At 32.6% G+C, this 72089-nt stretch overlaps 2 protein-coding genes and 1 long non-coding RNA gene across 3 annotated transcripts; 1 reads left to right on the top strand and 2 right to left on the bottom strand.

Moving 5' to 3' along the window:
• Window positions 1-27521: 27521 nt before the first annotated feature.
• LOC142231940 (uncharacterized) lies at window positions 27522-28022 on the bottom strand. The gene is made up of 2 exons (XR_012720968.1): window positions 27787-28022; window positions 27522-27729 (listed from the first exon to the last, which is right to left on the bottom strand). It is a non-coding gene; the product is annotated as an uncharacterized LOC142231940 (long non-coding RNA).
• A 3319-nt stretch (window positions 28023-31341) lies between these two features.
• Window positions 31342-35592, bottom strand: LOC142229702 (uncharacterized). The gene is made up of 2 exons (XM_075300277.1): window positions 34702-35592; window positions 31342-32726 (listed from the first exon to the last, which is right to left on the bottom strand). Exons 1-2 carry the CDS (start codon window positions 35158-35160, stop codon window positions 31446-31448), a joined length of 1740 nt encoding a protein of 579 aa, XP_075156392.1. The 5' UTR covers window positions 35161-35592; the 3' UTR covers window positions 31342-31445.
• Window positions 35593-37998: 2406 nt separating this feature from the next.
• LOC142230964 (uncharacterized) lies at window positions 37999-40026 on the top strand. The gene has a single exon (XM_075301582.1). The coding sequence runs from the start codon at window positions 39373-39375 to the stop codon at window positions 40024-40026; it is 654 nt and encodes a 217-aa protein (XP_075157697.1). The 5' UTR covers window positions 37999-39372.
• Window positions 40027-72089: the final 32063 nt, after the last annotated feature.

Here is a 72089-nt window from a genome sequence, read left to right as displayed (position 1 = left end):
ATCTACAGATTTAAGATTTTAAATCAATGAGTAATTTCATCATATACACGATATGTTTATATTTTTTCTAAAACTCAAACAAAATTGGGTCTCATAAATCCAGAATCTTATCTGATCTTCATAGGTAGAATCTTTAAAGTTTTTCTGAGCTGACTCGCTTGGGAGAAGATTTGCCATCAAACCCCCTACAATTCTATATATTATCAAGTAACCCACTACGACGAAGAGTTTTCAAAGTAAACTATCGTATTTGATTCATGGTGGTGGGTATTTAAAATTCGGCCTGGCCAAATTTACTGCTGTATATACTTGTTCTTCTTCATATGGGGCCGTTTTGCGCGATTTGGACCTTCAAACGATCCAGTAACGCCATATAATAGTCACTGTTGATGGTTTTTCCCTTCTCAAGATAATCGATAAAAATTATTCCATGCGCATCCCAAAAAACAGAGGACATTACTTTGCCAGCGGTCCACTCAGCCGACTGTCGATTGGACTCAGGAATGTAGTGATGGAGCCATGTTTCATCCATTGCCACATATCGACGGAAAAACTCGGGTGTATCACGAGTTAACAGCTGCAAACACCGCTCAGAATCATGAACCCGTTGTTGTTTTTGGTCAAATGTGAGCTCGGCACACATTTTGCACAGAGCTTCCGCATATCCAAATATTGATGAATGATATGACCAACACGTTCCTTTGATATCTTTAAGGCCTCTGCTATCTCGATCAACTTCATTTTACGGTCATTCAAAATTATTTTGTGGATTTTTGGATATTTTCGTCGGGCGTCCACTGCGTTCACCGTCCTCCGTGCTCATTTCACCACGCTTGAATTTTGCATACTAATCAATTATTGAGAGTATATGTTGTAGAAGCGAGTTTTTTTGAAGGTGTATATGACAAAGTTTGAGATGCTCTCTGTAATATCATTAATTTGAAAGCATTCCAGAAAAAAAAGTGCAGCCAAAAGAGCAGTGAAAATGTTCTTTGTAGATAAGGAAGTGGTGCACAATCGGATCAGAAATTAGAAATTAAAAATTAGAAGACTATCACACAAAAAAGACTTAGTTGCTACCTCTTCGATATGAGAAGAAGAAATCCGACTCCTCTGCGTAATCTGACCTTACCCGCTGTTTGAATGCCCTCAATACCGTTTTCAGATTGTATTCCCCAAATTGATTGTTTCCATAAAAACCCCATGAAGTTCATCACCTTGAAATTATTTACATATCAATTTTCAACTTAATTGTCATGTAAAATAGGCAATGTTTCCATCGGTGAATAAACCAATTTTATTATTAATTGTTTTCCTATGAAAATGTAAACAATTATTTGTTATTAATGCAGACAATGAATACAACAATGCAATATACAAAAGAAGAAACAAAAACAAATAGCCCATACAACCTTAGGGCATTCATTTTTTCTGGAGACTGTGAGTATTTGCAAAAAATGGAAGACAGAAAAATATCTTGGGGATATTTTTATCATACACAGCATCAAATAGGAAACATATTAATTTGTTGCCCTTCTTTGGCCTAACCAATCCAATCTGTAATTTGATTTGATTAATCATTTAAAATTTGCTTGGACGTTTTTGGTGGCCAAATGCAGGGGTCATTATAGCTTAGCTTTTCACTTGGATAACAGGTAAAGAGAATCGTAAGACTAGCTTTTATTACGGGCACGAGTTTTCGATTAGCCTATTATGAGATAAACTTTGTACTGAGAGAACAAATTTTCCACCAAGTGCGTCCTATCATCAGATGTTTAATTTCAAGATCAGTGCGCCTTCTATACCCTCAAGAAGTGAAATCGATATACATGGTATATAAGCCCGGGAGTAAAATCTGGAGGTCGGTCTATATGGGGGCTATATCAATATATGGACCTATACTCACCATTTTCGGTATACCTTTTTATGGTCCTAAAATACCTCTAGATTTCCAATTTCAGGCAAATAGGATAAAAACTACGGTTTCTATAAGCCCGAGAAGTAAAATCTGGAGATCGGTCTATATGGGGGCTATATCAAAACTTGTACCCCCAGTAAAAAAAGCGTCGCCAAAAAAGTTGTGAAAATGTTCTTTTCGGATCCGGAAGTGGTGCAAAATTGGCGCAGAAGCGATGAATTTAACATGGGCTTGTCATAGGACGGATGTCCACCATTTCAGTAGCCGTTGCACTGAATTTGCATCATTTCTTAAGGTGTGATGCGAATTCAGCGTTTTGGATGTGAATTAAGAAAATATGTTATATTTTGACAAATAAATAAATTAAAAGTTTTTTATGATTTTTAATGCATTCTTACGCTTGTCTGGAACGTTTGACATCAAATATTTTCAAAAACTCGCAAGTTTTCTTGAATGAATTTAACATTTTTTCGGTAATATTTAAATAATTTTTATCATTTTATTAATTCTTAATCTGTTTTTTAAATATTTGAAACACAAAACAAGTATATACGGCCGTAAGTTCGGCCAGGCCGAAGCTTATGTACCCTCCATCATGGATTGCGTACACGCAAAAAAATAATTCTTTCCTCCCAAACGAAATTTTAGACAAACAAAGTTCGTTTCTTATTTGCTTTTCGCTGTAAGGAAGTGTATTTGGAAGAAAAGTATATAATTTTTGTGATAAACATTTATTCGTTTCCAGGATGTAACAACAACTTCATAAAGACTAACTAAAAAAATTTTTTTCTTGCTAATTGCATTTTCCCTCACATCTTTCTCACATCCACGAGTTTTTTAGTTCTTAACACCTTTTCCTGTAATACCAACAATGTAGAAGAAATTATACGAATTTATAAATTTTAAAATTTTTTTTACCTTTCGCCTGGACGGAGAATCGAACCGCGGACCATGCACTTTGTAAGCCAACACACTAACCACTGAGCTATGTACCTGTTATGGTCATCAATAGATAATTATCCATATAAGTTATATTTATATAGCATAGCTTGCGGCGCCCACGAACTGAATAAACAAAGTTTATTTAACAGAAACAAACATTTAGTTTGGCACCGTGGAGCAGTGGTTGCTACGTCTGACTCTCATGCCAAGGGTCGTGGGTTCGATCCCTGCTTCGACCAAAGTTTTTTTTTTTTTTTACATACATTCCACATATGTTCGGAAGATTCCGAAAAAATGTTCAACATTACATTGTACTATATTAAATTTTGAACTGTAAAATGTGTTTTATTAAAAACCAAAAGTCAGAAAAGAACAGTGTTTGATATAAACGAAATGAACTCTGTTGTTGTTTCAAAAATAACTTTTTTTATTGAAAAAATAAAAACTTTGTAACAAACGAATTTTTTTGTTGGTAAAAGTTTAAAATTTTCGAAGCAATTCAAAAAACTCTAACAAAAGAAAAACGTTTTCGGTACACGTTTTCCAAACGTTTTTTTTCTTTGCGTGTAGCAACTTCTTCTAAACACTGTCATCCACAATCGAATTACTTAAGTTGCGGTAACGCTTGCCGATGGCAAGGTATCTTAAAACCTCCTAACACCATGTTCTAAATTGTATGTAAGTCCATACGTGGTATATATTAAATCAAACAAGTATATACTGCCGTAAGTTCGGCCAGGCCGAATCTTATGTACCCTCCACCATGGATTGCGTAGAAACTTCTACGAAAGACTATCATCCACAATTGAATTACTTGGGTTGTGGTATCTTAAAACTTCTTAACATCGTTTTCTAAATCGTGAGTTAGTCCATACGTGGTATATATTAGACAAAAAAGTTATGTATAGTTAAGACTACAAATAATTACGAATCGATATGGACTTTTTGCACGGTACGTAGAGCCAGAATTGAAATATGGGGGTCGCTTATATGGGGGCTATATACAATTATGAACATGATATGGACCAATTTTTGTGTGATTGGGGATCGATTTATCTGGGGGCTATATATAATTATGGACCGATGTGGACCAATTTTTGCATGGTTGTTAGAGACCATATACTAACACCATGTACCAAATTTCAGCCGGATCGGATGAAATTTGCTTCTCTTAGAGGCCTCGCAAGCTAAATCGGGGGATCGGTTTATATGGGAGCTATATATAATTATGGACCGATGTGGACCAATTTTTGCATGGTTGTTAGAGACCATATACTAACACAATGTACCAAATTTCAGCCGGATCGGATGAAATTTGCTTCTCAGAGGCCTCGCAAGCTAAATCGGGGGATCGGTTTATATGGGGACTATATATAATTATGGACCGATGTGGACCAATTTTTGCATGGTTGTTAGAGACCATATGCTAACACCATGTACCAAATTTCAGCCGGATCGGATGAAATTTGCTTCTCTTATAGGCCTCGCAAGCCAAATTTTGGGGTACGTTTATATGGGGGCTATACGTAAAAGTGGACCGATATGGCCCATTTGCAATACCATCCGACCTACATCAATGACAACTACTTGTGCCAAGTTTCAAGTCGATAGCTTGTTTCGTTCGGAAGTTAGCGTGATTTCAACAGACGGACGGACGGACGGACGGACATGCTCAGATCGACTCAGAATTTCACCACGACCCAGAATATATATATATACTTTATGGGGTCTTAGAGCAATATTTCGATGTGTTACAAACGGAATGACAAAGTTAATATACCCCCCATCCTATGGTGGAGGGTATAAAAAGATCGATCCAATACGTATATAATTCAGTTTGACAAAGTAGACATAAAATTTTGACAAAATTTTCTACAGAAATAAAATTTTAACACAATTTTCTATAGAAATAAAATTTTCACAAACTTTTCTGTAGAAATAAATTTTTGACAAAATTTTCTATAGAAATAAAATCTTTGTAGATTATTTTTGGCTCGAGTGGCAACCATGATTATGAACCGAATAAAATTTGAACAAAATTTTCTATAGAAATAAAATTTTGACAATGATGAAAATTTTATTATGAACCGAATAAAATTTTAACAAAATTTTCTCTAGAAATAAAATTTTGACAACATTTTCTATAGAAATAAAATTTTGACAAAATTTTCTATAGAAATAAAATTTTGGTAGACTATTTTTGGCTCTAGTGGCAACCATGATTATGAACCGATATGAACCAATTTTGGTATGGTTGTTAGCGACCATATACTAACACCACGTCCCTAATTTGAACCGGATCGGATGAATTTTGCTCCTCCAAGAGGCTCCGGAGGTCAAATCTGGAGAACGTTTTATATGGGGGCTATATATAATTATGGACCGATATGGACCAATTCTGGCACGCTTGTTAAAGATCATATACTAACACCATGTTCCAAATTACAACCGGATTGGATGAAATTTGCTTCTCTTGGAGACTTCGCAAGCCAAATCTGTTGATCGGTTTATATGGGGGCTATATATAATTATGAACCCATGTGGACCAATTTTTGCATGGTTGTTAGAGACCATATACCAACATCATGTACCTAATTTCAGCCGGATCGGATGAAATTTGCTTCTCTTTGAGGCTCCGCAAGCCAAATCTGGGGATCGGTTTATATGGGGGCTATATATAATTATGGACCGATGTGGACCAATTTTTGCATGATTGTTAGAGACCATATACCAACACAATGTACCAAATTTCAGCCGGATCGGATGAAATTTTCTTCTCTTTGAGGCTCCGCAAGCCAAATCTGGGGATCGGTTTATATGGGGGCTATATATAATTATGGACCGATGTGGACCAATTTTTGCATGGTTGTTAGGGACCATATACTAACACCATGTACCAAATTTCAGCCGGATCGCATGAAATATGCTTCTGTTAGAGGCTCCACAAGCCAAATCTGAGGGTCTCTTTATATGGGGGCTATACGTAAAAGTGGAACGATATGGCCCTACTTGTGCCAAGTTTCAAGTCGATAGCTTGTTTCGTTCGGAAGTAAGCGCGATTTCAACAGACGGACGGACATGCTTAGATCGACTCAGTATTTCAATAGAGAGCAATATTTCGATGTGTTACAAACGGAATGACAAAATTAATATACCCCCATCCTACACGGATGAAAAAGACTGTTTTTCATATGTTTGGCTATAAACATTATATGTTTGGAACACAAATTTTTAAACACAATATTTTTGAGTGCAAGCATATAATGTTCATAAACTAGCATAACATGTTTTGGACATATATGTTAATATGTTAGAACATATTATGTTTGGGACATAAAATGTTTGTAAATATGATATGCTTGGATGCAAACATACATTAATTTAGAAATAGCCTATAAACATATATGTGTTTAGTAGCTTGGAGCGCTATTTAACAGGGAGCGATATTGAATTAAGTTGGTGGTTGTTGCTTGTTATTACAAAATTAACATTTTATTTTTCCTTGGGCAATTGATCAGCTACTTCTTTGATCCTTACAAACTGTGTGGTCCGCTGTTCGAATCCCCGTCCGGCAAAAGGTAAAATTAAAATAAAAAAAATCATAAATTGAATAATTTTTTCTACAATGTTTGTATTACAGAAAAAGGTACTAAGAACTAAAAAATCTCGTGGAAGTGAGAAAGATGTGGGGGAATATACAATTAGGCAGAAACAAAATTTTGAGCATTCAGGTCGAAAACCTATGTTGTTAGCACCTATATTACCTGTTTATTTTCGTAATTTATTATGATTGTAAATATATAAATAAATAAATAAAATTTTGAGCACAATATTGTTTGGGAGAATTTTTTTTAAGCATATAATATTTTTGGGTGCAAAATGCTTCCAAACATATTATATGTTCACATCAGCGTTGCCAGAATTGTTTCACCAAAAACCGCTAGATTTGTCCAAAAAACTAGCCAAAAAAAGCTAAAAAATTTAAAAAAATAGCTAGAAAAAAAGCTAAATTTTTTTGTATCAAAAGTCACATTTTTGATTGAAATTTAACAAACTTAAAGGCTTTATTTCACTTAAAAAGCATAATATTTTAATTGTATTCAATTTAATTCCATTTCTCTGAGACTGTAAGAAAATCTAAGTCATATTAGCTCTGTTGGCGTACTCGATACATTTTGATTACTATCACAAATTTTTACTGGAAGTCCTTCGTTTATATTTCCTTGTAAAAACATTTTTCTCAGTGAACTTGCAATTGTCAGTTGGTTAATCATGTCACATAGAACTGCATTAGAAAATGTCACATACACGCAAAAAAATAATTCTTTCCTCCCAAACGAAATTTTAGACAAACACAGTTCGTTTCTCATTTGCTTTTCGTTGAAAGGAAGTGTATTTGGAAGAAAAGTATATACTTTTTGTGATAAACGTTTATTCTTTTCCAGGATGTAAAAACAATTTCATAAAGACTGACTGAAAAAAAATTTTTTCTGGCTAATTGCATTTTGCCTCACATCTTCCTCACTTCCACGAAGTTTTTTAGTTCTTTAGCACCTTTTTCTGTAATACAAACAATGTAGAAGAAATTATACGATTTTAAAAATTTTAATTTTTTTTTACCTTTCGCCTGGACGGAGAATCGAACCGCGGACCATGCAATTTGTAAGCCAACACACTACCCACTGAGCTATGTAGCCGTTATTGTCATCAATAGACAATTACCCATATAAGTTATATTTATATAGCATAGCTTGCGGCGCCCACGAGCCGATTAAACAAAGTTTATTTCACAGAAAAATACATTTAGCTGGGCACCATGGAGCAGTGGTTGCTACGTCTGACTTGCATGCCAAGGGTCGTGGGTTCGATCCCTGCTTCGACCAAAGTTTTTTTTTTTTTTTACATATATTCTATTCTATATTAGGAAGATTCCGAAAAAATGTTCAACATTACATTGTAGTATATTAAATTTTGAACTGTAAAATGTGTCTTATTAAAGACCTAAAGTCAGAAAAGAACAGTGTTTGATATAAACGAAATGGACTGTGTTTTTGGTTCAAAAATAACTTTTTTTATTAAAAAATTAACATTTTGTAACAAACGAATTTTTTTGGTGATAAAAGTGTATACTTTTCGAAGCAATTCAAAAAACTCTAACAAAAGAAAAACGTTTTCGGTACACGTTTTCCAAACGTTTTTTTTCTTTGCGTGTAGAACTGCATTAGAAAATATCTATATATTTCGTTTTAACTGAATTAATGATAAATTCGTGAACGTGTACACTTCTCCTAATTTTACCCAAGAGAATAAAACCCATTATAACTGTCTTGCAAGTTTATAATGAATAACTTTTATTCGAAAATTTCCCAAACCTACTGTTGTCCAATTTTCGTAGATGTAAATCCATCCCATTAATAAATAGCAGATTTGTTTTGATCCTATCACTACGAATTTTTTATTGCTTTTTTTGGTGTTAAAAAAATAATACCACATTCAAAACTTTATTTCCTTAATTATTTCTATGTTCGGTTCCAAAGATTTTGTACACTAATGATTTTTGTATTGATTCCGAGTCAAATTTGAATTTATTCGTTTTCTCAGCTTTTTCTTCATGAGCTATCACAGTGCTTTAAAAACATGCTAACGAAAACTTAAATTTTCAAATTCAGACTCGACTTTAAGTAGAAATTAGATAAAAACGAAGTTTTATCCATATTTCAATAGGAACATGCCGAAAATAAAAAAGCCAAAAATAGCTAAAAGGGTCATGAAAAAAAGCCAGAAAAAAAGCTGAAAGCTAAATGCATTTTTTTCCCGCTAAACGTCTTCAAAAAAAGCCAAATCTAGCGGGAAAAAAGCTAAATTGGCAACGCTGGTTCACATAATAACATATTGTTTTTTGGAAGACAACATTATTGAATTTGGATGCAAAAATACAAAATGTTTGGAACTTAGACTACCCAAACATATATTTTTTAGACCAATATGCTTTCAAACATTTTATATATTGGAAGAGATCAAACATATAAATGTTTGGGCAATACCCAAAAATGTATATGCTTGAAGCAAAATATGTTTGGGAGTATATGTTACAGAAGCGATTTTTTGTGAGCGTGTATGATGGAGGGTATAAAAAATGACTCAAATGAACTTCCTGTACAGTTAAAGTAAATAACATCTTTGGGAGAACATCTTTGGGAGTTTTCTTGAATGGATTTAACATTTTTTTCGGTAATATTTAAATAATTTTTATCATTTTATTAATTCTTTATCTGTTTTTAAAATATTTGAAACACAAAAAAATGTAAATTTCTCATTAAATTTATAAAAAAAAAAACAGTTACAAAGTTACATGACTATATCGTCTTAGAAGTTCTCCCTGATCAAGAATATATATACTTTATATAGTCGGAAATCGATATTTCGATGTGTTACAAACGAAATGACAACCTTATTATACCCCCGTCACCATTCTATGGTGGTGGGTATAAAAATAAAAAGCTAAATTGGAAATAAATTTTGTTTTTTAGTTTTGTAAATTTCTTCATCCAAATGAACATCCAAGGCACGACTTATAAAGCAATACAAAGGATCCAAAAATGGAGTACTTCCGTCCTATGACAAGCTCATGTAAAATTCATTGGAGATGATCCAAGTTTGCACTACTTCCGGATCACAAATTGAGGATCCAAACAACTTTTTTGGAAGCTCTTTTTTATACCCACCACCATAGAATGGTGATGGGGGTATAATAAGTTTGTCATTCCGTGTGTAACACATCGAAATATCGATTTCCGACTATATAAAGTATATATATTCTTGATCAGGGAGAAACTCTAAGACGATATAAGCATGTCCGTCTGTCTGTCTGTTGTAATCACGCTACAGCCTTCAATAATGGCGCTATCGTCCTGAAATGTGGCACAGATTAGTTTTTTGTTTGCAGGCAGGTCAAGTTCGAAGATGGGCTATATAGATCCAAGTTTTGATATAGTCCCCATACACTGTTAGAAAAATATGTTTTTCATATGTTCCGATATAAACAAAATGTGTTTCGGGCACGATTTTAAACCACAATATATTTAAGTGCGAACATGTAATGTTCCTAAACTAACACTAAATGTTTGGGACATCTATGTTAATATGTTAGAATATATTATGTTTGGGGCATGAATGTTTCATAAAAATAATATGTGTGAATGTAAACATGTATAAATTAACAAATTTCGAGTAAACATATATATGTTGTGATATTTTATTCAGAGAGCGACAAAAAGAGAGTATAGAGAAAGAAATAGAGATGGAAACCGGGAGGGTTGACGAAAGATATCAACACAACAAAGCGAGAGAATGAAAAAAGAACAATTTCTGTGAAACCGCTTGTATGTTGTTTCGGAAAACTGTTTTATGATAAGGCTAAAAATTTGATATGCTTAAGTCTAAATATTATTTAATTTGAATAAAGAGAATAGACATTCGGAACCAAGAGAATAGACATTTGAAAAACAAACTGCATATGTTTTCGCCTTGAGAGCAGCATTTTATGCATGTGTGAACATGTGTTTTGTTTATCATTTTGGCATTATGGGCACAATTTTTCGTTAAAATAAATCAGGGATCTTCATAAAAATAACGAAAGGGCACTATACTCTTTTTAGAGTTGGGACAGTAAAATGAAATAAGGAGGAAATAGTGAAAAATTACACAGTAAAATGTAAAAATACAAACTTTAGTTCCTCTTTATTAAAAAGTAGTCCACGAGGAGTTGACGGACACCATCAAATATAAAAGCGGGCATTAAGTTCGAGTTTTACAGCTAAAACAATTTAAAAAGTTTATTTTCTTTAAAATGAATTATTAAAGAAAAATAAAAGGAATTTTAGAGCGATGGTGTTAAATGCTAGTAAAAAATATTCACTCCTAAATAAATTTATGTTTATATTATAAAATTATGTATGTATGTTTATACTCGACTCCACGTTCTTCTTTTGTTAGTTTTTGATTTCCTTCCAAATTTTAAAGTTTTGTACAAAAACAGTTTTTTTTTTAAAAGTTGTTATTTTTGCAATAAAAAATAATATTTTATCCAAAAATCAGTCAATTTCGTTTATATCAAGCACTGTTACTGACTATAAATCTTTAAAAACACACATTTAGAAGTTTCATTTAAAAAAATTTAATATAGTATAAATATAAATGTTTTAATTTAAAAAAAAAAAAAAAAAAAATGTTCGGTCGGAGCAGGGATTGAACCCACGACCCTTTGTATGCAAGGCAGACATGCTAACCACTGCTCCACGTGGCAAACACATATATGTTTCTGTTAAATAATGTTATGTTTGCATGGGCTCGTGGGCGCTGCAAACTATGCTATATAAATGTAACTTAAAACGATAATTATCTACTGGTGACTATAACAGCTACGTAGCCCAGTGGATAGTGTGTTGGCTTACAAACTGTATGGTCCTCGGTTCGATTCTCCGTGCAGGCGAAAGGTAAAATTTAAAAAATTTATAAAAGTGAATAATTTCTTCAACATTATTTGTATTACAGAAAAAGGTGCCAATAACTAAAAAATTTCGTGGAAGTGAAAATTACGAGTATGTTAGGGAATGAGCACAATCGTGTTTGGGAAAAATTCTTCCAAGCATATAATATTTTTGGCTCAAAATGCTTCCAAACATATAATATGTTCACATAAAACAAACATATTAATGTTTCGGCAGTATGCAATAATATATGTGCTTCCTGCAAAATATGTTTGGAACATATGTTAAAGAAGCGATTTTTTTTGAGGGTGTATAGACCGATCTCCCGATTTTACTCTTGGGCTTCTAGAAAATGAATTTACTATTCGATTTGCCTGAAATTGGAAATCTAGAGGTATTTTGGGACCATGAAGTGGTGTATCGAAAATGGTCCGTATCGGTCCATATTTTGGTATAGCCCCCATATAGACCGATCTCCCGATTTTGCTTCTTGGGCGTCTAGAAACTGTATTTTCTCTCCGATTTGCCTGAAATTGGAAATCTAGAAGTATTTTAGGACTATAAAGAGGTGTGTCAAAAAATTCCGTATCGGTCCATGTTTTGGTATAGCCCCTATATAGACTGGTCTCCCGATTTTACTTCCTCGGCTTCTAGAATTCGTAGTTTTCACCCAATTCGTCTGAAAAGGTAATTCTAGAGGTACTTGAGGAACATTAAGAGGTGGTGAGTATTGGTCCATGTTTTGGTATAGTATAGGTATTCAAATTAAAAAAGTAAAATCTGTCGGTGCACAAAATTCTATGTTCACAGGGATTTTATTAATAAACCATAGACACATTGTCAATTTATTTATATAATAAGCATGGAACAGGTGATAGAACACAAAAGGGAACTGGAAACTCCAATCGCAAAAAAAAGATTCATAAAAAAGCAACTAAATTTATGATATATGAATATTAGCCTTTATTAAATTATCACGCATTACTTCCTTATAATATTAATAATTTTGTTTATCTTATTCATAGTAGAATTTCTAATTATAGAATTATATAATATGTTAATCAGAATGTGCAACAAATATTAGAATATGATAACGATATTCATTTATTGTGCTCATTAATACAAAATTAAAATGGACAAAAACGAATACCTATGGAAAATGAGTCAGAAATCCCCCTTAAAGCCACCATAATTGAATGTTTTAAGCTTAAATTAATTTGTTTACTCTAAAGCTTATGTTTCTTTTATAAAGTTGTAAAAACAGTATTCTTGTTTTTAATTTAATCATTTAGGTTGGATAAAAATCGCGGTAGACATTCTATATCGTTGTCATTCGGAATGGATTTAAAAAGCACCGATGCTTCCTTAAATTAAACACTCAAAAGTGTACTTGGATTTGACCTTCCCTTAAGAATTTTGGTATTGATTCTGAGCCAAAAATCATTAAAATAAAGATAGTTACTAGGTACCTCTCTGGCTTTAAATTTAGCATCAATAAAATTTTATTTAGGGCGCAGATCTCATTCATCGAATTTTTATTCTCTTTTTGAGATAAAGGTACTCGTATTCATGCACAAACAAATTCCAGTTTCAAAATTCAAATTATAACACACTCACAAAAAGGGCACCCAGAAAAAAGTGCCTTCGAAACTATGTTAAAGGAAAAAATGTTCATCAATTTAGTTTAGCCATTTTATTTCCATTGAGTTAAATTTTTGTGTACAATAAATATAATATAATAAAATAATAATTTAATAATAAAATAATTTACTTGTTTCAATGAAAAAATCATAAACTGAAAGCAGTTAGGAATAGTTCATTAACTAGAATAGGGCATGGAATTTTACTAATACTGTTTTCTTCGCTGGGTATAAGAATTTACTACTGAACAAGAAAATTGTATTCACTGATAACAAAGCATTCGTAAAAATAAACAAAAACCGAACTAAAACCAAGTTTCCTCAAATTTAGTAAAATTTTTTATAAAATCGTAATTCCGACCTCCTTCATTATAGAAAGCTTAGCATACATACGAATAACACTTAGCATAGAAAAATGTTTTAGTTCATTCGTACTAAGAAGTATTCAATCCTTTCAAAACTTAAGAAAACACACTTGTTAGAATATAGGAAATTTTCCTACACTGAAAAAAAAAGTATACTCGGTTCCAAAGATTTTGTCTTTACTTTAAAAAAGAAAGAAGCGGAGAATACAAGTAAGGATACTTTTAAGACACAATTCTCTTTTAAATTTAGGTTTTGTGTACTTGCTTCTAGGAAGCAAATTTTAATTTTTCGCTTTCTCAGCTTTTTTTATACCCACCACCATAGAATGGTGACGGGGGTATAATAAGTTTGTCATTCCGTTTGTAACACATCGAAATATCGATTTCCGACTATATAAAGTATATATATTCTTGATCAGGGAGAAATTCTAAGACGATATAAGCATGTCCGTCTGTCCGTCTGTCCGTCTGTCTGTCTGTCTGTCTGTCTGTCTGTCTGTTGTAATCACGCTACAGCCTTCAATAATGGCGTTATCGTACCGAAATTTGGCACAGATTAGTTTTTTGTTTGCAGGCAGGTCAAGTTCGAAGATGCGCTATATCGGTCCAAGTTTTGATATAGTCCCCATATAAACCGCCCTCCAGATTTTGGGGTCTTGGGCCTATAAAAACTGTAGTTTTTATCAGATTTGCCTGAAATTGGAAATCTAGAGGTTTTTTGGGACCATAAAGAGGTGTGTCGAAAATGGTCCGTATCGGCCCATGTTTTGGTATAGCCCCCATATAGACCGATCTCCCGATTTGCTTCTTAGGCGTCTAGAAACAGTATTTTCTATCCGATTTGTCTGAAATTGAAAATCTAGAGGTATTTTAGGACCATAAGGAGATGTGTCGAAAATGGTTCGTATCGGTCAATGTTTTGATATAGCCCCCATATAGACCGATCTCCCGATTTTGCTTCTTGGGCGTCTAGAAACTATATTTACCATCCGATTTGCCTGAAATTGGAAATCTAGAGGTATTGTGGGCATATAAAGAGGTGTGTCGAAAATGGTCCGTATCGATCCACGTTTTGGTATAGCCCCAATATAGACCGATCTCCCGATTTTGCTTCTTACGCGTCTAGAAACAGTATTTTCTATCCGATTTGTATGAAATTGAAAATCTAGAGGTATTTTGGGACCATAAAGAGGTGAGTGGAAAATGGTGATTATCGGTCCATATTTTTATATGGCCCCCATATAAACCAACCTACCGATTTGGAGTCTTGGGCCTATAAAAAGCGTAGTTTTTATCCAATTTGCCTGAAATTGGAAATATAGAGGTATTTGAGGACCATAAAAAGGTGTGCCGAAAATGGTGCCCATCGGTCCATGTTTTGGTATAGCCCCCATATAGACCGATATCCCGATTTTGCTTCTAGGGCTTCTAGAAACTATATTTACCATCCGATTTGCCTGAAATTGGAAATCTAAAGGTATTTGAGTACCATAAAAAGGTGTGCCGAAAGTGGTGCTCATCGGTGCATGTTTTGATATAGCCCCCATAGAGACTGATCTCCCGATTTTGCTTCTAGGACTTCTAGAAACTATATTTACCATCCGATTTTCCTGAAATTGAAAATCTAGAGTTCTTTTGGAACCATAAAAAGGTGTGCCGAAAATGGTGCCATTTTTTGGTATAGCCCCCATATGGACCGATCTCCCGATTTTGCTTCTTGGGGCTTCTAGAAACTATAATTACCATCCGCTTTGCTTGAAATTCTTGAACTTCTATAAACTTTATTTATTACCCGATTTGCCTGAAATTCGAAATCTAGAGTTATTTTTAGACCACAAATAAGTGTACCGAAATTAAGGTATATCTGTCCATTTTTTGGTATAACCCAAAAAACTTCTTGGGCGTCTAGAGACTTATTTTCTAGCCGATTTGTTTGAAATTGAAAATCTGGAGGTATTTTAAGATCACAAATATGTAAGTAGCAAATGGTGCCTATCGGTCCATGTTCTAGTATAGCCCCATATAGACCGATCTACCGGCTTTATTTCTTGGACTTCTAGAATCCGTAGTTTTTATCCAATTTGCTGGAAATTAGAAGTCTATTTTAGACAAACGAAATTTCCTTTTCTTATAAAGTATTTTCGTTTATTCAACGATTGTCTCTAAAATTTGTGCAGAAGAAAACTTTCCTTGTCTAAAATTTCGTTTCTCAAAAAAGAAAACACTTCTTTTAGGGTATAGCAGGCGCACTGATCATGAAAATTGTTTCAAACTGAAAGTAAAATTTCCAGATTTTACTCATCGTATTTATTTAAATAATGACGGAAAAAATCTACAGATTTAAGATTTTAAATCAATGAGTAATTTCATCATATACACAATATGTTTATATTTTCTCTAAAACTCAAACAAAATTGGGTCTCATAAATCCAGAATCTTATCTGATCTTCATAGGTAGAATCTTTAAAGTTTTTCTTCGGGAGCTGACTCGCTTGGGAGAAGATTTGCCATCAAACCCCCTACAATTCTATATATTATCAAGTAACCCACTACGACGAAGAGTTTTCAAAGTAAACTATCATATTTGATTCATGGTGGTGGGTATTTAAAATTCGTCCTGGCCAAATTTACTGCTGTATATACTTGTTCTTCATATGCTATCAAAGTCCTTTAAAAACGAGTTAACGGCAACTTTTTTTTCCAAATTAGGACTCGACTTCCCGTAGAAATTATGCTATGTTTGAAGTAAAAAACTTCTTTAAAATAAAGTTCTGAAAAACATGTCCTATATTTGAACGATTTTTTGCTTTGTAGTCAAGATGCAAAAAGACAACAAATTTAAAGACAATTTCATTAAATTTAAAGAATTTTTCTGAATTATTAAAGTCAAGTTGACCTTAGCCTATACATTTTTTCTTTCATGTTAATTATAAGGACAATACGACTTCATTGAAAAGTTTATCGACTTTTGGACAAGGAAAATAACTTTATTTTAGAGAAATGTGTCTTCTATGATAAGCAAAATTTGTATTCGTATTTTAAAGACATGAAATCTTTGACCTCACGACAATATTTTTTTCAGTGTATATTACTTTTATCTACCTGTAATCGAGATGTTTGCGCGTGGGTTGTTTTTTTAATTGGAATCGTGTTGTTATGATATACGGAGAGATTGTTAAAAAATAATTTAGTAAAATAATATAATAAATAAAATTTATAAAATATTTGTTATATTAAATGAGTGAGGAATTTTTTCGTTTTTTGAAAATGATTAAGCATAAACAAAAAAACAATACATCTATTATCAATGTTCGTGATGGCGTACACCGAAATAAAAGTGAACTGTTTTATAGGAAGAATGAACTACCACACATGAAAATTTAACTAAATTTTACTCCACATTTGAGAGTTTCACAAAGCGTTGTTAAAACCAGGAAATTTTAATGCACTGTTGTACTTTTTAACTGCAGTTCACGAAATTACATCATCTCATAGAAGAAAAAATTAACTAAAAATAAAGAAGAAAATCATTGGCGCCATTCTTACAATTTTTGGGAATCGTACGAAAATGTTCATTTGATTTAGTTCATATTGAACTTATGTGTACGGTCATTGAACTTTATTCTCACGTTAAGTTCATAAAATTTTTGAGACATACTTAAAAAAAAGTAAGATTTCATTAAGCTGTGGAAAATTTCGACAAAAATAATACAATTTAACTACAAGCAAATAATTTTTTTCCAATAAAAATAAGTTAAATTTAGCGTTAGTTAAACTACGGAATTTTTTTCTGTGTATAAAGAAAGAAGATACCAGAACATAATAACCCCCTTCATTCGTCTTCATTTCATCAATTATCAGGTAATATTCGGTGACGCTAACCTTTTGTGAAAAGATTGGTTTATGATTTTTTATTGAAAAGGAGGACAAAATCGTTACGCAGCATCTTATTAAAAGTGAAAAGAACAAGAAGAAGAAAAGCATTACGTTTTACAGTTGATAACATTACATGGAAATTGGAAATAGTGGAATAATAAACTAACATTTTAGGGCCAGTCGATGTTGTTGATTCTTAATAAATATATTTAATATATTAAAAAAAACATGTCTTTTATTAAAGAAAAACTGCCTATATAAATAAATAAAACTGTATTTAAAACGAAGGTAAGCAGTTCTAATTTTGAAGTAAAAAGGTTTACCACAAATATGTAAGATTTGTCCAAATGAATGAAAAAAGTTCAGTAAAATCATTCCATATATGAATTCAATTCAGTTAAATTTTTTCATTCTGTAGTATAGTGATACATAAATATAGGAAAATGTTAACTAATATATGGAATGCATTCTACCTAATTTCTACGAAAATCACACCGTTCAAACAAATAAAAATGTCGTTGGCGCTATACGAAGTTCAACTTTTTTCACAATGAGTTCATTTTAACTTAAAGAAGGGGTCACTTTTTCTGGGTGTGAACCCTCTATTTCATTAAAGTCAATTTAACTTTATATCAGTTCAGGGAATTATTATGTTTGGAGAAAGTTTCCTTTACTCTAATATTTGTTGCGTACGTTAAATGAACTAAAACGCGTTAAATGAACTTGTTCATCGACTTACACATTGAGGTTATAAATTCAAATAAATTACAAATATATGTTTTTAATAAAAACTTTTTATTTGTATTCCAATACAATTATATTTTAGACATTTTGCTGCAAGCAAACAAATTTTGTAATTAACTATTTGGGGCAATTTTAAACGAATTACAAACATGCGTGCTTATTTGTATTCTAACACAATTATATTTAAGAAATTTTGCTGCAAACAAAACAATTGTTTAGAAATTGGAATTTACTATTTGGAGCCTTAAACAAAGTTATGCTTAGGGTGAAACATAACATGTTTGCACAGTACAAACATTTTTTTGTTTTTGTTGAAAATTCTCAAAATATATATGCTTGAAGCAGAATATGTTTGGGAGTATATGTCACAGATGCGATTTTTTTAAGGGTGTATCTATATGAATCGGGAGGTCTATGTATATGCACGCAAAGAAAAAAAACGTTTGGAAACGTGCACGGAAAACGTTTTTCTTTTGTTAGAGTTTTTTGAATTGCTTCGAAAAGTATACAATTTTATCACCAAAAAAATCGTTTGTTACAAAATTTTTATTTTTTCAATAAAAAAAGTTATTTTTGAACCAAATTTCGTTTATATCAAACACTGTTCTTTTCTGACTTTAGGTCTTTAATAAGACACATTTTACAGTTCATAGTAAAAATTTAATATAGTAAAATGTAATGTTGAACATTTTTTTGGAATCTTCCGACCATATTTTGGAATATATGTAAACAAAAAAAAAAAAAACTTTGGTCGAAGCATGGATCGAACCCACGACCCTTGGCAAGCAAGTCGGACGTAGCAACCACTGCTCCACGGTGCCCAACTAAATGTATTTTCCTGTTAAATAAACTTTGTTTAATCGGCTCGTGGGCGCCGCAAGCTATGCTATATAAATATAACTTATATGGGTAATTGTCTATTGATGACAATAACGGCTACATAGCTCAGTGGATAGTGTGTTGGCTTACAAATTGCATGGTCCGCGGTTCGATTCTCCGTCCAGGCGAAAGGTAAAAAAAAATTTTAAATTTATAAAATCGTATAATTTCTTCTACATTGTTTGTATTACAGAAAAAGGTGCTAATAACTAAAAAAACTTCGTGGAGCTGAGAAAGATGTGAGGGAAAATGCAATTAGCTAGAAAAAAAATTTTTGAGGTAGTCTTTATGAAATTGTTTTTACATCCTGGAAAAGAATAAACGTTTATCACAAAAAGTATATACTTTTCTTCCAAATACACTTCCTTTCAACGAAAAGCAAATGAGAAACAAACTTTGTTTGTCTAAAATTTCGTTTGGGAGGAAAGAATTTTTTTTTGCGTGTGGGAGCTATATCAAAACCTTTAAAAAACCATATCCGAACTTGACCTGCTTGAAGACAAAACACGAATCTGTGCCAAATTTCAAGGCAATTCAGTCATTATTATAGCGTGCACTGAAAAAAACCTCGTGCAAACATTGAACAAATTTGAATGCGTTTTTCAGATATACATAGAACGATTTTAAAATAACTTGACTTATTGTATTGTTAAAAGTAACGAAAAAGCATAGCTGCTAAATCATTCCCAAATTAACCAAGTTGTAGTTTATAAAAGGTTGTTAAATTGTAAGGGCCGATGTTGAATGTGAACCACACCTAAACGCCAAGTTTTTTTCCGAATTTTATTTGACATTTCTCTATTTCAGACTTACTCAATTTGAACCATGGAGAGATACACAAACCGACAACGTGTTAAATGGTTTCAAGAAATGGCAACAGTGGATGATCAATTTTCGAAGAAAATCATCTTCAGTGATGAGGCACATTTTCACCTCAGTGGATTCGTCAATAAACAGAATTGCCGCATTTGGGCGAATGAGAATCCAAGAGTGATTGTCGAAAAACCAATGCACCCACAAAGAGTGATTGTTTGGGGCGGTTTATTGGCTGGCGGCATCATCGGGCCGTATTTTTTCCAAAACGAGGCCGGTCAGGCAGTTACTGTGAATGGTGTTCGCTATAGGGCCTTTTCGGAAACGCAGTGTTGCGCTGCAACTGCTGCGCAACATTGATTTTGTTGCGCAGCTGTTGCCGATCAGCTGTTGCAGCTGCTTTTTTGTTGCATATTTTGTTTGCAATTTAGAACGCAAAAACACCACAAATGGAAAAGTATATAATAAATTTTATTTGTGAATTAGATGACTCTTCAAATGGGTCAAATCTATGTTATTTACAGAAAAAAAGATATCTAAAGTATAAAAAGCGAAATTTAATACTGCAACAAGTTTGCAAGACGATACGAAGAATTCCAAAAATTTTGGGATACTTTGCTCCATAACACTGATTTTTTTTCGGCCTGACGCAAAGTCGCCCTCCATATCCAAACGTGCTCTTACTATTAATTTAGTTGTCTTGGAATCAACCTCTACCCTAAAAAATTATAAAAATAAAATAAAAATATTATAAACATATAATATAATATATAAAAAACAAAAATAAATTGAAAATTTTAATAAAGGGTGATTCTTTTGAGGTTAGGATTTTCATGCATTAGTATTTGACAGATCACGTGGGATTTCAGACATGGTGTCAAAGAGAAAGATGCTCAGTATGCTTTGACATTTCATCATGAATAGACTTACTAACGAGCCACAACGTCGAATTTTCAGTGAATGGGCCCTAAAAAAGTTGGCAGAAAATCCGCTTTTTTATCGACAAATTTTGTTCAGCGATGAGGCTCATTTCTGGTTGAATGGCTACGTAAATAAGCAAAATTGCCGCTTTTGGAGTGAAGAGCAACCAGAAGCCGTTCAAGAACTGCCCATGCATCCCGAAAAATGCACTGTTTGGTGTGGTTTGTACGCTGGTGGAATCATTGGACCGTATTTTTTCAAAGATGCTGTTGGACGCAACGTTACGGTGAATGGCGATCGCTATCGTTCGATGCTAACAAACTTTTTGTTGCCAAAAATGGAAGAACTGAACTTGGTTGACATGTGGTTTCAACAAGATGGCGCTACATGCCACACAGCTCGCGATTCTATGGCCATTTTGAGGGAAAACTTCGGAGAACAATTCATCTCAAGAAATGGACCGGTAAGTTGGCCACCAAGATCATGCGATTTGACGCCTTTAGACTATTTTTTGTGGGGCTACGTCAAGTCTAAAGTCTACAGAAATAAGCCAGCAACTATTCCAACTTTGGAAGACAACATTTCCGAAGAAATTCGGGCTATTCCGGCCGAAATGCTCGAAAAAGTTGCCCAAAATTGGACTTTCCGAATGGACCACCTAAGACGCAGCCGCGGTCAACATTTAAATGAAATTATCTTCAAAAAGTAAATGTCATGGACCAATCTAACGTTTCAAATAAAGAACCGATGAGATTTTGCAAATTTTATGCGTTTTTTTTTTAAAAAAAGTTATCAAGCTCTTAACAAATCACCCTTTACTTACTCGTTCTCTGCATCAGCCATTTTTATACTGCGTTTTTTACTACGTTTGCGCAACATATGCTACATTGTTGCATTTTAGAACATATGACGCTTGCAGTGTTGCCGGATGTTGCAATTATGAATGTGATGCGCAGCAGTTGCAGCGCAACACTGCGTTTCCGAAAAGGCCCATAGTGAGATGATAACGAACTTTTTATGGCCCGAATTGGAAGATATGGATGTGGACGATATGTGGTTTCAGCAGGACGGTACCACTTGCCACACAGCTAACGAAACAATGGCTCTTTTGCGCAACAAATTCAATGGCCGTGTTATCTCACGTAATGGCGATGTAAATTGGCCGCCAAGATCATGTGATTTCACCCCGTTGGACTTTTTTCTTTGGGGTTATTTGAATAAAAAGGTGTACGTCGATAAGCCAGCAACAATTCAAGAGCTAAAGGATGAGATAATTCGGCACATTAACGGCATAGAACCTCCATTATGCCTCAGCGTCAACGAAAATTTGGACCATCGGATGAAGGTGTGCCACCGAGGTCGCGGCGCCCATTTGGCCGATATTTTGTTCCATACATAAATGAGTAATACCAACATATCATAATAAAATAAAATTACAATAATTTCCTAAATAGTTTGTGTTTTATTCAAAATCAACATCGGCCCTTGAAAATTTAACCACCCTTTACTTACTAGTTTTGAAAACTCTCAGAAACACTTGAAATTTATACCGACCTTTTATTCATAAAACTTTTGAGGCGTACTACATGAAAAGAAAATTTCATAGCAGTGGGGAAAATTTCTTTAAAAATATTTAAAATAAACTAAAAAAAAAATTGTTTTCCAATAAACCTAAATTAATTTTTGGGATCATATTTACAACGAATTCGTATATGTATATGTGTAGCAGTTTAAAGACACCCTACTTGAGGTTACTTCATGGAATTTCACACAAAAATGTAGATTTGTAATAAACAATATGATGAAGATAGGAGATGGTATAAAAATACAATTTAAGCAAATTAATTATAATGAAAAAAAAATTGGCAAACAAACTGCATTCGAATTCCCAAAGAAAATCACAAGTGGAGAGATGAATGAAAAAATATACCCCCAAACCAGTTCAACTACGAGTATTTTATAATATGGGCTATTAACATTACCACAAAATAAAATGATGGGGTCAACCAATCGCCAAGATTTTAAAATGTGCCCGACACGCGTGTGTGCATGTGAAAATTTTTGATTTTATTAACCTTATTTTTCGTCCGAAAAAAGAAGCATACAATTTACTACTAGTATTGCCCTTGAAATATTTAATTAATTAATTCGTATATCGAAGATATGATGTATTCCCCATCTGCTTGCCAGCCGTGAGACCAATTTCCTCTCCAAGAAAATACCACCATCTGTGTAGCCAATCTAAAAAGACCTTTCACCTGCCATGGCCCAGACGCAAATAAATCGTTCAAAAATCTAAAACAGCCTATAAACAGAAGCCCATTTATTGCAGCCAACAAATTATAGTAAATATCCATTCGAAAAATAATATGCAAATTAAACGACGGCTAAATAATTTATGTAAAAAAATCATTAGAAACATTTTGCACGACAAACTCAATAGATTGAGGATGACCGTTTATGACGTAAAAAAACGGCCACTGAGTTAAAATCATTGATGTTTTTTGTTTTTGAATATTTTATCATTGCGTGATGTCCATCACTTTAGGGGGTATTACATGGTTTCTGACAGTGAAAGGTTGGAACACACACAACGTACAACTTATGATGGATTAATGTCGTATTCTGTATGATTTATCATAAGTTCATGTAGGGAAAACAGTTTTTGAATAGGGATATTGCAATAATTTAGTATTCATAAGGATCATTGGATGCACGGTTGTCACAGTTGGTAGAATTCTACCAAAAATGGTAGATTTTTTACTGTTTGGTAGATTAGTAGAATTATTCATGTTTTGGTAGATTTTGCCAACTAATACTCTCCCACTAAGATGTACTTTACAAGTTTTTATAGAAATAAAATTTTGACAAAATTTTCTATAGAAATAAAAATTTGACAAAATTTTCTATAGAAATAAAATTTTTACAAAATTTTCCATAGAAATAAAATTTTTACAAAATTTTCCATAGAAATAAAATTTTGACAAAATGTTTTTTTTTTATAGAAATAACATTTTGACAAAATTTTCTATAGAAATAAAATTTCAACAAAATTTTCTATAGAAATAACATTTTGACAAAATTTTCTATAGAAATAATATTTTGACAAAATTTTCTACAGAAATAAAATTTTGACAAAATTTTCTATAGAAAAAAAATTTTGGCACAATTTTCTATAGAAATAAAATTTTGACACAATTTTCTATAATAATAACATTTTGACACAATTTTCTATAATAATAACATTTTGACAAAATTTTCTACAGAAGTAAAATTTTGACAAAATTTTCTATAAAAATAAAATTTTAACAAAATTTTCTATAAATAACATTTTGACGAAATTTTCGATAGAAATAAAATTTGGACAAAATTTTCTATAGAAATAAAATTTTGGCAAATTTTCTATAGATATAAAATTTTGACAACATTTTCTATAAATAAAATTTTGACAAAATTCTCTATAGAAATAAAATTTTGACAAAATTTTCTAGAAAAATAAAATTTCGACAAAATTTTCTATAGAAATAAAATTTCGACAAAATTTTCTATAGGAATAAAATTTTGACAAAATTTTCTATAGAAATAAAATTATGACAAAATGTTCTATAGAAATAACATTTTGACAAAATTTTCTATAGAAATAAAATTTTGAAAAAATTTTCGTAGAAATAAAATTTTGACAACATTTTCTATGGAAATAAAATTTTTACAAAATTTTCTATGGAAATAAAATTTTGACAACATTTTCTATGGAAATAAAATTTTGACAAAATTTTATATAGAAATAAAATTTTGCCAAATTTTTCTATAGAAATAAAATTTTGACAAAATTTTCTATAGAAATAAAATTTTGACACAATTTTCTATAGAAAAAAATTAAAAAGTTTTTATAGAAATAAAATTTTGACAAAATTTTCTATAGAAATAAAATTTTGACAAAATTTTCTACAGAAATAAAATTTTGACAAAATTCTCTATAAAAATAAAATTTTGACAAAATTTTCTAGAAAAATAAAATTTCGACAAAATTTGCTACAGAAATAAAATTTCGACAAAATTTTCTATAGAAATAAAATTTTGACAAAATTTTCTACAGAAATAAAATTATGACAAAATGTTCTATAGAAATAACATTTTGACAAAATTTTCTATAGAAATATAATTTTGAAAAAAAATTTCGTAGAAATAAAATTTTAACAACATTTTCTATGGAAATAAAATTTTTACAAAATTTTCTATGGAAATAAAATTTTGACAAAATTTTCTACAGAAATAAAATTTTGACAAAATTCTCTATAGAAATAAAATTTTGACTAAATTTTCTAGAAAAATAAAATTTTGAAAAAAATTTCGTAGAAATAAAATTATGACAAAATGTTCTATAAAAAATGACATTTTGACAAAATTTTCTATAGAAATAAAATTTTGAAAAAAAATTCGTAGAAATAAAATTTTGACAACATTTTCTATGGAAATAAAATTTTTACAAAATTTTCGATGGAAATAAAATGTTGACAAAATTTTCTATAGAAATAAAATTTTGCCAAATTTTTCTATAGAAATAAAATTTTGATAAAATTCTCTATAGAAATAAAATTTTGACAAAATTTTCTATAGAAATAAAATTTTAACACAATTTTCTATAAAAAAAAAATTTTGACAAAATTCTCTAATTACAGTGCAGGATTATAAATGTTAACCCTCTAATTTTTTTGCCAGCTGATTAAATTTTCAATGTTAACGACACGAAAGCAAGAAAACTAAACAAGAAAAATTTATACGGTAAAATGCAGTATATGCTGCAAAGCCTCTTGAACAGTTTTAACTAAGTTTTCTTTTTATTTTACCCATTTTTGTTGTCTTAAGGTGTGTTTTACTAAAAGCTTCCTTATGAAATGAAGACCGCCTAAAGGCGGGCTTGGGCATTAGAGGGTTTAAACATCTCCGACTTATAATAAGTATATACAATAATTAAATTTTAAAGATAAAAGAAAAAAAGAAAAAATGTAAATAAATAAAATAAAAATTAATATTAATATTAAAGAAAAAAAAAAACAAGTATATACGGCCGTAAGTTCGGCCAGGCCGAAGCTTATGTACCCTCCACCATGAATTGCGTAGAAACTTCTAGTAAAGACTGTCATCCACAATCGAATTCTAACACCGTCTTCTAAATTGTAAGTTAGTCCATACGTGGTATATATTAAACTAAAAAAATTGTTGATTAAATACGTATATAATTGAGTTTGACAAAATTTTCTATAGAAATAATATTTTGACAAAATTTTCTATAGAAATAAAATTTTGACAAAATTTTCTATAGAAATAAAATTTTGACAAAATTTTCTATAGAAATAAAATTTTGACAAAATTTTCTATAGAAATAAAATTTTGACACAATTTTCTATAGAAATAAAATTTTGACAAAGTTTTCTATGGAAATAAATTTTTGACAAAATTTTTCTATAGAAATAAAATTTTGACAAAATTTTCTATAGAAATAACATTTTGACAAAATTTTATATAGAAATAAAATTTTTAAAAAAAATTCTATAGAAATAACATTTTGACAAAATTTTCTATAGAAATAAAATTTTGACAACATTTTCTATAGAAATAAAATTTTGGCAAAATTTTCTATAGAAATAAAATGTTGACAAAATTTTCTATGGAAATAAAATTTTGGCAAAATTTTATATATAAATATAATATAGTTAATATATTTTCTATATAAATTTTCTATATATAACATTTTGACAAAATTTTCTATAGAAATAAAATTTTGACAAAATTTTCTATAGAAATAAAATTTTGACACAATTTTCTACAGAAAAAAAATTTGACACAATTTTCTATAGAAAAAAATTGACAAAATTTTCTAATTACAGTGCAGGATTATAAATGTTTATACATCGCCAACTTATAATAAGTATATACAATAATTAAATTTTAAAGATAAAAGAAAAAAAAAGAAAAAATTTAAATAAATAAAATAAACATTAATATTAATATTAATATTAATATTAATATTAATATTAATATTAATATTAATATTAATATTAATATTAATATTAATATTAATATTAATATTAATATTAATATTAATATTAATATTAATATTAATATTAATATTAATATTAATATTAATATTAATATTAATATTAATATTAATATTAATATTAATATTAATATTAATATTAATATTAATATTAATATTAATATTAATATTAATATTAATATTAATATTAATATTAATATTAATATTAATATTAATATTAATATTAATATTAATATTAATATTAATATTAATATTAATGTTTATTTTATTTATTTAAATTTTTTCTTTTTTTTTCTTTTATCTTTAAAATTTAATTATTGTATATACTTATTATAAGTTGGCGATGTATAAACATTAATATTAATATTAATATTAATATTAATATTAATATTAATATTAATATTAATATTAATATTAATATTAATATTAATATTAATATTAATATTAATATTAATATTAATATTAATATTAATATTAATATTAATATTAATATTAATATTAATATTAATATTAATATTAATATTAATATTAATATTAATATTAATATTAAAGAAAAAAAAACAAGTATATACGGCCGTAAGTTCGGTCAGGCCGAAGCTTATGTACCCTCCACCACCCTGCCAACATTTTTTGAATTTGGGGACTCTTTTGAGAATCCCCACTACGTCGAAAACAATCATATACGACATCAAAAACTCGTCGGAAAAGCGCCGTCACTATTGAGAAGTTGTACCACGCCAAGTTACTACAAAAATGTTTCGCATGAGTGCAATTATTAGGTGCCTTTATAGATCAATTTAGAACGACGCCAATAAGGGACCCTCCAAACAATCAGAAAAAGTGCATTTTAAGATAGTTGTAAAAGAATCATTGTGGTCGAGTAAAACACGTTTGTTTAGATATTTATTAATTTGATTAAACATTTACAAATTCTTAAAAATATAACATTTATACCACTATCACATTACATTTAACATAATTTTTGGCATTAATGATGGTGTTGAGTTACAAGTAGCGAGTTACATGTTGCTGCGTCTATCAACCAGTGTTTTTATTCCATGGAGGCAGCGTGTCTGTAAAATATCTGAAAAACAATCACTTTATTCCATTTGGAAAATCACCAAATTGTTCACCAATATACCTTTCACAATTTTAAGCGTATAATCTATGTTTTCAGAACTTTATTTTCGTTTTTATTTAATTAAAATATAACAAGCTGGTTGCGCTTGGCGTTTCACAAAAAAAATGGCTTTTTTAACAGTAGGGATGGCAAATTACTTGCATGTACTTTTTGATGTACCTTTTCATGATGGTTGAAGTGACATTTACGAGTCTGTGGTAACGATGAGGTTGAAATGGAACTTTGAAATGCTGGCAGGGCATGGATTGCGTAGAAACTTCTAGTAAAGAATGTCATCCACAATCGAATTACTTGAGTTGCGGTAACACTTGCCGATGGCAAGGTATCTTAAAACATCATAACACCGTCTTCTAAATTGTAAGTTAGCCCATACGTGGTATATATTAAACTAAAAAAATTGCCGATTAAATACGTATATAATTCAGTTTGACAAAATTTTCTATAGAAATAAAATTTTGACAAAATTTTCTATGGAAATAAATTTTTGACAAAATTTTCTATGGAAATAAAATTTTCGTTTTGTTTTGTTATTGTTGGTTTTTTTCTTTAATCATTGTTGTTGTTTTTTTTTTTGATTTCAGCTTAAAACCATGCATTGACTAAACTACAAGCGTAGCTTAATCAACAGAGGAAAAGAATGTTTGTCAAATTTATTTGGGCAAAGCCCTATAGGCTGCAAGATGGTTGGATGGACGCACGTTGCGGAATTACCACATTCCTCATCAGCATCCTCTACTTGCAGCAAGACTATCAACCAATTATCAGAATAAATTCAGGCAGTTCATTAAACCCAACAATGAACCACACTTGAACCTTCCGAAAAAAGGTTTTACATGATAGCCGGCTTATGCCGAAATAAATTCGTACAATCTCTTTTCCTTTGTCACCGCCAAATCATCGATTTGAGTGCAGTTGGCTGGGTTTGTTTTGACAAAATTTTCTATAGAGATAAAATTTTGACAAAATTTTTTTAGAAAGAAAATTTTGACACAATTTTCTATAGATATAAAATTTTGACAAAATTTTCTATGGAAATAAAATTTTGACAAAATGGTAGTAGTTTGTTTGGTAGTTTTTTGGTAACATTTTTTTTCCAAATTTTGGTGTTGTTGGTGCACGGTGTTGTTACAAAAATATATAATACGTATATAAGTATTATATATGTATTTTTTTAACAACACCAATCGGTTTGTTTGATTTTTTATTATAAATATCCATATGAGTCTGTGGATACATGACCTTTCCAAATATTTGTTTTGCTTTGCCAAAAATAAAAATCATGATTAAAAATCAAAAATTCAAATATCGGCATGAAGAAGATGAAGACAGCAGGAACGTAACAACCTAATTTCAGTCATTAACACACAGCAAACTATTTGATTAAACGTTTTTTAATTAATAATTTGTTGTCATATTTAACAAACAAAAAACTTTTCGAACTGCTGATGATGAATTGTCGCTGTGATGCTGCAATGTTACGAATGAAATCTTGTCGATTAGTAGGTGTCAGTATCGGAAAACAAAAAAATTAAATCCGTAATTGCTTCTCACGATTATTCGCGTTTTTGTATTTGCATTTTGTAATTTTTTGTTTATTTGATCTTAGCGCTTAACAAATGGACATAATATTTGAAATATCATTATTAACAAACAAAACTAATAACAGTATTTCACAGTTTACCTGCATGACATCGCCAAACGCCACCAGACATTTTTGTTTTTTTTTTTTTTTGCCATAACAGATTGCGCACTGTATTTAAATATTGACTTAAATACTTAATCATTCGTTTACATTTTTGTCAATATATAAAATATTAGATCAGAGCTTTGTCATCCGATAGATTGTTTAGATTTGCCTGCACACACGGAAATATCCTGTTAATGTTAGCAAACGCCGATTGAAGGTTTGCAGCAAACGAATTATTTCCTTTTTAACAACCAACATATATGAAAGATAATAGAATGTCATATTTATATAGAAAATTTTATTGAAATTTTATTACTATGGAATATTTTGCTAAAATTTTATTTCTATGGAAAATTTTGTCAAAATTTTATTTCTATAGAAAATTTTATCAAAATTTTATTTCTATAGAAAATTTTATTTCTATAGAATATTTTATTTCTATATAAAAATTTTGTCAAAATTTTATTTCTATAAAGAATTTTGTCAACATTTTATTTCCATAGAAAATTTTGTCCAAATTTTATTTCTATAGAGAATTTTGTCTAAATTTTATTTTTATGGAAAATTTTGTCAACATTTTATTTCCATAGAAAATTTTGTCAAAATTTTATTTCTATAGAAAATTGTGTCAAAATTTTGTATCTATAGAAAATTTTGTCAAAATTTTATCTCTAAGAAAATTTTGTCAAAATTTTATTTCCATAGAAAATTTTGTCAAAATTTATTTCCATAGAAAATTTTGTCAAAATTTTATTTCTATAGAAAATTGTGTCAAAATGTTATTTATAGAAAATTTTGTCAAAATTTTATTTCTATAGAAAATTTTGTCAAAATTTTATTTCAATAGAAAATTTTGTCAAAAATTGATTTCGTTTTGTTTCTTATTGTTGGTTTCTCTTCAATCATTGTTGTTGTTTTTGATCTCAGCTTAAAACCATGCATTGACTAAACTACAAGTGTAGCTTAACCAACAGAGGAAAAGTATGATTGTCAAATTTCTTTGGGCAAAGCCCTATAGACTGCAAGATGGTTGGATGTACAGCTGTTTCGGAATTACCACATTCCTCATCAGCATACTCTACTTGCAGCAAAACTATCAACCAATTATCAGAATAAATTCGGGTAATTCACTCAACCCAAAGTGAACTACACTTGAACCTTCCAAAAAAAAAAGCACGCTCAAAAACAAACACAGCCAACTACATTCAAATCGATGATTTGAGTTTGCCAAACGAAAAGAGATATGCTTGCATATGTGTTTAGGCAGTAGCCGACTATCAAACCTTTTTTCGGACATTTGTGACATTTCTGAGGGTTTCAAAGCTTCTCTAAGTGGTTTCACTGCAATGTTGAACGCCGTTCGGACTCGGCTATAAAAAGGAGGTTCCTTGTCATTGAGCTTAACATGGAATCGGGCAGCTTCCAGTGATAAGAGAGAAGTTCACCAATGTGGTATCACAATGGACTGAATAGTCTAAGTGAGCCTTATACATCGGGCTGCCACCTAATCTAACCTAACACCTTACTTGTTTCTATGAGTGTTACACTTAGTGTACGGAAAATTGTGTCTTAAGAATTATATACAAATATTTCGTTACTATTAATACTTCTGCATTCCTTTCTTACTTCTTTATAAAAATATTTTGCACTTTATGTAATTTAGATGTGCGTATACTTTTTGGCTCAATATATAATTGCCCGCATATAGAAAAACTTTAATGAAAACTTCAAGCCTAATTTCGCAACATAAATTCATTCGATAAACTGTCAATAAATTCTTTTGCATATTGACATTAATTTGTACTTTACCTTCTTCATATAGGAGTTTCGGTCAAAAACTATTGAAAAACAAAAACAAATTTTGTCTTAAAAAAAACTTTAATATTCTAGTTATCACTTAGTATAACTACGGCTATTGCCAAATAAGATATGTACAATAGTGTGTGTATAAATTAACTGTGGCACTTAAATTCTATCTAACTTGGACATCGTAATTTAGTAAAATATCCATGAACTCGCGAAGATCCAATGATGTTAGTGCTTTAAGGTACTCTATGGCATTCAATTCTAAAGCCTCCTTATTGCCATCATGACAAAGACCTTCTACATGGTCCCAATAGAAATGCTGACCGTTAACTACGAGAGTGGTGTCACGCACCAAAACCTTTAGATCTGGTTTTCGTCGCAACAACTCCTTGCGTATAATCATTAGCTTGTCTTTACGTTTACGTTGCGCAGGTGATATTTCCGATTCTATGAATATGCCAGTGTCTTTGAGTTTAGGAATTTGACGAAAGATAACTTTTGCATCGGCATTATTTTGTAATTCGACAAGGATACATTTTCTATTTGAATCGGGCGGTGTCTTTGTTGAAGGGATGGTACAACAATTTAAGATTTTTATATCGTCCAGTCCTAGCGTTTCAGTAAACAGTCTTTGCACTGATTTTTGAAGATTCGCTATATCTGGTACTTTTAAATTTCTTATGATTAATTTACGTTGATGCAACATCTTGTCGACACTTTGCAGTTCATTTTGCAATTGTCTTTTGCTTGCTTGTGATTGTTGAACGGCCAAACGTAATGCGGTACATTCCTGTTTTAAATTTTCCATTTCCTTTTTCAGTTCTGCTATTGTGTCATGTTCTTCAGTTTTTGGCTGAAGGTTGAGTCTATTTTTACTCTCATCACAATCCTTTACCATTTTAACAAGTTGTTGAAAATCCGAATGTCTAACAAATTCCTTTAACTTCTCATCCAATAGCATATTGATAGATGCCATCAAATGACTGGAAGGCTCTGTGGTATTCTTATGCAATTCCGTAGTTTCCAGGTGCCCTTCTGTAGATTGACCATTATTGGTCATTTGTATGGAATCGTCATCATTTTCGGAATTTTCCGATTGTTTATTGTCTTCATCACCCTCGCCAATCTCCGATGAATCTAATATAGCAGCGGCCTCTACATAAGCTTCATTTTCATCATTGGAATCACCAATAATACCACAACTATCATCTTTATCGAATTTTCCATCCGTTTTACCATCAGAAACTTGGTGTAAGTTTGGTAAAATGCCAGTCTTAATGCGATATATTTTATAGCTGTCATAGATTTTATTGATTTCCGGATGACCACGTTTCATGTGTTTTATAAAATTGGAAGATATACTTTTATTTCCACGAACCACTTTGCCGCAAGCATAACAACGGGCAGCAATGGCATCTTTGTGATTGGGGGATGTGAAACCTTCAACCTGCAATTATGAAAAACAAATACCCAATGAAATATGATCAATGTAAAGAAGAACGAAAAGGATTTTAATCTGAGGATTTACACAATAGGGTAGTTGACAAGAAGTGTTACAAATTCAAACGAGCTATTCTTGTTTCACACGAGCTTTATATTATGGAGGTGAGTCTTGCAGTTTTGTTCACAATCTATGATCGAAATATTTGCCCGTCTACGAGAAAAGGGTAGCTTCCTTATAAGAATTCCCATTTAAATACTGCTGGGATCGATCAATGTAATCAAGAGCGGGCATCGGTAATCACCGCTGCTCACATCATCACTTGAGATGGAAAATTAGCTCGAATAAACACGATCATTATGGAACTCTACGAATTGCTCGATTGGGAATTATTTCCCGCCAGAGAACATGCCTTTTATAACTTGTAAGGCTTGATCTCGAGAATATGTGGCATTCTTTGACTTTTGTACTTTTGTGTGCAATTGATGTAATCAAATTCACTGAAAATGGAAGAACATGACCATGTACTGACTGTCTTAATCCCACGGCGGCGGGTTCTGTGTACCGGATTGACCCGATGGACCCCATCCATTGGCCAGCGGCTGCCACATCAGTGTACGTGTTGTTTCGTTTCCTCATATTCCGTCTGCCGTCAGCTACTTTATGAAAATACTACTTTGTTCAGGCTAACCGTTAATCGACTTCCGGCACACCAGTATGGTTCTCTCTAGGACTTGCTATTATTACATATCGGCAATAGTCTCTCCGGCATTAAAAACTCATGCTCTTGGAATATCAGGTCATGTCCCTATGTTGAATCAGTAGGATGTCCCTCTGATGGTGCGTCTTGCACATTCGTCTCTTCACTGTCCCAGCGCTGTTAACCATAGTAGCCTCACACATGTTTCTCTGTAGGTCTTATTTTCTCCATTATTTCTAACGTACTACACATTGTTTCAAACTGGTCAGACGAAAATATCTCCCAGAACGCTAATGAAAACTGTACTGGTGTTCGTTTTATATGCCTAATTAATTTCCGATTTAATGCCCGATGTCATGGAATATGACAAACAAGTCTACAGTGCATTAAATAAATCAAATATGGGAATCGATAAATATGAGGGCTATCCCTAGACATTGTCTGATATGACCCATTGACAATACTCGACGAACCTACTGGAAAATGAAAAATTTGACTGCGCTAGATTCAGAAATTTTCAACATATGACAACATCAGTGGGTTCTATCTTAGATACGATCGAAAACTAAAAAGGTTTTCATCAGCCTGCAGACGTGCTGGTACATTTCCGAGACTTTGTATCCCTTTACTTCACACTTAATGTGAAACGCCATTCGGATTCTAGTACAAGTGGATAAATAGAATGGTAAACGTACAAGTCAAAGGGCTCCATTACTTTCTCACTGATCTCTAGATCCAATTCAAGTAATTGGTCCTTGGATCTCCAGAATATTGCCAATTGGCGTTTCTAATAATCCAAGCTTTTATAAAGTGAGTAACTGTTGCATGAATGATTTCGGAACTGCCTCGTAACAACATGAATATATCCGGCTCTCAGAGATAATAACATCAAGCAATCGGCCAATACTTGAAATTCCTTTCAGGTGAGCTCAGTTAACAGATCACGCGAAGCTATAAGACGTTCACAGAATACATGCTTTTGCGACATGAAATATTGCCCCCTATAAGCCTATAAACGAAAACATTCCAATCAAAATTTCTAGAGAACTAACCTAACTAATCTATGATCCCGAGCTATAGATATATATTAATCAGGAACATAAGTGTCATAGAAATCTCCTAAAACTAACCGGAAAATAGCTCCCAACAGAATGCAAGAACACTTTGCCCACTGCCGACAGAGTCTGAGTATTCATTTTGATCGAATTGAACCACAACCACTATATATCCCCAGTGTGACCCGCCTTGCCATTTGCTTAGTATTTTGAGATGTTTTCTTACCAATTTAAAAAATGGTGGGTTAAATAACAGACTTGACTCTCCACGCTTATATTTCTTCATAGGCTTTCCATCCGATTGTGAAGGTGTTCCATACATATCCATACGAGCATTTAAATGTTGAAACATCTCATATTCCGTACTAGGGGTATGCATAGCACTATTGCCTGCTCCGGTATAGCCATGAGATGGAAAATACGAGTTATTCATATTGTTGTTGGCGACACTATTTCCATTAAAACTTCCTGTACCTATGGGTGTCCCTCCATTACCACCATTTTGCATTTGCTCGTAGTTCCTTTTCATTGCTAAATTAAGTTGCTGATGATGAGTCTGTTGATGAGATTGATCGCCAAAATAAGGATTCATGATTGGTTCCGTTGTCTCTCTTATATTTTCACCATCTACATCACAATTTTCATATTTAATTACAGCGGCATGTGATGTTGGTATGGAATTCATTGATTGTACAAAATAGGTCCTTATGTTATTTGTTCACGCATTAATAGCTGGTTTGTTGATGCATTAAAAAACGATGCACAAAAACAAACAAAAAATGTGGACTCCAATTTTCAAGTGGTGGTCAAGTGTATTAGCAATTTCAAGTATTATCGGTCATTTTGTGCAAGCAAGTATTTTCAGTATTTTGCTTTGAATTCATTCGTTGTTTTTGGGATTCCGTTTTGTAGCACGCTAAATATGCATCAGCTCATCTCATTACGAAAATGACTATGGGGCCACGTTAATACAACCTATTGATTGGTTGGAAACAAATCTGTTTTGTTCAAAAATTAACCAATAAATTCGGTTTATTCGAATTATATTACAATTTTCGGCAATAAGAAGGAAGTTCTTGAACTCAACAAGATGAAACAGCTGTTTAATAAGTGATGTCAATTTGGTGATTTTAGCCAGAAATTTAGTGCTTTTTGATTTTCAATGCATTTTTACTGCATTAAAAAAAACATTAAATTGGTTCTTTCTGGCCTTTTCATTAATGGTAAAATAATTCCCGGGTAGTTGCAGTAGTACAAAATAAAATAAAAACCAAAAAAATCAAGTACATCCAGTTATTATTTTTGGTGCTCTTTGAATTTCGGGAGTTGGTATCACAGTATTTAAGCCAATCGCCATTTTACAGGGTGTTTCTAATTTTATAATAACAAAGGTTGCCATGTATTCATAACAAATGGTGCAACTATGGGTCATTAACACACACATGAATACTTTAATTTTTAGTTTGTTTCACATTGAAAATTGTTTGAGAAATTATTTAGTAGCGATGCACTTCCCCTTCCAACATTTTTTGAATTTGGGGGCGCTTCTGAGAATCCCCACTACGTCGAAAACAATCATATACGACATCAAAAACTCGTCGGAAAAGCGCCGTCACTATTGAGAAGTTGTACCACGCCAAGTTACTACGAAAAAGTTTCTCATCAGTGCAATTATTAGGTGCCTATTTAGATCAATTTCGAAGGACGCCAATAAGAACCCCTGCAAACTATCGGAAAAAGTGCATTTTAAGGTAATTGTAGAAGAATCATTGTGGTCAAGTAAAACACGATTGTGTAGATGTTTATTGATTTGATTAAACATTTATAATTTCTTATAAATATAACATTTTTCGGTTTATCTCATCACATTTAACATAATTTTTTGCATTAATAAAATAATGATGTTGAGTTTTAAGTAGCAAGTTACATATTGCCAGTTTGTTTATTTTCGATGGAGACAGCGTGCCTGGAAAAATATTTGAAAAACGATCACCTTATTCTATTTGGAAAGTCGAAAATTGTTCACCATATACCTTTCACAATTTTAAGCGTAATATTTATGTTTTCAGAACTTTATTTTCGTTTTTATTTAAATAAAATATAACAAGCTGGTTGCGCTTGGCGTTTCACAAAAAATAAAATGGCTCTTCTAACAGTAGTGATGGCAAAATACTTTCATGTACATTTTGCACTTTTTGATATGCTTCCCCCATTACAGTTCGCGATGGTTGTGGTGACATTTACGAGTCTGTGGTAGTGATGAGGATGAAATGGAACTTTGAAATGCAGGCAGGGAAGCTAGTTGCGCTTGGTGTTTCACAAAATATAAAATTGCTCTTGTAACAATAGTGATGGCAAACTACTTTCATGTACATTTCATAATTTTTCATACGCTTCCCCATCACTGTTGGCGATTGTTGCAGTGTCATTTACGAGTCTGTGGTAGCGATGAGGATGAAATGGAACTTTGAAATGCTGGCAGGGATTGTCATCAGCTGTTTAAAAACAATCAAAGAAAATAAGTTAAATCTTGCATTTTTTAATGTATGAAAAATTCAAATAGTAAGAGGGGTTTTAGACGATGCAATTGGTTGCGTGCAATTTTTTGTATTCTCTTTTAAAGTTGCTTCTTAAAAACTTCAGCACTTATACGTTGAAATTTTTCATGCAATCGCTTGAAATTTCAAGTTTCAGAAATGTCAAAAAATTGCAAGAGGAACGGAAAACATGAAATTTTTTCTACCCCCTTTGCTTCTCTACCCCGTTTGCCTACAAACAAGAATTGCGTGCAATTATTGCATCGTCTAAAACCCTTCTAATACATATTTACTGCTGCGATTATTTATGACACTGTACCACTTTGAATTTCATGTTCTTCGATAAATAAATCACAATAAATTGCTATTGTGAATCGAAGAAGCGTCACTTTATCAAAATACAATCTGGCAACATCGGCGCCACTTGCACTGATGAGTTGTTCTGGATAGAAAACCAGTGTATCCAGTGCTGGAAGAAAACAGCCCTTATCATAAAACACACATTGTCTAACATTTTGAAGGGACTAAATTTTTGTTTCTTGGTGTTTTATTATTGACTTTTATTTTGAAGGGACTCTTATTAGCTACTTTCTCAATTTTTCCAAAAAGACACCTAATAATTGTACTCAGCGTGCTTCAATATAGTTACATGGCGTGGTACAAATTCTCAATAGTGAAGGTGCTTTTCTCACGAGTCGTATTCGACTATTTCGATTCGACCGTTTAGGTATTATTTTCAATACCAAATTGGGGTTGGCTAACTATCAATCACGTACGGTATCGATTTGAGCCCGTATGGTAATAATTCTTCCATGGGTGTACGCCAATTAGTAGAAAGTATGCCCCCACTTTACGTTACTCTCGCTAATTCAATCGCATACTTGCATCTCTATTATCAAACCAACAATCTGGCAACAACATTCCATGCTGAACTACGAATGTCAATATAAGAAAATGACATAAAATTTCAGTCAGTTTTTGCAACATTCAAGCATCCAACTACAGTGTCCAATTGGGGGTTTCTTATTCGATTATTCATTAAAATAATATTAATATTTTATTAATACTGTTTTAGAAATTCTCTGAAAACCTGTGAGATAAAGCGACTCAAACGGATCGTGGAAAAGTCCGGATGATATTTGAAAGAAAGCTATCAAATCTAAAGCTATCGTGTTTCTAGTGGTGGTTGTTATTTTAGTGGTAACACAATATAAGCCCAATAGGAAAAGAAAGTGTGTGTAGTGAGTGCTTGGATACACAAATCAGACGGCATGGAATAATAATGATCAGAGGCAAATAACGTCAAGCGACACAAAAGAACATAAAATATAAACAAATATCGACCCACTAAGGCTACTAAAGGTTTTGTGGCTTTTCGAAAAAAAATTGCATTTGAGCCATTTTTATATTAACAAAATATCATTTAAAACTACTTTGATGCTATTCTTTACATTCATCGCTCACCAAATCAAAGTTTTTATTCTCTTTGGCTGATTAAAGTGCTGTGCTGCCATTGTCCGCTGTTGGGGTGTTTTATTTTGTTTGGCTCTTTGACAGTTTGCATCTGTGTGTGTGTGCGTGCGTGTGCTTTCTTTATTTTGTATTGCATCTCACCATAATCCATCAAACACATGTGAGTGGGGGAGCATTAAAACAAAAACAACAAAACGTGGAGTAAATTTATTCGACATTCGGAGTAACAATTTTTAATTTGTTTGAATGACAACGTGCCAGTGTTCCGCCTTCTTTATTGGTTTACGGCTCGATGTTTAATAGTTAGCGGTATATTGGTGATTCGGTAGCAGTGTCGAAAATCGTAAATTGATTGCGGGGAAAATTACAACGATTTTACCAATAAGAAAAGTGTGAATTAATACCTCCCATTTGATTTAAGAAATATTGAAATATTTCTTTTACATTTTAATTGAATTTCAAGTACAAAGGGATTACATCGTCCCTGGAATTCTTTTGAATTTTTTATGCACAAACCTCTACGTATTCGATTGCTTCGCTTTGCGCCTACCCATCTTACCGGTATTTTTCGGCAATTGTTTTTCTTTCGTTGTGCTGCTCGTGTTCGGTTTGTTTGTATCTGCGCATTGGTGTTGTTGTTTTTTGCACCTCTGCTCTGCCACTTGACGCTGACATTGTCCATCATACAACAACAAAAACAACAATCAGTCGAATAAAAAGAAACCACCTTCAATTTATTGACGTTTCGTTTTACATTTGCATTTGCTAAAAAGAAAAAAGAAACGAAAATAGAAAAGTTAATCAAAACCAAAAACAAAAAAACAACTACAACAAAACCTCACCTCTTGTAATAGATAACCCTTGTGTGTTCAAATCGCCTCCTCATCATGTATCGAATTGGTCCCATAGGCCGTAAATCCAATTTCCATAACCGTGAAAAATGTCTGATTGGTCTGGTATTGGCCACACTTTGTTTCCTCTGCTTTGGTGGTATATTTCTGCTGCCTGATAATTTTGGCAGCGATCGGGTGTTACGCGTCTATAAACATTTTCAAAAAGCCGGTCCTGAAATTTTTATACCCGCCCCTCCTTTGGCCGGACATGCTCCCAAGGACCAAGATCCCCACTTCATGAATGACCGACAAAAGTTACAGGCAAAAATTAAAGAGGAATTGGGCGAAATAATGGATAAACCTCAGCTACAACAAGACACCATGGATAGCGAGGATGTGGCCGATGTGGGGGCCGCTGATAATGGTTCGCCACAACAATTCGATGATACAGCAGCAGGTGGTGAACAAGGTGCGGCACCCCCCACCAATGATAAACAAAGAAAATCTCACAATGCCAATAATAACAACCACAACAACAATGGTGGTAATGCTTCGCCCGATGATGTAGCTGCTTTGGACAATAATAATCTGCCTTTGGGTAATGTTAATTTACAAATGCCCTTGGGTGGTCATGCCGATAGTGATGCCAGTGTTGAGGATAAACGTCTGAAAATTAAAGAGGTAAGAAAAGAGAAAATACAAAAATAAATTTTGGAATGTAATTGTCTCTTAAATATGTTATTTGGGAGGTTTATGAATGTGGGGGAAAATAATTCCGTAAATAAATAATCACTACGGCGCCGCCTATATGTGAAGCAACGAGTTATATACGTACAAAAAACAACAACTCCACAATTTTTCTGAATAGCAGTAATGTGGCATTTACGAAACACGGAGTCAAATGGAAAAAGATGGGCATCTAGATTTATATGTGAAAGAAAAATATTTTAGTCATATTTTCTAAACTGATATTGCAAAGAATACCCAAATTGGAAAAGATGGTCATCCAGATTTACATCTGAATGATAATTTTTTTTTTAATGAGTACGTAAACAAGAAAAATTGGAGTGACGATCAGCCCAATGTATCAAGAAAGAGAAAGAGAGTCGTGCTCAATGAACATTCTATTCCACTTTCTGCACCGGCCATTTGGCCGCCTATATAGGGCGATTTAATACTTTTAGACTTAGGTCAAAAACCTTTGTTGTTAGCACCTAATTGTTTTTTTTATATTTATTTTCATAATTTATTATGATTGTAAATCTTGTAATAAATAAATAATACTTTTACCCCAATTTTCATAAAGCTCCGTTAGTGTTCCGTACCATGGCGGTGTGGAGGCAGGGCGATGTAGCCATCTACAGAGAAGGACTTATCAGACGGATATAATACATTACATTACAAGACTAAATACTAGCATATCCAACAGAAAAAAATGTATTATTTATCCGAATAACCTAAAATTCTGGACTTTATCACATTAATACTTAAGTTAGTGTCAATTAGATGATAGATTGAACTAAAATCCTACGAATAGGCTCTATAAAGGCATAATTCGAACGTTGAAAATCAATGAAAAGGAACTGGTAATTCCTAGAAGCCCGGAAAAGAATAACTAACTAACTTATACATCATCATAGAGCTCAACATCGTCCGACTGCTCTTAAGAGTAGGTAAATGAATCAGCCTCAATTTACAAGTGTAAGTAGGAAGAACAAAGTCCCTGTTCCAATGGTGATGTCTCAAAGCGAACAACAAGAACTGCTTCTGCACTGATTCTATCCTATCAATGTAAACTTCATATTGAGGATCCCATACTCCAGGATGGTTCTAACCATCCAGTAAAAAGCCTCTTGGTAACATAAGGGTCCTCGAACTCCAGATGCCATATTCACCATCGAATTAATATGATCATTAAAATTAAGCTTACAATCCATAACAATACCAAGATCGACAAAAGAATCAACCTATTCCAATAACGAGCCCCGTATATAGCATACGGGGCTCGTTATCGAATATCAATAGACCTAGACCTGAAGAATCGCATAAACTTGCATTTCTTCAAGTTCAAATCCAATAGGTGTTAAAGATCATGTCGGCTAAGCAATATTCAAATTTGTGGGTATGTTGTGCGAATTTAAGGAATTTTCCTTAAAAAGAGTCATTCTAGTCGTAAACAAGCATATACGGCCGTAAGTTCGGCCAGGCCGAATCTTATGTACCCTCCACCATGGATTGCGTAGAAACTTCTAAGAAAGACTGTCATCCACAATCGAATTACTTGGGTGATGGTATCTTAAAACTTCTTAACATCGTTTTCTAAATTGTGAGTTAGACCATACGTGGTCTACAAATAATTACGAATCGATATGGACTTTTGCACGGTACGTAGAGAGCTAGAACTGAAATATGGGGGTCGCTTTATGTGTCTATTATGAACTTGATATGGACCAATTTTCGTGTGATTGGGGATCGATTTATCTGAGGGCTATATATAACTATAGACCGATATGGACCTAGTTAGGCATGGTTGTTAACGGCCAAATTTTAACCAAATCTCGGGATCGGTTTATATGGGGGCTATGTATGATTATGGACTGATATTGACCACTTTTGGCATGGTTGTTAAATATCATATACTACCACCACGTACCAAATTTCAACCAGATCGGATGAATTTTGCTTCTCCAAAAGGCACCGGAGGTCAAATCTGGGGATCGCTTTATATGGGGGCTATATATAAATATGGACCGATGTGGACTAAATTTTGCATAGTTGTTAGAGATCACATGCTGACACCATGTACCCAATTGAGGCCATATATTAACACCACGTACCAAATTTGAACTGAATCAGATGAATTTTGGTCTTCCAAGAGGCTCTGGAGGTCAAATCTGGTGATCGGTTTATATGGGGGCTATATAAAATTATGGACCGATTTGGACCAATTTTTGAATGGTCATTAGAGACCATATACTAACACTATGTACCAAATTTCAGCCGGATCGGACGCTCCGCAAGCCAAATCGGGGTATCGGTTTATATGGGGGCTATATATAATTATGGACCGATGTGGACTAAATTTTGCATAGTTGTTAGAGATCACATGTTGACACCATGTACCAAATTGAGGCCATATATTAACACCACGTACCAAATTTGAACTGAATCAGATGAATTTTGGTCTTCTAAGAGGCTCTGGAGGTCAAATCTGGTGATCGGTTTATATGGGGGCTATATAAAATTATGGACCGATTTGGACCAATTTCTGCATGGTCATTGGAGACCATATACTAACACTATGTACCAAATTTCAGCCGGATCGGAGGCTCCACAAGCCAAATCGGGGGATCGGTTTATATGGGGGCTATATATAATTATGGACCGATGTGGACTAAATTTTGCATAGTTGTTAGAGATCACATGCTGACACAATGTACCAAATTTCAGCCGGATCGGATGAAGTTTGCTTGTCTTAGAGACTCCGCAATCCAAATCTGGGGATCGGTTTATATGAGGGCTATATATAATTATGGAAGGATGTCTACCAATTTTTGCATGGTTGTTAGAGACCATATACTAACACCATGTACCAAATTTCAGCCGGATTGGAAGAAATTTGCTTCTCTTAGAGGATCTGGAAGCCAAATTTGGGGGTCCGTTTATATGGGAACTATACGTAAAAGTGGACCGATATGGCCCATTTGCAATACCATCCGACCTACATCAATAACAACTACTCGTGCCAAGTTTCAAGTCGATAGCTTGTTTCGTTCGGAAGTTAGCGTGATTTCAACAGACGGACGGGCGGACATGCTCAGGTCGACTCAGAATTTCACCACGACCCAGAATATCTACCAAGCAACATAACATAAATTATTTTATATGTATGAATATCAAGCATTCGAAGATTAGACCATAAGAAACAAGTAACTCTACAGTCGTAAAAAAATATCTACATATCCTGAAGTAATGGATATAAGTTAGGATAGATTAGGTTAAAGTGGCAGCCCGATTAAGTTTCAGGCTCACTTAGACTATTCAGTCCATTACATATGGGCACTTCTAGTTTTAACCGCTGAACCTTCTCGATTATTTTCTTCTGTTGAACCAACCAGATTGTTCCAAAAACATTTGCAGACTGCTTAAGTTAACGTTTTCCAGGTCCGCCAGTAATCTAAAGCTATATGCCATTAAAATTTGCTTACGCCTCACACAAAATGCAGGACACTCATACAAGAGGTGTTTAATTGATTGCTATTATTGGCTATTGGCGCGAAGTATGTTAGTGGCATGCCTATATTTCAAGCTTACTTAGACAATTCAGTTAATTTGAATTAGTAGTTTCTTGCAGTTGCAGTGGCTTAGGTTAGTGCCAGCCCGATGTATCAGGCTCACTTAAACTATTCATTCCATTGTGATACCACATTGGTGAACTTATCACTGCCCGATTCCATGTTAAGCTCAATGAAAAGGGACCGCCTTTTTATAGCCGAGTCCGAACGGCGTTCCACATTGCAGTGAAACCACTTAGAGAAGCTTTGAAACCCTCAGAAATGTCACCAGCATTAATGAGGTGCGATAATCCACCGCTGAAAAACTTTTTGGTGTTCGGTCGAAGCAGGAACCGAACCCACGGCGGGCAATCGAACCCACGGCGGGCATGCTAACCATATTTCTGAAAATATTTAGCTTTATAGTAAGTTTAAAAAATACCGAATTTAAAGACGATTTTAGTAATATTGAGGATTTTAACTTTAAAATTTTGTTTATTTATTCAGTTTGTTTCCTGCAGAATGCGACTATAGGTCCTATAAAAAAATTGATCTCAGTTCTATAGAATTTTATTTCATGTAAGTCGAATCTCCTAATCTCTAGGGATAAACGGCTTCATTGAAAAGGAAAACATTGTATGAGAGAAATGCGTCATCTGTGCTAAACAAAACTGGCATTTATATTTTAACCAAAATAAATAAATCTACTCAAAACAATTTTATTTTCACTTTATCATGTGTTATTTGGATTGAGAACTGTGGCATCAAGAAGATTTGTATTATTAAAATACAAATTACTTATAAGCTTCTTTACCCATCACAGGAAAAATCGTTGTCTTTTCAAATCAATTCATCAACCTGTGCTCTATAATCCAAAATAATTAAATTCAAGCCAAAAGCTGCTGGTTTTTATCCAAAAACGTGTATTTTTATTACTTGCATAGACTTCTTGTCAAAAATTACTATGGGAATTAGTTCCCTTCGAATAGGCATATTTTAAATCACTAATTATAATGCCATGTACGAGTACATAGATGTACGGAATATATCATTTCCATTATCATTCAAAATCAATTTGTTTAACAGTCTTACGATTGTTGAACTTATTAATAATAACAAATTAAGCCACCGAAAATAGCAATTATGATATGTCTAATGATTGTGTATAACCGATAATTTGTGATAACGAATTGTGTCGTAAAATGGGGGAATGCAACGCTATAAATGCCAAGTAATTACCATGTGAATAGGGATATTTTTTTATCGTCGATATGGTGAATTATTGAAGTAAATATTAGAACGTAGATTAAACTAAATGATAATAAAATCATTGATAAGTAAATTAGTAACATTGACTTTTATGTTTGGGTAGGTAATAGGCAATGAAGGAGAAAAATTTGCAGTTCATTTTCGTTTAAACGACCTTTTGAAAACGCATAATAATTGTCAAAGCCAATATTTCGTGGTTTTCAGAATGATTAATGTTGATTTTATTAATTTCTTAAAAAGCTTTTGTATGATAATTCAATATAGTTCTTTATTATTCAAAGTAACTATGGGAATCCAATTCAAATACCTAAAGTATATAGTGAAAATTATTTCAATGGTAGTTTGTTAACAATTATTGTATGTCAGCAATTTATTATCCAACATTCCCCCACACTTAATTTTCTTTTCCTCTAAATTTTTTTTGAATTCTCTCTGAACGTCTTGGTGTAAAATGTTGCCGACGTTTCCCTCTACGTTGTCCTCCAATGTGATCATAAGTGTCAAGGGTAGTGCTGTTACTACCCAAAGATATGGGCGTTTTCTGGTGAAGGTATTCCTGAATTGTTGGTTTCTGGTACTCCGGTTGTTTCTATAGTTTCTGATGTTTGTCTCCTTGTAGTCATATTTGGTACATTATGTGCTAAATTTTGTGGATTCTCCTCTTGTATAGGCTCCTGATTTAATTGGTTATCAGGAATCGATATATCAAAATCATCTGCTTTCTCTCTGGTTGCCTCTCTTTGTAAATTTGGCTTTCAGGAATTCTTTCGTGTCTGATCTTTATTTGATTTTGATGCCTTCTCATTACCCTTTGTACTGTTTTTACTAAATACATTAAGTTACCAATTTTTCCCATCACTTCACCTTCCATCATGTTTACTTTGCAAAGAGAAGACGAAATTATGTGCCGATAACTCTTGGATCTTGGCCCATGTTAATGTACGGTCACATACACTGAAAAAACAGTGAACCCACTAGGAAAGAAAATTTTAGTTTTAGAAAAAATATATTATTTTGGAAAATTTTAACTAAACTGTATTGGAAACGGAGACGCCGATTTCACAAAACTAAATAAATAATTTTCGATAAATACAAGAAAATTTTTTAGACATAATTAATTTTTTTCACTTGTTAAGGAAAATTTCGAATTTTAAGGAAAAAATTGGTGTTCAAAATTGCACAAATGTCTTTAGTACCATACGAACAGTGTTGCCAGTATTTTTCTGGCTCTTGTCCCCAAATTATGATGTTTTCGTCCCCAAAATTCCCCAATTTAAATTGAAATTCCTCACAAAACTCCCCAATACATTTTTAACAATTAAAAAAAAAATTATATAGAAATAAAATTTTAACAAAATTTTCTATATAGAAATAAAATTTTGACAAAATTTTCTATAGAAATAAAATTTTGACAAAACCTTCTATAGAAATCAAATTTTAACAAAATGTTCCATAAAAATAAAATGTTGACAAAATTTTCTATAGAAATAAACTTTTCACCAAATTGTCTATAGAAATAGAATTTTGGCAAAATTTTCTATAGAAATACAATTTTCACAAAATTTTCTATATAGAAATAAAATTTTTACAACATTTTCTATATAGAAATAAAAGTTTGACAAAATTTTCTATAGTAATAAAATTTTGAAAAAAATTTTCTATAGAAATAAAATTTTAATAAAATTGTCTATAGAAATAAAATTTTGACAAAATTTTCTATAGAAATAAAATGTTGACAAAATTTTCTATAGAAATAAACTTTTCACCAAATTGTCTATTGAAATAGAATTTTGGCAAAATTTTCTATAGAAATCAAATTTTCTATAGAAATACAATTTTCACAAAATTTTCTATATAGAAATAAAATTTTTGCAACATTTTCTATATAGAAATAAAATTTTGACAAAATTTTCTATAGAAGTAAAATTTGGAGAAAATTTTATATAGAAATAAAATTTTGCCAAAATCGTCTATAGAAATAAAATTTTGACAAAATTTTCTATTGGAAAAAAAAAAATTTGAAAAAAAAGAATCTATAAAAATAAAATTTTGACACAATTTTCTATAAAAATAAAATTTTGACAAAATTTTCTATAGAAATAAAATGTTGACAAAATTTTCTATATAAATAAACTTTTGACCAAATTGTCTATATAAATAGAATTTTGGCAAAATTTTCTATAGAAATAAAATTTTCTATAGAAATACAATTTTCACAAAATTGTCTATATAGAAATAAAATTTTTACAACATTTTCTATATAGAAATAAAATTTTGACAAAATTTTATATAGAAAAAAAATTTTGGCAAAATGGTCTATAGAAATAAAATTTTGACAAAATTTTCTATTGGAAAAAAAAAATTTTGAAAAAAAAAGAAATCTATAAAAATAAAAATTTGACACAATTTTCTATAGAAATAAAATTTTGACAAAATTTTCTATAGAAATAAAATTTTGACAAAATTTTCTATAGAAATAAAATTTTGACAAAATTTTCTATAGAAATAAAATGTTGACAAAATTTTCTATAGAAATAAACTTTTCACCAAATTGTCTATAGAAATAGAATTTTGGCAAAATTTTCTATAGAAATACAATTTTCACAAAATTTTCTATATAGAAATAAAATTTTTACAACATTTTCTATATAGAAATAAAATTTTGACAAAATTTTCTATAGAAGTTAAATTTGGACAAAATTTTATATAGAAATAAAATTTTGGCAAAATCGTCTATAGAAATAAAATTTTGACAAAATTTTCTATTGGAAAAAAAATTTTTTTTCTATAAAAATAAAATTTTGACAAAATTTTCTATAGAAATAAAATGTTGACAAAATTTTCTATATAAATAAACTTTTGACCAAATTGTCTATATAAATAGAATTTTGGAAAAATTTTCTATAGAAATAAAATTTTCTATAGAAATACAATTTTCACAAAATTGTCTATATAGAAATAAAATTTTTACAACATTTTCTATATAGAAATAAAATTTTGACAAAATTTTATATAGAAAAAAAAATTTTGGCAAAATCGTCTATAGAAATAAAATTTTGACAAAATTTTCTATTGGAAAAAAAAAATTTTGAAAAAAAAGAAATCTATAAAAATAAAATTTTGACACAATTTTCTATAAAAATAAAATTTTGACAAAATTTTCTATAGAAATAAAATGTTGACAAAATTTTCTATATAAATAAACTTTTGACCAAATTGTTTATATAAATAGAATTTTGGCAAAATTTTCTATAGAAATACAATTTTCACAAAATTGTCTATATAGAAATAAAATTTTTACAACATTTTCTATATAGAAATAAAATTTTGACAAAATTTTTTATAGAAGTAAAATTTGGACAAAATTTTATATAGAAATAAAATTTTGGCAAAATCGTCTATAGAAATAAAATTTTGACAAAATTTTCTATTGGAAAAAAAATGTTGAAAAAAAAGAAATTTATAAAAATAAAATTTTGACACAATTTTCTATAAAAATAAAATTTTGACAAAATTTTCTATAAAAATAAAATTTTGACAAATTTTTTTATATAGAAATAAAATTTTGACAACATTATCTATAGAAATAAAAGTTTGACAAAACTTTCTATAGAAATAAAATTTTGACAAAATTGTCTATAGAAATAGAATTTTGGCAAATTTTCCTATAGAAATAAAATTTTGTTAAAAAAGATTAAACCGATTTCTCAAAAAAAAAAATCCCCACAAAAATCCCCAAATTTATGGAAATTCCCCACCAAATCCCCAAGTCCTCAACTCAAAAATTTCGTTCCCACACACAAAAAAAAATTTTTTGATTTCAATCACGAAAATCGCGGATTCAATCATTTTTTTAATTGAAATGTCTTCAATCACGAAAATGATAGTATCAATCACCCATTTTAATTGAAAACCAACACGATTTTCAATTACAAATTTAATTGACTTTTGTCACGGAATCAATTAAATGTGTGATTGAATCAATTAAAAATGTGATTGATTTTTAACATAAAATTCAATCACAGTTTTAATTGAATCAATTAAAATTTTAATTAATTTCGCGAGAAAAATCAATCAACTATTTGATTCATTCAATTAAATAATTAATTGAAATTGGCTATAAATTTCAATCAAAAAATTTATATTACGCCCCCAAAATCGTATTTAGTTTTATTTGAAATAAAAAAAAATATGCGTTTCTTATAAAACATATTCAATATTTTATTATTTTTTGAATTATGCAATAGATAAATAAATTTGGTTCTTGTCATTTGTGTGTTTTGTTCTAACATAACACATACAATTACTATCAATACAACTAAAGGGTGAAAAAATAAAATATATAAATCATTATCTTCCTTATCATAATAACCATGTCAGAATGTTCCTTCTAATAACATATTTAGATGCGCAATAAATCAGCAACCTGTAAGCTAAATTAGTTTTTCTGAAAGTAAACAGAATAATTCGAATTTAATTTTGTTCAATTAAAAGTTAATTTTGTTTAACATTACCTGCATAGAATATGAAGTTAAATTCTTAGTTCCAGGTTGCAGATTTATAATCTTCCTTTGCAGTTGTAGTCTTTTAGCATAAAAACGTGTATTAAGGAGCTCGGTAATTTAATTTTAGTAACAATTCCTTTGCAAAATGTCCACATATTGAAATCGTCTATTAAAATTTGAATCAATCAAAGACAAAAATAATAGGAAAGCAATGTAATATTTGGTATTATATTGATGATACTTTGAAATTCTGGAAATAGAAAAAAATATAAATGGAAAATACATATTTTTATTATTTTCGGATATTTTTCATATTTTTAAATCCAAAAGAGAACTTTTTACCATTATATAATTGAGCTCATTAGTTTATATATACTGCTCTCTACTTGGGTACAAACTGAAAAAGGCAGGTAAAACAAAACTGCAATTTAATTCAAACGCTACTTCGCAACATCAAGGTGAATCTTCCAACAAACCCATACCGCTCTTGGTTTTAAAAAACTAGGAGTGAAAAAAAATTTACAACTTTAAAAGTTCCTTTGATTGCAAACATATTCTTATATTCTTACATATTTGATAAAACGATGGAGTTGATTGGTCAATTTCACGAAATAAAATTGCTTACTATGTTAAAAGAAATGAATAAAAATATATTATTTTAGTCCGTTTAATGTAAACAGTCTTAAATGGTATTCACATTTCACAATTGCTTACCTTCAATAACGGTAGATTGTTTTCCATTTTTACAATACCACACAGGTAATTTCAAATGCGTTCTGCCATATATTTTTTCAAACCTTTACGACGTGGCCATTTGTTGTTGCACACTTTATTTGCTATGATTTGTTGTTGCATTTATGCACACATTTCGCACGCAGCAGACAGAATGTCGCCAATCCTGTTTTTCAATTTACGCGAAAAAGAAAAACCCAACCGTTCGCTACGAGTTATTTCCACAGACTGATCTCTCCATCATTCAACAATGTGAATAAATACCCATTCTCTTGTTCTCTTTTCGCTCTTTCCATAGCTCAAAATTATTCAATTTCAATCACAAAGATGATTGGATCAATCACATGTGTAATTGGAAACGGAAAAATTTTCAATCACGTTTGTAATTGAAAATTATTTCCGAATTGATTAACAAATTGATTGAATCAATTAATATTTTAATTGGAAACGTAACAAATATCAATCATTTTTTTAATTGGTTTTTATTCGGATTTGATTAAATATTTAATTGAATCAATTAACATATTAATTGAATCCGTTTCCAAATTCAATTAAGTGTTTAATTGAAAAAATGTTGGTGATAATTTTTTGTGAGCATTCACGAACAAATATCCAATATCCGAAAAATCCCCAATACTGGCAACACTGCATACGAAGTTCATGATGGGCTTAAAATTTTAGAAAATTCTGAACTATATTGTGGGAGACCCGAATTTAGTTAATTTTTATGCTTCATTTGTCTATAATTTTTTCCTCTATTTATTTTATATAACGTACGCAAAAAATAATTAACGTCATGGAAACTTTTTAAAAACGTAAAAATTTCATGAACTTAAATTGAATTAAATCAGCTTTAGTGAAATATAGCGTTCATTTTTGTTGAGTGTACCGCATTGATTTTTCGTAAGGAATACCGTTCCACAACGACCATATTAAAAGGATTTATATCCGTGCGACTTCTAGCTGTTCAGCAAACTCAACCGAACGTTCTGGAAACCAGTCAATCGAAGAGATTAAACGTGAATCGAAACGCGCATTGTAGGCTATTATGGAAATTGTCATTGCAAAAAGCAAGCTTCTAGCCAGTGAAATAGGGAGATTGGTTGAAATACGAGGGTTGCCTTTTAAGGTGGAATTACATACCATGCGTTCAATGCGTCCGATGATTGAAGAGTTGAAATTTCTCTTTGAAATCAAAAGCTCGAATAACAGGTTGGCTGATAAGTCCCCGGTCTAACAAAGAAAAAAACATTTTTTTTGTCAACATTCGTTTTTATTATTCAACATAGTTCCCTTCAAGAGCGATACAACGATTATAACGACCTTCCAATTTGTTGATTCCCTTTTTGGTAGTACTCCTTCGGTTTTGCCTCAAAATAGGCCTCAGTTTCGGCGATTACCATTTCATTGCAGCAAATTTTTTCCCTGCGAGCATCCTTTTGAGGTCTGAGAACAAGAAAAAGTCGTTGGGGCCAGATCTGGAGAATATGGTGGGTGGGGAAGCAATTCGAAGCCCAATTCATGAATTCTTGCTATCGTTCTCAATGACTTGTGGCACGGTGCGTTGTCTTGGTGGAACAACACTTTTTTCTTCTTCATATGGGACCGTTTTGCCGCGATTTCGACCTTCAAACGCTCCAACAGCCGACTGTCGATTGGACTCAGGAGTGTAGTGATGGAGCCATGTTTCATCCATTGTCACATATCGACGGAAAAACTCGGGTGTATTACGAGTTAACAGCTGCAAATACCGCTCAAATGTGAGCTCGTGCGGCACCCATTTTGCACAGTTTCCGCATATCTAAATATTGATGAATGATATCACCAACACGTTCCTTCGATATCTTTAAGGCCTCTGCTATCTCGATCAACTTCATTTTACGGTCATTCAAAATCATTTTGTGGATTTTTTTTTATGTTTTCGTCGGGCGTCCACTGTGTTCACCGTCCTCCGTGCTCATTTTACCACGCTTGAATTTTGCATACCAATCAATTATTGTTGATTTCCCTGGGGCAGAGTCCGGAAACTCATTATCATGCCAAGTTTTTGCTTCCACCGTATTTTTTCCCTTCAGAAAACAGTATTTTATCAAAATTCCTTTCTTTCCATTTTTTTCACAATAACAAAAGTTGCTTCACAAAAGACGCTCTATCTCACAAACTAATTGACTTACAGACGTCAAATTTTGACACGAATCATTTGAAGGTTGGTACTATATAAAAATAATATGAATTTAATACTAGCGACGCCATCTATGTGTCGGACCGGGGACTTTTCAGCCAACCTGTTAGTCCTGCCGCAAACAAAAAAATCAACCCTTCCATCAACGCACGGATTGACGCATGGTGTGTAATTCAACCTTTATACTTCGGGAACAAATTCTAATAATCGAAAATCGCATTATTGTTTTTCAAAATATTCCCCATTGAGATCCATACACTTTTGCATGCGTTTGAAACAATTATCGAAGTACCTTGATCACTCATCTTTTACTTACGGAAATAAAAAGAAATCATTCGGTGCCAAGCTAGCACTATACGGCGGATGGGCCATCAATTCGATGGTGAAGATAGATCCGTCTTCGGCGGTTGGTTTACTTGTTTTCTTAAAAGAATACTGGCAAAAAAAGGCTGTGTATCACCCAGAATAGACTGCTCTTCGTTCTCTACTGGTACGATTGCGATATGTCCAGTTTTTTCGAAAAAAGAAACAGGCGATCATTTGTTTGGAAGTGCTTTATGCGCGAGAAACTTTTATTGGATTTGGCTCATCTTGAAACACCCATATACTTAACTCATTTTTACTTTCGGGCTTTCATATGCATAAATCTACGATTTATCATCTGTCACGATGTTTCGAAGCAACGCGATATTAATTTTGGACCAATCGACACGAGCCTTGACAAAGCAATTGACACATTGTGTTGGATCGGAAGCGAAGAAATTTTTATGACTGTCAAATGTTACTGCAATATTGAATGTATGATAGTCCCATTGATGCCTAAGGCTGTCTCAATCTCGCGATAGGTTACATTACGACCTTGCAATATCAGTTGGCGGACAGCAGCAATCGTTTTTGGAATAACAACTGATTTTGGACGGCCTTCATAAAATTCCTCTTGCATTGAACTACACCCAAAAAAAAGTGACCCCACCGTGGAAGAAAATGTAGGTTTATTTTAGAAAATTTTAACTAAAATAGTTTTCTAATTGCAACATGTTACAAATAAGTTAATACTTTTTGTCAAATTGAAGAATTTTTTTTAAAAATAATTAATTTTTTTTCTGTTGTTTAAGAAAATTTCATATGTTGGAAGAAAAAATTGGATTTAAAAATTGTTAAAATGTCTTTAGCGCTGTACGAAGTTCGAGACAGCTACAATTTTAGTAAAATTTACTCATTTGAGAGACTTATGAACTCAATTTAAGCAAACTTCTGCCATTTTAGGAAAATATGAACTAATTTATTTTTTTTTAGTAAAATTGTGCACTATATTTGTATACAACTTTTTTTCTTATTTTTAGTTCACGTCATTAAAGTTAGCAAACAATTATTCATATAAGGAACATTTACTCATATTGTGTAAAATTTAACAAAAATCAACTAATCGTCATGAACTAAAATAAAGTTCAATTGGCATTAGAGCCCCTTTTTTCTGGGTGTACGACTTCAGTTGAATTCACCATACCATCGATAAACACTGGCCCCTAACGGAGCTTTATAGCCAAAAATTGAATCAAGTTCATCGATGCACTGCTGTTGTACAACTTTCGACGTGGTTATCCATGGTTGATTAACCACGTCGAAAGTTGTAATCGTACGAAAATATTTACGATTTAATTCCATTTTTTGGAGCGAGATGAATATTTTTTTCAATGTACAGTTGATTTTGTCGAAAAATATTTATTTATTTATTTATCGGGGGGACATCTGTGTTTATTTCAAATTTTACAAAATTAACCAAAATTCTCTTCTGATGGGTTCACTGTTTTTGAGTGCACTTTATTCTTCCGACGTGAAGGACTTAGACCAAGATCTCTCTTGCTGACCTCGAGATACTAATTTTTCGCATGACCTAAAAAAGCACTGCTGAGAGTTAGTTAACTGGGGGTACATTACCCATAAATAAAATGTTATTATGGAAATATTTATGTTTGTTCGAAAGTTAGCGTGAGAAATTTTCCAATATATCTTCTATTTACTTAAGGCCTTTATAAAAGCAATTAAAAAAAAATACAAAGCAATGTTTCTTTGGGAAATCTCACGCCACTCAAATTGGTCCACGCTTTTTTGGTTTCAGCTTTAATAAAATAATATGAGTTTATTTAACCCACTGGCATTGTTTCACTTGATTCTGAATATGTGGAAAAATGTGTGTGACCAATATTTACTCGGCTTACTACTGTTTTCATCGTAATAATATCCATATTAAGATTAGATTTCTTGGCCATAGAGAAATGAATGAGTGCTTTAGCCATTAAATTTAAATCAATTCCATTTATCAGAAATTCACTCAATGGCGCTTGATTAGAATTTACTTTTAAAAATACTCCCAGTTAATTGTCGCTTTTTGCAAACATATTCACTCTTTCTTTGATAATCGCGTACAAATTCAATTTAAAAAAAAAACTAAAATAATCAGCTTAGAGCATGTATAGAATCGTGGGCATTTGGTTAACTTTTTTGACGTCATCGATTTTTGTTATTTGTTATATTTGATTGTATAGTGATTCCCAATTGGTTTGGAATTGAAATAAGGATACATTTACATACACAATTCACTTTTAAGTTTGAATTTTCCGTAATTTATTCTAGAAAAAAAATTTAATTTATTTGTTCTTTCAGCTTGTTTTCTTCATGTGCTTTCAAAGTCCTTTAAAAACCTGTTATCAGCAACTTAAATTTCCAAATTCAGACTCGACTTCAAGTAGAAAGTATGCTATATTTCAAGTAAAAACGTCTTTAAAATAACGTATTGAAAAACATCTCCTATTTTTGAACGTTTTTTATACCCTCCACCATAGGATGGGGGTATATTAACTTTGTCATTCCGTTTGTAACACATCGAAATATTGCTCTAAGACCCCACAAAGTATATATATTCTGGGTCGTGGTGAAATTCTGAGTCGATCTGAGCATGTCCGTCCGTCCGTCCGTCCGTCTGTTGAAATCACGCTAACTTCCGAACGAAACAAGCTATCGACTTGAAACTTGGCACAAGTAGTTGTTATTGATGTAGGTCGGATGGTATTGAAAATGGGCCATATCGGTCCACTTTTACGTATAGCCCCCATATAAACGGACCTCCAAATTTGCCTTGCGATTGCTCTAAGAGAAGCAAATTTCATCCGATCCGGCTGAAATTTGGTACATGGTGTTGGTATATGGTCTCTAACAACCATGCAAAAAGTGCTCTACATCGGTTCATAATTATATATAGCCCCCATATAAACCGATCCTCCGATTTGGCTTGCGGAGCCTCTAAGAGAAAAAAATTTCATCCGATCCGGCTAAGATTTGGTATATGATGTTATTATATGGTCTCTAATGGCCATGCAAAAATTGGTCCACATCGGTCCATAAATATATAGGCCCCATATAAACCGATCAGCAGATTTGACCTCCGGAGCCTCTTGGAAGGCTAATATTCATCTGATTTAGTTGATATTTGGTACGTGGTGTTAATATATGGCCTCACGCAAAAATTGGTCTAAATCGGTCAATAATTATATATAGCCCCCATATAAACCGATCCCCAGATTTGGCCTCCTGTGCCTTTTGGAGAAGCAAAATTCATCCGATCTGGTTGAAATTTGGTACGTGGTGGTATAATATGAGATTTAACAACCATGCCAAAAGTGGTCCATATCAGTCCATAATTATATATAGCCCCCATATAAACCGATCAGCAGATTTGACCTCCGGAGCCTCTTGGAAGACCAAAATTCATCCGATTTAGTTGATATTTGGTACGTGGTGTTAATATATGGCCTCAAACACCCATGCAAAAATTGGTCTAAATCGGTCAATAATTATATATAGCCCCCACATAAACCGATCCCAGATTTGACCTCCTGTGCCTTTTGGAGAAGCAAAATTCATCCGATCTGGTTGAAATTTGGTACGAGGTGGTAGTATATGATATTTAACAACCATGCCAAAAGTGGTCCATATCAGTCCATAATCATATATAGCCCCCATATAAACCGATCCCGAGACTTGGTTTTGGAGCATCTTGGAGAAACAAATTTCATCCTATTCGAAATTTGGTACATTGTGCTAGTATATGACCGTTAACAACCATGCCTAACTAGGTCCATATCGGTCTATAGTTATATATAGCCCTCAGATAAATCGATCCTCAATCACACAAAAATTGGTCCATATCAAGTTCATAATTCTATATAGCCCCCATATAAGCGACCCCCATATTTCAATTTCCATGTCGATTCGTAATTATTTGTAGACTCACCTATACATAACTTTTTGTCTAATATATACCACGTATGGACTAACTCACAATTTAGAAAACGATGTTAAGATGTTTTAAGATACCACAACAAGTAATTCGATTGTGGATGACAGTCTTTCGTAGAAGTTTCTACTCAATCCATGGTGGAGGGTACATAAGATTCGGCCTGGCCGAACTTACGGCCGTATATACTTGTTTTTTTTTTTTTTTGCTTTATAGTGTCATGATAAAGAATTTAACCAATTTAAAGACGATTTCATTAGGTTTGAATAATTGTTCAGAATTAATAGAGTCAAGATGGCCATAGCCTAACAAAATTTTCTTTCATTTTCATCTTTGGATGAAAGATATATAGACGAAAACTTATTGTGAGGATTTTGCATCTTTGTTTTGAAATTAAGAAAATATTTTTTTTACTTCGAAGTATCCGTTGCAATTTGGCGTTTATTGGGACAGTATGAGGGCTGTTCGGAAACTTCTTAGCCTATCAATGAAAGAGAATAGTTAGTTTTTCAAAAATATTTTTATTTTTCAATATCACCTCCTGAAACTTCAATACACTTAGTCCAACGCTTTTCTAGCAATTCTATCCCTTGATTAAAATAGTTTTCCTCAAGGTCTTCAAAATAGTGGTTTAAAACTGTAATTGCATCTTCATTTGAGGTAAAACGCTTGCCAGCAAGGATTTTTTTTAGATTTGGGAACAAGTAAAAGTCACTGGGAGCTAAATCAGGAGAATAAGGTGGTTGGTCAAGCAACTCGCACTTTAATTCGTTGTTTTTAACCATTGTTAAAACACTTGTGCGCTGATGCGGTGTCTTGATGAAAAATTATTTTTTTTTTGTGTTGTAAGCCAGGACGTTTTTCTCGAATTTGTACATTTAATTGATCCAAAAGGTTGCAATAGTACCCTGAATTTATTGTTTTACCCTTTTGCAGATAGTCAATCAATAAAATACCTTTGAAGTCCCAAAAAACCGTTGCCATAACCTTATTAGTCGATTGAATTGTTTTTGCCTTTTTTGGGGCACTTCCTCCAGCTTCAGTCCGTTGTTTGGATTGTTCTTTTGTCTCTGGAGTATTGTGGTGGATCCATGTCTCATCAACAGTTATGAAACGACGCTTAAAATCCATTTTATTTCGCTTAAAACGATCCAAACAAGCTTGAGAAATGTTCATTCTTATGCGTTTTTAATCGACTGTTAACAAATGCGGTACCCATCTTGCAGAAAGCTTTTTCATCTGTAGTTCTTCATGCAAAATGAAATGGACTCGATCATTTGAGATGCCCATGATATTAGCAATTTCACGCACTTTAATTCGTCAATCATTTAATACCATATCATGCACTTTGGCTACAATTTCTGTTGTTGTTGCTGTTTTTGGACTTCCACTACGTGGTTCATCTTCAATGCTTGTACGACCACGTTTAAATTCAGCAACCCAATTTTTTGCTGTTACATATGAAGGAGCACTTCCACCTAACACATTCACCATATCATTATGAATTTCTTGTCCCGATAAACCTTTTTTTATGTAAATATTTAATGACAGCACGCATTTCTAATTTTCCATTGTACAAAAATTGCGGATGCGTCATTGTTGAACACCTGTTTCTATATGAGGGAGTTTCCAGATCGAAACAAAATTTAACATGTGTTCATAACAGAGATGGAAGTTTCCAAAACACTTAACTTTTTTCTGTTTATATCGCGCTTTTTGTGCTAGGCTAAGAAGTTTCCGAACTGCCCTCGTAGATTCATTCATATATCGCAAAGAGAGAATGAAAATTCCGTAAAACTAATTTTAATTTTATTGAGCCTGGATTTAAAGCTAAATAGCTCCCTCCCTTGTTGCCATTTTTGTCCAAATCAGAAAAACATATATATGGAGGCTTGTCTAAATTTGAGTCGATTTTGATCAAATTGGCACACATTGCTGAAATGTTAGTTGTATTCTCTCTGCAAAATTTCAAGTAAATCGAAGTAATATTTTGACCTACGATGGTCATAGGAGTCTAAATCGGAAGAAAGCTATATATAGAAGCTATATCTATTTCCAAAATGCTAATTCTACTTCTTGTGCAAAATTTTACGTAATCGGATTACAACTGTGGACACTGTGGTCATATGAGTGTAAATCAAGCGAAAATCAGTTGTACTCTTTGTGCAAAATTTATAGTAAATCAGGGCAAAAATCCGGCATCTGGAGCCATATAAGTAGATATCACGCGAAAGATATATGTGTATGTGAGTTATACACTAAAAAAAAACAGTGAATTCACCAGGAAGGAATTTTTTGCTTAATTTTAGAAAATTTTAACTTCACTGTATTACAAACGCCGATCTCACGCCAATTTCATAAATGTAAGTAAATATTTTTGGACAAATTCAACAAAATGTATTAGACATAATTATTTTTTTTTGCTTGTTAGAGAAAATTTCGTAATTTGAAGGAAAAAAATGGAGTTAAAAATTGCAAACATGCCTTTAATGCCATACGAAGTTCAAGACGGGCGCATTATTGATAAAATTTATCAATTAAGAAATTCTCAACTATTTTGTGGGATATGCAAATTTAGTAAATCTTTATGCTTCATTTGTGTACAATTTTCCCCGTTTTTAGTTCATTTACTAAACGTGTGCAAAAAATTATTAAAGTCAGGGAAACTTTCTCAAAACATAATAATTCTATGAACTAAAATTGAATTAAGTTGACTTTACTGTTATATAGGGTTCACTTTTTTTTTAGTGTAGAGGTATAGCTATGGAAAAAATCAATAGGGTTCAATTCTAACCCAAAATAGTTAGGTTAGGTAGCAGCCGATGTATCAGGCTCACTTTAGACTATTCAGTCCATTGTGATACCACAACCCAAAATAGTTATTTGTGCCGAAATGGTCAAAGATTTCTTGGTCCACATAAATTCTTTAGAAATCTATTTGCTCTCTTCTTTTTTATTTGAGAAACGCTGATTTGGAGCATCATCATCATCATCATGTTTTGTGGTTATCTGATTTTATTTTGAAATGTGTTCTTTAGGTTTGTTTTTTTTTTTCATATTCTATGCGAAGTGGGTCAACAAGTTGAAGTAGCCGTCACATGTAGAGCAAACGCACATACACGAACATCAATTCGAGCAACCAACCACCTCTTAACCACAACTTTTTCCCATTCCATCTCAGCTTGGTAATTTAGATGATCTCTTGTTCTGAATTCAAATCAAAATCAAATGAATCATAAAGAAGTAAGAAGGCATCGGCGAAGTAGACCGATTTAATTATAACCTAACTGAGGAGTCCTGTAATTAACAGGTTGGCCGATAAGTCCCCGGTCTGACACATAGATGGCGTCGCTAGTATTAAATGCATATTAGTTTATATAGTACCAACCTTCAAATGATTCGTGTCAAAATTTGACGTCTGTAAGTCAATTAGTTTGTGAGATAGAGCGTCTTTTGTGAAGCAACTTTTGTTATTGTGAAAAAAAGGAAAAAAAGGAATTTCGTGTTTTGATAAAATACTGTTTTCTAAAGGGAAAAAATACGGTGGAAGCAAAAACTTGGCTTGATAATGAGTTTCCGGCATCTGCCCCAGGGAAATCAAGTATAATTAATTGGTATGCAAAATTCAAGCGTGGTGAAATGAGCACGGAGGACGGTGAACGCAGTGGACGCCCGAAAGAGACGAAAACATCAAAAAAATCCACAAAATGATTTTGAATGACCGTAAAATGAAGTTGATCGAGATAGCAGAGGCCTTAAAGATATCAAAGGAACGTGTTGGTCATATCATTCATCAATATTGGGATATGCGGAAGCTCTGTCCAAAATTGGTGCCGCGCGAGCTCACATTTGACCAAAAACAACAACGTGTTTATGATTCTGTGCGGTGTTTGCAGCTCTTAACTCGTAATACACCCGAGTTTTTCCCATCGATGTGTGACAGTGGATGAAGGATAGGTAGGATAGGTTATGTGGCAGCCCGATGTATCAGGCTCACTTAGACTATTCAGTCCATTGTGATACCACAGTGGTGAACTTCTCTGTGGATGAAACATGGCTCCATCACTACACTCCTGAGTCCAATCGACAGTCGGCTGAGTGGACAGCGACCGGTGAACCGTCTCCGAAGCGTGGAAAGACTCAAAAGTCCGCTGGCAAAGTAAGAAGAGAAAAACCATCAACAGTGACTACTATATAGCGTTATTGCAGCGTTTGAAGGTCGAAATCGCGGCAAAACGGCCCCATATGAAGAAGAAAAAAGTGTTGTTCCACCAAGACAACGCACCGTGTCACAAGTCATTGAGAACGATGGCAAAAATTCATGAATTGGGCTTCGAATTGCTTCCCCACCCACCATATTCTCCAGATCTGGCCCCCAGCGACTTTTTCTTGTTCCCAGACCCCAAAAGGATGCTCGCAGGGAAAAAATTTGGCTGCAATGAGGAGGTGATCGCCGAAACTGAGGCCTATTTTGAGGCAAAACCGAGGGAGTACTACCAAAATGGTATCAAAAAATTGGAACGTCGTTATAATCGTTGTATCGCTCTTGAAGGGAACTATGTTGAATAATAAAAACGAATTTTGACAAAAAAATGTGTTTTGCTTTGTTAGACCGGGGACTTATCAGCCAACCTGTTACCTCTTCGTAGATTTTAAACAGCAACAAAATTCTACCATTTTATCAAACAGCGAAAAATCCGAACATTTTGTTAGAATGCTACCAAATTTAGCCGCAGAACTCGAAACATACATATTTCAGCATTAAAACAAATTCCTATAGATCAATCCGATAGTAATTCATGGCTAATTGATAGTATAATAGTTGGAATTTTTATTTCACAGAAAAATAGCAAACTATTTGCGATTGTATAATGACAACGATAATACAAAAAAAAATCACCATATTGAGAATGTTTGAGGTCTCGACTTAATACTAGTCATAGTCATTATACAGTGACTCACAAAAGTATTCGTTTAAAATATTTAATAGTTTTGTTGAAAGGTTTTCATGGACATATGCTACATAAAAGCAAACTGTAAATAAAAAATCAAGAAATTAATTTCACTGTATTCATTCTAATCATTAAATCAAAAACCTAAAAAATGCTCACAAAAGTATTCGTCGCATCAGTAATTAAAACGCCAACGCAAAGCCCAGGTACCAACCCCATTGAAAACTAGGGTTTCATTTGGAATCGTGGATCAGACAAAACCAAATTTCATCTAAGACAACCCCTAAAAAAATGTTATAGGAAGAATGGGGTAAAATCTCCCAAGAAACATGTCGAAAATTTGTAGAATCCACAATGAAAAAAATATTGTCGTGAGGTCAAAGATTTCATGTCTTTTAAAATACGAATGCAAATTTTGCTTAGCACATACGACGCATTTCTCTAATATAAAGTTTTTTTCTTTCTCCAAAAGTCGATAAACTTTTCAATGAAGTCGTATTGCCCTAATAATTAAGTGATTTGACTTAAAAATGCGTATCATAACATGAAAGAAAAAATGTTTGGGCTAAGGTCAACTTAACTTTAATAATTCAGAAAAATTCTTTAAATTTAAAGAAATTGTCTTTAAATTTGTTGTCTTTTTGCATCTTGACTACAAAGCAAAAAATCGTTCAAATATAGGACATATTTTTCAACACTTTAATTTAATGACGTTTTTTACTTGAAACATAGCATAATTTCTGCTGGAAGTCGAGTCTTAATTTGGAAAATAAGGTTGCCGTTAACTCGTTTTTAAAGGACTTTGATAGCATACGAAGAAAAAAAAGCTGAAAAAGCGAAACATTAAAATTTGCTTCCTAGAAGCAAGTACACAAAACCTAAATTTAAAAGAGAATTGTGTCTCAAAAGTATCCTTACTTGTATTCTCAGCTTCTTTGGCTCGGAATCAATACCAAATTTTTTAAAGTAAAGGCAAAACCTTTGGAACCGGGCATGCTTTTTTTTCAGTGCATGACAAGACGACTGGAAGCCATTTGCGCTAACAAACGGGCACCATACCAAATACTAAGTGGACCAAAATACTGGCTCATACAATCTGATTACTGATACGACGAATTCTTTTGTGAGCATTTTTTATACCCTCCACCATAGGATGGGGGTATAACATATTAACTTTGTCATTCCGTTTGTAACACATCGAAATATTGCTCTAAAACCCCATAAAGTATATATATTCTGGGTCGTGGTCGATCTGAGCATGTCCGTCCGTCCGTCCGTCTGTTGAAATCACGCTAACGAAAGAAGCTATCGACTTGAAACTTGGCACAAGTAGTTGTTATTGATGTAGGTCGGATGGTATTGCAAATGGGCCATATCGGTCCACTTTTACTTATAGCCCCCATATAAACGGACCCCCAAAGTTGGCTTGCGATTGCTCTAAGAGAAGCAAATTTCATCCGATCCGGCTGAAATTTGGTACATGGTGTTAGTATATGGTCTCTAACAACCATGCAAAAATTAGTCCACATCGGTCCATAATTACATATAGCCCCCATATAAACCGATCCCCCGATTTGGCTTGCGGAGCCTCTAAGAGAAGCAAATTTCATCCGATCCGGTTGAAATTTGGTACATGGTGTTGGTATATGGTCTCTAACAACCATGCGAAAATTGGTCCACATCGGTCCACAATTATATATAGCCCCCATATAAACTGATCACCAGATTTGACCTCCGGAGCCTCTTGGAAGACCAAAATTCATCTGATTCAGTTGAAATTTGGTACGTGGTGTTAATATATGGCCTCAAACACCCTTGCAAAAATTGGTCGAAATCGGTCAATAATTATATATAGGCCCCATATAAACCGATTCCCAAATTCGACCTCCGGAGCCCCTTGGAAGAGCAAAATTCATCCAATTCGGTTGAAATTTGGTACGTGATGTTAGTATATGGTATCCAACAACCATGCAGGAATTGGTTCATATCAGTCCATAATTATATATAGCCCCCATATAACAGGTTGGCTGTTAAGTCCCCGGTATAACAAAGAAAAACACATTTTTTTGTCAAAATTCGTTTTTATTATTCAACATAGTTCCCTTCAAGAGCGATACAACGATTATAACGACCTTCCAGTTTTTTGATACCATTTTGGTAGTACTCCTTCGGTTTTGCCTCAAAATAGGCCTCAGTTTCGGCGATCACTTCTTCACTGCAGCCAAATTTTTTCCCTGCGAGAATCCTTTTGAGGTTTGAGAACAAGAAAAAGTCGCTGGCGGCCAGATCTGGTGAATACGGTGGGTGGGGAAGCCATTCGAAGGCTAATTCATGAATTTTTGCCATCGTTATCAATGACTTGTGGCACGGTGCGTTGTCTTGGTGGAACAACACTTTTTTTCTTCTTCATATGGGGCCGTTTTGCCGCGATTTCGACCTTCAAACGCTCCAATAACGCCATACCAAATTCATAATTCTATATAGCCCCCATATAAGCGACCCCCATATTTCAATACCGTGCAAAAGTCCATGTCGATTCGTAATTATTTGTAGGCTTACCTATTCATAACTTTTTTGTCTAATATATACCACGTATGGACTAACTCACAATTTAGAAAACGATGTTAAGAAGTTTAAGAAGAAGTTTCTACGCAATCCATGGCGGAGCGTACATAAGATTCGTCCTGGCCGAACTTAAGGCCGTATATACTTGTTTAGTTTTTTTTTTTTTGATTTAATGATTTGAATTAGTACAATGAAATTAATTTCTTGTTTTTTATTTACGTTTTGCTTTTATATATGTCCATGGAAACATTTCAATAAAACTATTTAATAAAAATGTTAAACGGTTTACAAAAAACATACATTTGATTTCAAGAAAGCAAGAAACAAAAAAACCGAATACTTTTGTGGGTCACTGTAATTGTGTTTTTGTTTTTATTTTTGAAACATAGTACATGTGCTATTAGTATTTAAAAAAAAAAATATTATTAACTTTTTTTAAACATCACTATTGCGGAACAAAAAACCTTATCAATTGTGTAAACACTTTTGTATTGTGTAGGCTACAAACATAATGTACTGAAGAAGCATTTTGCTCTAAATAAAAAACAAAACTACAAAAAATCAAATATTGACTTTGTACTTGAAATTTTTGTTTGGAAATCCACTGAAAGTAAAATAAAGGCATGCTAAATTCTTTCATTCATTCGGAATATATTCTTATCATGAAATTTGGAAACATTTTTTGTGACTTGTATTTAGGAAATGTTTTGTATTTCCTATATTATTCATAATAAAATAAATAGATCTTTACTCTTAAAGTTGTGCAGGTGTACAAATACAAATCTTGGTACTTGAGTATAAAGAATATAAGTACATAAAGTTATTGTATTAATATTTCATTTATTCACCTACCAATGAATAGCCAAGAGTCTCTTTACTCTTGGCTATTCATAGCTTTCCAAACAATTTTGTGATCGTTTTTACTAAGACAATGGCTTAATTATTATGATTGATATTAATTGGACACGAATTCCTACATTTATATATACGTATAAATATGATGGATCTAATCAAATGTTTAAATATCTTCATCTCGTCAATGGAAATCTTGTATTACTATTTTTTTTTAATTTTAATCTATACTAAAGGCTGTGGAAAGGTTCATTCGCCCGAACCGAAACATGTACAGTCCAGGCGTGTATAGATTTGTATCTGGCGTTTTCTATTCAATGGCTCTATTAACCATGTTCCTTAATCTATATCTGTCCATAAAGCTCGAAAAATAATTATATAATTAGATATTTTATTTAATTTATTGTATGTATACACACGCAAAGAAAAAAAACGCTTGGAAAACATGTACCGAAAACGTTTTTCTTATGTTAGAGTTTTTTGAATTGCTTCGAAAAATTTAAACTTTTATCACCAAAAAAATTTGTTTGTTACAAAATTTTTATTTTTTCAATAAAAAAAGTTATTTTTGAAACAACAACACAGTTCATTTCGTTTATATCAAACACTGTTCTTTTCTGACTTTACGTCTTATAAAAGACACATTTTACAGTTCAAAATTTAATATACTACAATGTAATATTGAAAATTTTTTCGGAATCTTCCGACCAGATATGGTATGGAATATATGTAAAAAAAAAACAAAAAAAAAAAACTTTGGTCGAAGCAGGGATCGAACCCACGACCCTTGGCATGCAAGTCGGACGTAGCAACCACTGCTCCACGGTGCCAAACTAAATGTTTGTTTCTGTTAAATAAACTTTGTTTATTCGGTTCGTGGGCGCCGCAAGCTATGCTATATAAATATAACTTATATGGATATTTATCTATTGATGACCATAACAGGTACATAGCTCAGTGGTTAGTGTGTTGGCTTACAAAGTGCATGGTCCGCGGTTCGATTCTCCGTCCAGCCGAAAGGTAAAAGAAAAATTTTAAAATTTATAAAATTGTATAATTTCTTCTACATTGTTGGTATTACAGGAAAAGGTGTAAAGAACTAAAAAATCTCGTGGATATGAGAAAGATGTGAGGGAAAATGCAATTAGCAAGAAAACAATGTTTTTTTTTTTTGAGTTTGTCTTTATGAAATTGTGTTTACATCCTGGAAAAGAATAAACGTTTATCACAAAAAGTATATACTTTTCTTCCAAATACACTTCCTTACAGCGAAAAGCAAATGAGAAACGAACTTTGTTTGTCTAAAATTTCGTTTGGGAGGAAAGAATTATTTTTTTGCGTGCATTCACTACACTACATGCTAAAATTAATTTACTTGTATTGCCAAACAATTCCGATTAGTATAACTTTTATTTTAGTTTTTAAATTTTCCACAGCCCTATGAAATTTTCGTTATACCTAGTATGTTTTCACTGTGGTATCACAATGGACGGAATAGTCTAAGTGAACCTAAATACGTTTCCAAAAAATTATGGACTAAGCCTATTTGTTCAAGATCGTACAAATATGTTCAATGCAAACTAAAGTAGAAGACAATTTTCCAAAAATAATAAGAATGAGCTAGTGCTCGCTTAATAACATATAATAATACTAGCGTAACCCGGCCCGTTAACTTAGTCAACCATATCGTCGATCTGAAAATAAATTCGAAAAGATTTGAACTGTTTCAAAGAGTAGGGTCAGGGGAAGTCTGGCACAAAAACTGAAGTACTGATTAATCACTCCATGGTTTCCACGCACATGTCCCATACATTTCAAAAAAAAAAATCGGACTACTTGCTTTTTCGTTTACATACAAAAATATGGCGGTTATGTAGATGTAAAACGGACCGGCTTAACAAACGTCGGGTAGGGGGTGTTTTCTTTCAACCAATTTTTTGTTTTTTAATTGTTTTGTATTCAAATCGTTGGAAAATCTTCTACATTTCCTACACGCAAAAAAATAATTCTTTCCTCCCAAACGAAATTTTAGACAAACAAAGTTCGTTTCTCATTTGCTTTTCGTTGAAAGGAAGTGTATTTGGAAAAGTATATACTTTTTGTGATAAACGTTTATTCTTTTCCAGGATGTAAAAACAATTTCATAAAGACTAACTCAAAAAAAAATTTTTCTGGCTAATTGCATTGTCCCTCACATCTTTCTCACTTCCACGAGGATTTTTAGTTCTTAACATCTTTTCCTGTACGGAGAATCGAACCACGGACCATGTAATTTGTAAGCCAACACACTATCCACTGTGCTATGTAGCCGTTATTGTCTACTTGCAGCAAAACTATCAACCAATTATCAGAATAAATTCGGGTAATTCACTCAACCCAAAGTGAACTACACTTGAACCTCCCGAAAAAGGGTTTGATAGTCGGCTACTGCCTAAACAAATTTAACAGCATATCTCTTTTCCTTTGCCAAACTCAAATCATCGATTTGAGTTTGGCAAAGGCAAATTTGTTTAGGCAGTAGCCGACTATCAAACCCTTTTTCGGGAGGTTCAAGTGTAGTTCACTTTGGGTTGAGTGAATTACCCGAATTTATTCTGATAATTGGTTGATAGTTTTGCTGCAAGTAGAGGATGCTGATGAGGAATGTGGTAATTCCGAAACAGCTGTACATCCAACCATCTTGCAGTCTATAGGGCTTTGCCCAAATAAATTTGACAAGCATACTTTTCCTCTGTTGGTTAAGCTACACTTGTAGTTTAGTCAATGCATGGCTTTAAGCTGAGACCAAAAACAACAATAACGATTGAAGAGAAGCCACAATAACAAACAAAACGAATGATTCAGAAAAATTCTTTAAATTTAATGAAATTGTCTTTAAATTTGTTGTCTTTTTTGCATCTTGACTACAAAGCAAAAAATCTTTCAAAAATAGGACATGTTTTTCAACACTTTATTTTAAAGACGTTTCTTACTTGAAACATATCATAATTTCTAATTTGGGAAATAAAGTTGTCGTTAACTCGTTTTTCAAGGACTTTGATAGCATATGAAGAAAAAAAGCTGTAAAGGCGAAATATTAAAATTTGCTTCCTAGAAGCAAGTACACAAATTGCGTATTTGCTTCACCCTCCTTCGCTCCTCCCCGACCAGATATCGTATATTCACGTATCCTATATTCATTTCACAAACTACCCAACTTCTCTATTCCCCTTCCCCAACCAGACATGGTGTACCCTGTATAAATTTCAAGTAAATCATAGAATATTTGATTTTGCTCTATTTTTGGCAAAGAGACGTTACTTTCTCTGAAAATTCCAAGAAAATCTGTAAACTTTCCTTCAAGTCTCATAGTGTGGGGCAAGGAGAAGGTTCCCGTCCAAATACCCAAAAATCAAGTACACCATAATGATTTCATAACCTTCCCCCACGGCCTTTGTAAAATTCAAGTAAACTTGAGAATTCTAGTTTTTTTTTAGGTCTCCTCTCCGTCCCAAAATTGAAAAATGATATAGCGTATATTGTGTAGACGTCGCAGAAAATCTCAAGCAAATTATAAGCCCAATTTTTAAAGCCGAACAAATGGGAGGCCCCTCCTCTACCAAATATCGAAATATAAAGTAGCTGTTCTTTGCCTAGACGCCCCCTTCAACCTTCCCTGAAAATTTCAAGCAATGGCCCCCCCTTTCCACCCAAATATAAAAAACAGGTACCCCATAATAAATTCATAACCTCACGGTGTGTTCTCTGTAAATCTCAAGTAAATCAGTGAATTTTTGTTTTTTTACTGTACTTTAAACAAATGTCGTATAAAGGGGTGGTCCACCTCCGCGACCAAATATCGAAAAATAAAGTAGCGGGTCTTTGTCTAGACATCACCCCTAACCTTGCTTGGAAATTTCCCCAACATAGGAGAATTTTTGGCCCAGATATCAAAAAACTAGGTACCCTATTTTCACCACATGATTATCCTCTACGTTCTCCGAACATTTTTCATGTGAAAAAATAATTTTTTTTTCTAACAAAAGCAACTGCGATGAATTTAAATTAAAAATTTTTGTAATGTGCGCTGTATGTAGAAAAGATTTTCCCTCTTTTCCATTAAAACTTTTCTTAAATTTGCAATAAACCTCACCGAATGCAAAACCTTTCCGAATGCAAAACCGTGGAAATCGGCTCGTGCGTTCTGGAGTTAAAGCGTCAGGAAAGAAAACCCGACTTATTTTTATATATTAGATTAGGGTTCGATGGACTGAAATACTGGAAACACTGGTTGAAAACGTAATAAATTAAAAATTTAACTGATATAATTAACTCTTTAATCAATTAAGAAAATGATTGACATGTTTACAATTTTAACTAAAATATTAATTATCCCAATTAACATTTGAATTAAACAAAAACTAAATATTTACAATTATAATAATTTCATAATTAGTTTCAGACTATTCATTGGTTTATTAAATTATGACTCAAATCTAAAGAAAAATCAAACTAAATACGTGAGCTGTTAAATTTAAAAATTAATTTAAATTTTCAATCAAACTCAATTAAATCTTTAATTGTATCATTTACAAAATTAATTGAAGGTACAGGAAGAAATCAATTGATTCCTTAATCAAGTACATTTTTTTGGATAATAAAGGGTGATTTGTTAAGAGCTTGATAACTTTTTAAAAAAAAAAAACGCATAAAATTTGCAAAATCTCATCGGTTCTTTATTTGAAACGTTAGATTGGTCCATGACATTTACTTTTTGAAGATAATTTCATTTAAATGTTGACCGCGGCTGCGTCTTAGGTGGTCCATTCGGAAAGTCCAATTTTGGGCAACTTTTTCGAGCATTTCGGCCGGAATAGCCCGAATTTCTTCGGAAATGTTGTCTTCCAAAGCTGGAATAGTTGCTGGCTTATTTCTGTAGACTTTAGACTTGACGTAGCCCCACAAAAAATAGTCTAAAGGCGTCAAATCGCATGATCTTGGTGGCCAACTTACCGGTCCATTTCTTGAGATGAATTGTTCTCCGAAGTTTTCCCTCAAAATGGCCATAGAATCGCGAGCTGTGTGGCATGTAGCGCCATCTTGTTGAAACCACATGTCAACCAAGTTCAGTTCTTCCATTTTTGGCAACAAAAAGTTTGTTAGCATCGAACGATAGCGATCGCCATTCACCGTAACGTTGCGTCCAACAGCATCTTTGAAAAAATACGGTCCAATGATTCCACCAGCGTACAAACCACACCAAACAGTGCATTTTTCGGGATGCATGGGCAGTTCTTGAACGGCTTCTGGTTGCTCTTCACTCCAAATGCGGCAATTTTGCTTATTTACGTAGCCATTCAACCAGAAATGAGCCTCATCGCTGAACAAAATTTGTCGATAAAAAAGCGGATTCTCTGCCAACTTTTCTAGGGCCCATTCACTGAAAATTCGACGTTGTGGCAGATCGTAAGTCTATTCATGATGAAATGTCAAAGCATACTGAGCATCTTTCTCTTTGACACCATGTCTGAAATCCCACGTGATCTGTCAAATACTAATGCATGAAAATCCTAACCTCAAAAGAATCACCCTTTACATAAAAACGTTTTAAATTATACGAACTCTTATAAAGGTGCAAGAAAATAATTTCTTCCAATAATATACAAATAAATCATTGATTGTTTCTTTGTTTAAAAAAAATCAAGTTTTGTTAAAAATTCAATTAAATTTTTATTAAAAATCATTAAGTAGAAATTCAGCAGGAATTAATTAATTTTTTAATCAAGTATATTTTTTATTTGTATGATTGCTGCTATCACTTTCGTGATTGAAGGAATTTCTATTAAAAATGTTAAATCATTTTATTAAAATAAAATAATTTAATTAATTTCGTGATTGAATCAGATAAAAAGCAATCCGTGTAACCTAAAGGGTGATACGGTCAAAATCTGGTCAATATAAACTTGACGTATCTCTTTCAATTTTGCATTTAAAAAACCTGAACACCCCTCATTTTGAAGGTGTGTGTGTGTAGAATGTTGCTCTTATTTTGATTTTGGAATTCACTCTTCAGTTGTCAAAAAGCCGTCCAAGCAAGAAGAGCAGCGTATCAAAATTTTGCTCGCGCATCGCGAAAATCCGAGCTACTCGCACGCAAAGCTGGCAAAATCGCTAAAAGTTGCCAAATCAACCGTTACAAATGTAATTAAAGTGTTTGGGGAACGTTTGCCGACAGCCAGGAAGCGTGGATCGGGGGTAAATCGAAAACCGAAAGCCGCTGAGACGACAAAGAGAGTTGCCGGTAGTTTCAAGCGAAACCCTAGCCTCTCTCTCCGAGATGCCGCAAATAAGCTGGGTGTTCGTCTACAACCGTGCATCGAGCCAAAAAACGAGCCGGACTATCGACTTACAAGAAGATAGTGACTCCAAATCGCGATGCTAAACAAAATACGACGGCCAAAGCGCGATCCCGGAGGCTGTACACGACGATGCTGACGAAGTTTGAATGCGTGGTAATGGACGACGAAACCTACGTCAAAGCCGACTACAAGCAGCTTCCGCGACAGGAGTTTTATACGGCAAAAGGAAGGGGGAAGGTAGCAGATATTTTCAAGCACATAAAACTGTCAAAATTCGGAAAGAAATATCTGGTTTGGCAAGCCATCTGTACCTGTGGCTTGAAAAGCAGCATTTTCATAGCTTCCGGGACTGTCAACCAAGAAATTTACGTGAAAGAGTGTTTGAATAAACGTCTGCTGCCTTTCCTGAAGAAACACGGTTGTTCCGTACTGTTTTGGCCGGATTTGGCATCTTGCCATTACGGTAAAAAGGCCATGGAGTGGTACGCCGACAACAACGAGCAGGTGGTTCCCAAGGACAAGAACCCTCCCAACACGCCAGAGCTCCGCCCAATTGAGAAATACTGGGATATTGTCAAGCGGAACCTAAAGAAGACCAAAAAAACTACTAAGGACGAGCAGCAGTTCAAGGCAAACTGGCTTTCTGCGGCGAAGAAGGTGGACAAGGTGGCTGTACAAAATCTGATGGCAGGTGTCAAGCGTGAGGCCCGGCAATTCGGATTTGGAAAAGCGAAAGCCTAACTGAATATTTTTCCTGAATTTTATACTAATTGAACTTGAAAAAGAAATTTAATTTGATTTTTTAAAT

The sequence above is a fragment of the Haematobia irritans genome, chromosome 3, assembly GCF_050003625.1.
Source record: "Haematobia irritans isolate KBUSLIRL chromosome 3, ASM5000362v1, whole genome shotgun sequence".
In the NCBI taxonomy this organism is placed as follows: domain Eukaryota; kingdom Metazoa; phylum Arthropoda; class Insecta; order Diptera; family Muscidae; genus Haematobia; species Haematobia irritans.
The sequence above is the reverse complement of the archived record's forward strand: the minus strand, read 5'-3'. Positions and strand labels throughout refer to the sequence as shown.

Bases quoted from the DNA above. Each gene is read 5' to 3' on its own strand.
- LOC142229702 (XM_075300277.1), bottom strand. From the start codon at position 35,160: ATGAATTCCATACCAACATCACATGCCGCTGTAATTAAATATGAAAAT. The intron at 32,727-34,701 runs GTAAGAAAACAT...TCATAATTGCAG, and splicing joins ACCCACCATTTTTTAAATTG to GTTGAAGGTTTCACATCCCC.
- LOC142230964 (XM_075301582.1), top strand. From the start codon at position 39,373: ATGTATCGAATTGGTCCCATAGGCCGTAAATCCAATTTCCATAACCGT.